The sequence below is a fragment of the Cupressus sempervirens genome, chromosome 9 (genome assembly GCF_028749045.1).
Source record: "Cupressus sempervirens isolate cs-2001-9-10 chromosome 9, ASM2874904v1, whole genome shotgun sequence".
Classification (NCBI taxonomy): Eukaryota; Viridiplantae; Streptophyta; class Pinopsida; order Cupressales; family Cupressaceae; genus Cupressus; species Cupressus sempervirens.
The window spans coordinates 496,439,633-496,511,721 of record NC_143126.1 but is presented as its reverse complement, the minus strand read 5'-3'; positions in this window follow the sequence as shown (position 1 = coordinate 496,511,721).

The following is a 72,089-nucleotide window of genomic DNA, read 5'->3' as shown; positions in this document are numbered from 1 at the left end:
TGTCAAAGACAAAACTGGTTCTATGTGATATTCTATTGCAAGATTTTTGGAAGTATGAATGTTGATGATATTCCTATGAGGGAGTTTTGTAGATATGTTACTATGATGATATGTTACATTCATGACTGAGTTTGTCATTGATGTTAACATAGTAGTTTTCTATGGGATCTAATAGAAGAACAACATAAAGATCAAGTTGGTACAGATAGCTAGTTGAGTATTCTAGCTATCCAAAGTTATGGGAGATAATTTTGAGCATCTAGTATATGCAATTAACATTCAAAGAAGAAATGATAAGTCTAGAAGAAGTTATGTAAGTTTTGGTGATATTTGTTTTGAGATATAGTTTACAAAGGCATGTTCTAGTAAACTTGTTATATCTCTTAGCAGAGTTGTTATTCTGAGCATCAAGGTTGAAGATTTGAAGAAGACATGTTGGTCATGATGTAGATAAGATTGCTTGTCATAATATTGTGTGTACAAAAAGATATTCAAGTTGCAATACAGAAGATTAATGTTATCGATAAGTGTAACATGTTCCTAATGTGGTCCTATAATGATTAATTGAGAAGGTCTAACAACCAACTCAAGGAATTGTTTTGAGGACTTGGTATAAAGGAAGGAAATTTTCATTTATCATGATGTATGGAATAGTATGGTTGATGATTGATGATAAGCAGTAGTAAGAGCAAAATGTGAAGTTGAGAAGAGTAATGCGAAACTGAAGGAAACTTCATTGTTGAGGTTTTACTGAGTGATCTGAGGTTTGATATTTGGATCCAAGTTTTGTGAACTAGTTTAAAAGGTTTGATAGTGATTGGTTTGGTTGATAGAACAAAGGAAAGAAGAACATAATAGTAAACTACATGTTTGAACAGTGAGCTCTTCTTATAGTTGAAATTGCATGTTTGGGCAGTGGGCCCTTCTTGCATACATTGTACCACAACTCCTAACATGGTGTGAATCTCCTAATAGGGATTCAAAGTCTACTAATAGGTACTCTATGTACTAAATGTTGTAATAGATTCCTAACAGGGTCCATCCTCTAACAAGGAATATTTATATTAGTACATCATCTTGTGGGCATCATTCCCAGTGAGGTTTTTTATTTGATCGAGGGTTTCCCTAGTCAACATATTTGGTGTAATTGTCTATGTGAATCTTATTATGGTTGTTATTTACTTTGGTTGAATGGTTAAGTTTATTTAAATAAGATAAATATTTTAATTTTTGGATAACTGATTCAACCCTAACCTCTTAGTTATCTTGGCGGACTATTGTTTCTAACAATTGGTATCAGAGCATTAGTTCCTTGAAGATAAAGTTTAACAACTTTGGGAGATCCATGGAAAGCATATTTAGGAATGATAGTTCTACATCTAATAGAGGAAATTTTGACACCTGAATGATGAAAATTCTTGGCAAGTTATCAAATTTGTGTAAAGAGAAGAATATTGAGCTTTTAGATCTAGAATCCTTCTACTGTATACAACAAAACAATAACACAAGTAAAGATAGATCCAAATTAGAAGAAGACACAAAGATAATGGAAGGTATTGATCTACTTATAAAGAGAGGGCCAGAAGGTATGAATTTTTTTGTTTGTTTGACATGTAAAGAGTTTGGTCATTTTTTGAGTAGATGTCCTAAGAAATTGAGAAAAGCTAGAAAAAATCTACTTTCTAATAAAGTTGAATAATTTAAAGAAAGTATGGAAATATACTTGAAAGTATATGTTAATGAGTCTAGATTGGTTAATAAAAGGAAAGTATCAGAAGAAACAACTTTGGTGACTATTATGGAAAGTGCGAATGTAAGAATTGATGAGAAATTCAAAATAAAAGAGAGAATGGTTTATTACAATTCAGATGATGATGTTGTTACTAAGCCAATGAATGATGAAGTATTTCTTGAGACTAAAAATGATTTGTAGAATGAAGGAGAGACAAGGTAGGAAAAAAGCTTGGAACCTTCAATAGAGCCAAGAGTTGAGATAGCAACTTGCACTTCAGGAAAGAATATGATAAAGAATCAACCATCTGAGCAGATCATTGGAAGCAAAGATAAAGCTGTGATGACAAGAAGTAGAGTCAATGAAGAACTATGTTTGATATCTCAAGTTGAACTGAAGAATGCAAATGAAGCATGTAAAGATGTTTATTGGAAACAAGATATGAAAGAGGAATTGGATCAAATAGTAAAGAATGAGACATGAGAATTGGTCCCCAGACCAGTAGATAAGAATGTGATAGGAACTAAATGGGTATTCAAGGACAAGATGAATAAACCAGGTGAAGTTGTAAGGAACAAAGAAATATTTGTATGTAAAGGTTACTCATAGCAAGAAGGAATAGATTATGATGAGACCTACGATCCAATGGCTAGAATAGAAGCAGTAGATTATTCTTACCCTATGCAACATAAAAGAAATTTAAAGTGTATCAAATGTATGTCAAGTCAACATTTCTAAATGGATAACTTGAAGAAGAAGTGTACATTGATCATCCTGAAGGTTATCCTTTAACAAATGACAAGGACATAGTATGTAGATTGAGAAAAGCATTGTACAGCCTAAAGCAAGCACCCAAAACCTAGTATACAAGGTTGGACAAGCATTTGACAAAGCTTGGATGTAGCAAAGGTATGGTAAGCAGTAGGCTCTATTGGAAAGGAATTGATGATGGTTTGATGATTTTGGTAATATTTGTTGATTAGAAGTTTGTAGAAGAGATGAAGAAAATTTTTAAATGAGTATGATAGGAGAAATAGAATACTTTCTAGGATTACAAATTGTATAGAATAAAGAAGGAATCTTTATTTCTTAGACTGAGTACTTGAAGGATTTACTAAAAAGGTTTGGTTTGGAAACATGCAAAGCCATTGGAACACCTATGGTAATTGGACACAAGTTATCTACTAAGTGTAGACACCTAAAAACCTTTAGAAAATAAAGTATTTTTATTTTCTGAAATTTTTTTGATGACATCATCATTTATTAATTAATTAATTTATTTTTATGCCATTAAATCCCTTTATCTTAATTAAAAATATTTAATTAAGGAATCCCTCCCAAAAATGTTTAAATTTTATTTAAACATTATTTCCTTATTTATTAATTATTTAATTAATAAATTGACCAAAAAACCCAAAATAAAGAAAAAAAATATTTTTTGCCCAAAACTTGGCCAATTTCCTTAAGACCACTAACCTCTTCCAAAATCTTCTAATCCTTCGTTAATTTTGATTAAAGGCTAATCCCATCATTTCCTACCCCTAATCCCAACTCAAAATATTTAATTAAGATTAAATATTAATCCTCATGTTTATTAAAAAAGTTTTAATAAATATCTCCTCAACCCAAACCCTTGAAATAAATAAACTTTATTTATTTCCTAAAAACCTAATTTATCCTCATCCTAGGAAATTCTAGACTATTCTAGAAAGTCTTTATCCTCATCCAAAGTCTAGACTCTTCTAGAAGATGTCTTTAAACTTAATCCTAATCCCCTCCTAACCTTGTCACATTCCCTAAACATGGGTTAAGACTTACTAACCCAAGCCAAAGTTAACAAATATCTCCTCCTTCACCCACCCTCATTAAATGCCATCCACTTGCCTATCCCTAAGCTAATCCTAAACCATCCTAATCCATCCTCTAATCATTTGCACAATCCTAAGCAAGCTTAAAACCCTCCTAATCAAGCCCAAGTCGAAATTTCTCTCATCTCCCTCAAAATATCCCAACCATAAAACTTTATGAAGTCCACTAGGCCATTAATGACTCTTCCAAGCCCTTTTATTGCTCTTACAAGTCATTATGAGGGTCTTTATGAAGATTTTATCCCTTGAGCCTCCTTTGTTGACTCATCCTTCCCCTTTCCTCCATCCTCTCACCCTGTGACATGTGTCACTCCTTGATTGGTTGTAAGGAAGCACAATCCATGTGCTCTCTTCTCATGCAATTTGAGCCCTCCATGAGCTTTTTCCCATCCTTGCATCTTATCCCTCAATCTGTCAAGCCTCTTGCCTATAAATAGGATCCTTCCCCTTTGCAAAATAACACAATACATGAAGTAAAGTCATAATGCCATTTTAAGAAGCCATTTTACATCAAAACCATACACTCACACCCAAATTCCAACTCCATTTGAAGCCATTTTTGAAGCATAAGCTTGAGCATACATCCTATCTATTTAGACAAAGCCACTCAACAAGAGAGCTTCTTATTGAGAGAGTCCATTAATGGCTCATATTCTCAATTGAGAGGTCATCTTAGTCTATCTTGAAGTTTATGAATTTTGTTTAGTTTGTAGAAGCTTTATTTAAATTTGGTTTCTATTAGCATACTAACATTGCTCATATACACTAAGGATTAGACACCTACTGTTGAGTAGAAGAAGTACAGAGCTATGATTGGAGGATTGCAATATTTGACTCATACAAGGCCAGATATAGAAAATGCAGTTGGAATTGTTGCAAATTCTAAGCTGATCCCAAAGAAGCACATTATGCAGTAGTTAAAAGGATATTTAGATATCTAAAAGGAACATTTGAGTTTAGATTGTGGTTATGACAGATCTAATGATTTTACTCTAAGTGTTTATACTAATGTTGATTAGGCAAGTAATATGGATGACAGAAAGAGCACTAGTGGTGGAGCCTTCTTTCTTGGAGGAAGATTGGTTTCTTGGTTAAGAAAGAAGCAAGATTATACATCATAAAGTACAATAGAAGCATAATATGTTGCAGCAACAAACAATTATAATAAAGTCATTTTGATGAAGCAGATGCTAAAGGATACAAGAATAGAAATAAATAAACCTATAGTCATACATTGTGACAAAACAAGCATATAAATATGTCTAAGAATCCAGTGTTGCATTCAAGGCCTAAGCACATTTCTATTAAGTATCACATGTTGAGAGAGAAATTTACAGAAAAGGAAATTAGATTGGAGTATGTGAGCACTAAAGAGTAGATTGCAGATATATTCACTAAGCCTCTTCCCAAAGAGACTTTTGAGTGTTTGTGAGCTATGCTTGGGGTTATGCCCCTTCCTACATTGGAGTAGAACATGAAAAGGTGCATCAGTCTAGTGTAAAAGAGCACCATTGTTGTCTGGACTAAATGTTGATGCTTCTTATATGGGGGAGTATATGTGATGGACAAAATCATCTAGAACTCTTGTTGGATATTGTTTTGAACAATGTCTTTTGACACTTGAGCTAAGCAAGAATCATTTGTTGTGGAGTTTGATACAGTAAAGTTGGTTGCTAAAACCTTTGACATTGATTTCAATGGGAGAGAAGTTAGGCATGAAAAAATAGCATATACAACATGATAGTTGGAGAAGTTTAACATGAGTATAGTAAGTTTGGAAGAAGCACAACATGGAATGATAGTTTGACAAGAAGAACATTGAGTTATATCAATGGGGGAGAATGATTGATGGAGAGGATTTGAAAAGTAAGATGAACAATCTTTTTGTTGGTATTCTTGGAACTAGATTTTTTTCATCTGTGTTTCCATTAATGCTTAGGGGGAGACTGTTGCAAGATTTTTGGAAGCATGAATGGTGATGATATTCCTTTGAGGGAGTATTGTAGATATGTTACTATGATGATATGTTACATTCATGACTGAGATTGTCATTGATGTCAACATAGTAATTTTTTGTGGTATTTGATAGAAGAACAATAGAAAGATCAAGTTAGTACAGATGGCTAGTTGAGTATTATAACTATTTGAGGTTATGGGAGATACCTCTAAGTATCTATTATATGCAGTTAATGTCAAAAGAAGAAATGATAAGTCTGGAAGAGGTTATGTAAATTTTGGTGATGTATATTCTGAGATAAAGTTTATAGAGGCATGTTCTGGTAAACTTGTTACATCTCTTAGTAGAGTTGTTATTCTGAGCATCAAGGTTGAGGATTTGAAGAAGACATGTTGGTGATGATGTGGATAAGATTTCTCATCATAATATTGCATGTGCAGAAAGATATTCAAGTTACAAGGTGGAAGATAAATGTTATCGCTAAGTGTAACATGTTCTTAATGTGGTCCTATAATGATTAATTGAGAAGGTCTAACAATACACTTAGGGAATTGTTTTGAGGACTCTGTATAAAGGAAGGATATTTTCCTTTATCATGATGCATGGAATAGCATGGTTGATGATTGATGATAAGTAGCAGTAAGAGCAGAATGTAAAGTTGAGAAGAGCAGTGTAGAAGTGAAGGAAACATCATTGTTGAGGTTTTGCTAAGTGATATGAGGTTGGATATTTGGATATGAGATTTATGACTTGGTCTACAAGGTCTAATAGTGATTGGTTTGGTTGAAAGAACAAAAGGAAAAAAGAACATAATAGTAAATTACATGTTTGAGCAGTGAGCTCTTCTTGGAGTTGAAATTGCATGTTTGGATAGTGGGCTCTTGTTGCATACATTGTACCACAACTCCCAATAGGCTTGGAATCTCCTAATAGGGATTCAAATTCTCCTAATAGGGACTCTATGTACTAAATGCTATAATAGACTCCTAATAGGGTCCATCCTCTAACAAGGAATATATATATTAGTACATCATCTTGTGGGCATCATTCCCACTAGGGTTTTCCCTCTGATCAATGGTTTCCCTAGTCAACATATCTGGTGTAATTGTTTATGTGCATCTTATTATGGTTGCTATTTAATTTGGTTGAATGGTTAAGTTTTTAAAAGAAGATAAATGTTTTAATTGTTGGATAACTGATTCCTTCGCCCCCCCCCCCCCCCCCCAAGTTATCTTGGTGGACTATTTTTTCTAACATATTAACCCATCCCAATTTCTTTTAGCTTGAGTGACTGCTTGATTTGTTTCAACTTATCATTATGATTGTCTATAGGTTCCATATTAGTAGGTACAATTTTTTTAATAGATTTTAGCATGTTACAAGTATAGCTAGTATTTGGAGGTATGGTGAATGAAATGGAAACTTGACGCATTGATGGTAAGTTGAGGGCACAACTTACATTTAATGTATCCATGGTCTCCCTAGTAGGATATTGTATGCTAATGGGATATCAAGGACTTGATAAGTGACATCCCTTTCTACAGGATCAACTTGAAGAGGGAACACAACAAGACCCAAATATTTATGCTTGACTTTGTAATATGCCTTAATGGTTATCTTGTGATGAGGATCAATGTACTCTTCATAATAGCCAATTGTCTTAGTAGAGTAGCAAAGACAATGTTTAAACCAACTCCATTATCAATGAGCACACAATGGACATAGTTTTTGTGTATCATGACTTCAATGTGTAATGGTTGGTTATGCAGATGGCTCAGTGAATTGTCATCCTCCTCAGAGAAGGACATATAGTAAAGTGAGGTCAGATGACCTACCATAGATTGAAACCTATCAAGATCAAGATCTTGAGGTACATTTTCTTTAGTGAGGGCTTTTTTGAGAATCTCCCTATGACTAGGCGAGATTTTGAGCAATTCAAAGATTGTTGTTTGAGCATTTTTTCATTGTAATTAGTCGAGGATATTGTAGCTATTAGCTGCCGAAGATGTTGTAACTTTTGTATATTTTCTAGATGGACCAGCAAGAGGTTTATCCTTGTGTTGTTCTAACTTAAGAGTAGAAGGTGTAGGGCCTTTGAGTGCTATCTTGGCATGGGAACATTTAACAAGAATGGCACAAGATTGTGATGGCTTGTTGTTAGATGTATTAGATGCAGCACCCCTTAAGACAAATGGTGTCTTAGGTTTAGTGCTGTCTTGTTTTCCCTTCATGGTGATAACATCACAATACTCAAAATCCACCAGTTCAACCATGTGAACCACCTCATCATCATTAGAGTATGTATAGTTGACCTTTTTATAAGGTTTTTGTTTTGAGTTTTCTCCTTTTTCATAAGACGAGAATGGTTCCTTGAAAGCCTTGTGGTCCAAGTCATTATTATGTCCATCCTCAACAATGTCACCATCATCAATTAAGTCTTGAAATTTGTGATGTATGTTGATGCAATTGATGGTTTTGTGACCTTTATTTTGGTGGTATTTACATAATGTAGTCTCATTCCACCATAAAGGTTATGGTTGTGGATCATAAGGATGAGAATTATCCAAAGGAGAAATGAGCTTTTTTTGTAGCAAGGTCTTATAGACCACATCTAGAGGTTCACCAAGAGGTTTATATTCTCATTTTTGGTGAGTAACCCAAGATGATTTCTTCAATTTGTTTTCAAATGTCTTATTGTGAAGAGGAGGTTTATCAACATTTTTGGATGCTTTGAGGTTGTCTGTAAGATTGAAAGCTACTTTAGCAAGCTTAGGAGTAACATTGTCAATGAGTCCATCATGTACCACTTCTAGGTTCTTGTTCACATACTTAGATTTATCCTTGTTAGAGGTTAATCCTTGTTTGGTGTCCTTTTGAAGGGTTATTTCACCCTTTTTGACCATGAATTCCTTTATTCAGATAGCTTGTGTGACCATGTCTTCAAAGGTGCGTGGACCTTAAAGTTGAACTTTATACCCTAAGTTAGGTAAAATATTATTAGTGAAGATGTCAAGTTTTTCAATTTCAAGAATCTTTCATGAATATTTGGTGTAAAGTTGTCTCCATCTCTAAAGGAATGTGGGAAAGGTTCCCCAACTTTCTGTTTAAGGTTACACAAGTCTCATTGTTAACTAGATGTTGTATGTTATGGGAGTACTATTGAACAAACATATTAGCAATCTCATCAAACATTTTGATACTAGTTGGCAACTGTGAAAACCATTCCATGGCTTGACCACCTAGACTTTGTGGGAGTAGATGAATGAGATATGTTTAATTATGCATAAATTCCATAGACAAGGCACTAAATTCCCACAAATGATCTTGGGGATTGGAAGTTCTAAAGTATTTATCGTACTTGGGTAACTCAACTCCTCTTGGAAAAGGAGGCATGTCTATACTCTTATCAAAAGGAAATGGACAAAGAGTGTCTAGGGTGTATGTTTTGATTCATTCATCCTTATCACACATCATTTGAGCTAATTGTTCTTGCATGATCTTCACTTATTTTTGAAACTTAACCATTTTAGTTTCCTCTTTAGTTGTAATGATTGTTTTGACATTAAAGTAATGAGGTAGCTTGGCTCCCTCTTCAACAAGTTTGAGAAAGTATTTCTCTTTCTCTTCATTAAGCAAGATTTTCATGACTTTTTGGAAGTGTTTATCCTTACAACATCTTTTGACATCTTTAGGAAGAATCTATTCATTTTCCTCATTCTCATTATTAAAAGGTTCTTTACAATTTTCATTCCTTTGGTGATCTTGTTCTCTTTTATGTTCTCTGTTTCTTGGTCTTGATCAACCATTTTAAGAATGTGGTAAATTTTAGTGTATATTGGTTGAAAAGATCTCCTAAATAAGAATTTAGTTGTGTTTTTTAGAGATTTATGACCTTTTCTAGTTTCAAGATCCTCTTGATACAAGAGATTCCTAGTTTATTGTAAGTTTATGGAAAACACCCTTTGGACATGAGGAGATCTAATCGGTGAAGGAGATCATGAAGAATCCTCACTAGATGTACTAGATACAGACTATATATAAGTTGAGAAGAGGCCTCTACCATGACTAAGACCCCTAACTCTACCTTGTCTAAGCCTATGGGCATGAAACACGTTTCCACTCCTTGTTGCAACAATCATAGAAATGACAAAAAGTAAAAGAGTAGACAAGGACCACACAAGAACCTAGCCTCAAAAGAGAGTTAAGAGTGTTGTATACTTAGGTATGAGTTGTCTAAGTAATGGCTAGGAAAAAAAAGATTTATGACTATCATGACACAAAGTATGATGAACACAAAAGGATAGAATAAGATAACTAAGTGAGAAGACTAGTTCATGTGTAGAGCACAAGTCATGAACTAAGCAAGAAATCACTATTTTAACACTATTTACAAACAAAGAAGTGATCAAATGTTGCTGACATAAATTAGACTTGGAGAAAAAATAACTTTGACATAATAGTTTGACAGTTTCAGGATAAGATCCAATGTGAAGATTCATAGAGAACAACACAAGAAAGCACAATGAACTAGGCAAAGTTTTAAAATAACAAATTATGACCAGTTTTCTTGTATGAGGACATGCATAGAGCCACACAAGGATTTGATAGTTTGACTAAAAGATAGAATTTTGGCATCAATATATAGTGTTTGGAAAAATCTCATACTAAGATTCATAGATAATCGCATGAGGAACTACAAAGAACTCCATGAGGAAGTGCTAACATAGAGTTTTATTGTGTGAAAATTCAAAAAATTGGGCACGAGAAAAGGGACGGTTTGACAATTTTTGACTAAACTAAAAGAGATTTTCAATGGTTTTGATAGTTCTAAATAGAAGACTGATTGTGTTTACAAGTTTTAGGTAGATATCAACATAGTTTTCAAGTTTTGGACATCATTTTGGTTTTCAAATAGATAGTTGTTTGCAAACATAAGAGGCAAGCAATAGTCACAAACAATCCAACTAAGGACAAACCAACTCATAGGGATAGGGGAATCTTGACCTTTTGTTTGTTTAACAAATTTGACAAGTTTTAAAGACTCAAAAAAGACATGCTTGATCCCTATAACCAAAAATGGTAGAGGAAGGAAAACCTTTGTCTCACAACTTATGTGCATGTGTTCACCTCACACAGCCATGTCACCCCACTAGAGGGTGCCTATCTTTTTGGTGTATTCCAAGGACTCAATAACATATATGATGAATGAACACCCTTGTGGTAGGGGACAGGCACATATACCACCTTCCAACATCCAGGTACATGCCTATGGTGAGTATCTATAGGAGAGATTCTTCCCCCTCCTTGCACAAAGATTATGCCCCCTTTCAAAGGTGAACTAGGTAGCAACTAACTAAGAGGTTTTTACTTGGTTTTCATTATATTAACTAGGGTGGCTTTGCAAAAAAATTTGAGGCCAACAACCCACACCAACATTTGTAAGTGAACACACTTGACTAGCAAGACTGGGGCCGACACCAGCCAGTGTAGTATATAGAGCCTCTTCTTGATATGTGATATCAGAATGAAGAAGAGGGAATTAACATGGCTTTGGAGTCTTTCACTCAACAAAGCTTCATTATTATAGTGAGTTGGAATCTCTGGTGAAAGGAGTGTGCCCACTTGGGTTGTTCTCAGAGGTTGGATTGCTCTAGCAGGCCCTCTAAAGGTTGACCTAGACTGGTGGTTTGGATTTAAGGGTCCAAGTTTTTGATTTCCTACAAGGAAAAAGAGCATACTCCTCTACCTTGTCACCTTACCCAAACATGCAGAACATGTTCATCACTGAGTTAGCTTATCGATCCCAACTTGTCCTATTCTAAGACTTTGATCCCCTAAAAGGAAATCATCATCTCTTCATCAAAGGCTTTTCTTGGGAGAACCACTAACTTTCTTGCCTTGCTTGGGTACTATCTTCCAAAGGCGTCTAAGTTTTTGATTTACTCTTGGGCATCACTTCCAAGTAGCAAAGAGCATACTCCCCTATTCCTTTATCTAGAGCCCTACAAAGTTCACAAGCCCTATTGAACTATGTGTAAGAAAGTAGTAAAGAAGACACAATATTTTAGTGGGTTTGAATATATTAATGACATGAGTATCTTTGACAAATGTCCTACAATAAAATCATCAATATTATTTAAGAGTTTGTAATAAGGTGTCTTCGACAAGTATTCTGCAAACCATTGTTAAGCTGTTGAAAATCATAAATTAAATATGAAATTCTTTAGAAACAACTATTAGTTAAATTATCATGATAAAAAATAAAAATCTAAAAGCTGCATTTTGTAATTACTGATGTCAAATTTTGCACAAAATCGTGCATAGACCCACGCGAGAAAATGGCTTGTACCACATGAGAAACTACACAATTATACACTTTTTCATGTGAGGAAGTGTAGTATAGGGAGCAAAATCTTAATTTCTTCATGCGAGAATGAGATTTTTTGTGCATGAAACTATAGTATTGTATGGATGATAGTGATAGAACACTATAAGGAACATATGAGGCTAGAAACTTGATTTCTTGGCCCCACGGTGGGTGCCAAAAATGTGAGTGGGAAACGTGAGTCTCTATCTTCACACTATAATGTCTCATTTTGAATGTACTTTAAATCGCTCTTAGTTTCCAATTTAAGGTCCTAGGAATAACTTTAAGTACCCGTTCTATACTTGCAAATATATGGAATTTGTATTTATCTTTGAGAGATTCCAATTCTTTGAATTATATATATATATATATATATATATATGAAATGATAGCTTATAAATAGAATAAAATATATTTGAATTAAAAAATCTCTCCTAATATATCAACTCATAACTTATTATTAACACCCTTGATCTCCTTTACAGACTAGACCCCTAAAATCATTGTGATTTACGTATTAGCAAAGTTTATTATATCTCTATGGATATGTTTAGGGTCTTTGCGTATGCTTAAGCTTCTATCCACAATACCCAATATGCTTTTCATCGATGAGAAGTCTGATGCTAATCCTTGTACATGCCTTGTTACTGATCCTAACTTGCTCTACGTCTTCCACGTAAGTGTCCACATAAAAACTCATTCCTTGGTCTTCGATACACATCCTATATTCAATGCCTTCCAAATGTTTGCAATGTTTAATGGATCCTTTAAACTATGTTCCATGTCCTTTCGATTAATGTCAATGTTGAATATGATCTAAATGTTTGTACCTTCCTTAATGTGATTTGGTGATGATCTCCTTTAATATCATGTTCATCAACTTGATAAGACACGGCCCTTCACCTACATCAATGATGATGTAATTTGTTGCATGGTTTAATGGTGTCGATTTAGTGATCACTTTATTTATTATGTTTGATATAATAATTTGTGATGTCAATTATTATTTATTTATTTAATTATGTCAAAATCTTTATATTTAAATGTCTATGTATTGGATTAATATTTGAATAGTAATGAAATCAGTTAGGCATTTATGATAATGGGGCTAGATACAAGATATATATTACTAATAATGCTTATAATTATAATTATTAATATAAATTTATAATTAAGTAAAATAAATGGATTATAGATATTTTTCTATTTAGTTGTCAATAATGTTTCTTTGTGAATAATCAATAATATATTTATATATTGAACTATTATTATTTTATTCAATCATAATTGTAGGATTCCCTTTTAGGAGGGGTCATGACACACACACACACACATACACACTCTTCAACATGATCATTATCTGAGGGATCATCCTAGAATGAACATAGGATTGTTCATCCAAAATAAATCCAACAGGTCGATCTGTTGCCTCCTAACTAGAATGATTATGCTATTGCTCTCAAACTAAGAAGCTAGCAACTAGACATCTAGAATGAAATATTTTAAGCTATATGAGATGTAGTATTTAAGCTAGATGAGATGCAAGTATTAATCGAAGAATAAGAAATAACCATTAATCTAAATGAGTGCATTTAGACTAAATGAGATTACTATGCAAGAATAACATTGCTATGAATGTAAATTCTTGAGTGATTAATTTAGCATAAATTTGATGAAATTCAATTTCAAATTCCATAATGAGGAATTGAGCGCTTCTTAAATAGAATCCAAGAATTTGATCAACCATCAAGACCAATTAGAACGGACGGTTGAGATCTAGAGAAGATTCAGTTAGAATAGAAAGTTTCCTTGTGAAAAGGAAGTTAACTGATTGCTTCTGAGTGGAATAAGGAGTTAACTAATTTAATTCCTTTTCTTATTTCAGTCCACTTAGAGTTTCCATTTCTAAACTTAAGAGAGAATATTTGAGAAGATATTTGAAGATTTAATTAAATATTACCTCATATTTGATGATTTTCTCAATTAATGAATTATTTAAATTCAATAATTGAAATGAGGAGGTATAATTTAATTAAATGTATTTAATTCCTATTTTATATTAGCTAAAATGAGTGAATTTAATTTAATTAAAGTGTAAGAATTTTTCTGAGGGAAAAATTAATCCAAGAACTAAGAACTCAAACACAAGCACAACTATAGACTAGAAAGGAGTATGATCAAGATAACAATGTATTCAATTCAATATGAGCTAAAAGTACACTAGGCTATATAAAGGCCTCTAAGATGCATCTAGAATGCCTAAGAATTGGCTACATGATAAGTCATACAACTAGGTACATGTCCACCAAATATGGGTTATCCTCCATTAAGCACGAAAATAAGTGCGATGATGAGAGGTTAAGCCTAAAAAGGTGTAACATGCAAATCAGTGTTGTAGACAACATGTGCTACAAAGGGAGTGTGAATAACTGTGTTGTCAATATGGCAACTTAGTGAATGATGCAAACTCTAGTGCTATAAACACCATGTGCTGAATTAGAGTTGCATACTTTTGTGTTGTCAACATGACAACTTAAAAAGGTACACAAAATCCTAAGTGTGTCACAAAATAAAATAATAAAATAATGCATTAAGCTAAGTAAACTTAAGTAAGTGTAAATAGTAAATATGTATTTACACCAACACCCCCCCAAGTGCAAATTAGGGGAATACCATTAAGCTTACGAGAACTAGGATGAAATGTAGGATGGGTCCCAACTACTAGGCCATGTTAGGTACCCATGTACATAATGAAATGCAATCTCTCATAAAGTGGAGAAAGAAGAAAACCTCATGGGAAAAACCCTCCCCCAAAAAAAGAGATGAAAAGAGATGCATGGATGGATGGAGTAATCAAGACCCCCCCATTACGACATACATCAAGTATATACAATAGTGAAGAATGAGAAGAACAAGACCTCATAAGAGGAAAAAGTCCCCCCCTAAGAAAGAAGAGTAAGAGAGACAAGATAGTCCCCCCCCCCCCACCATAAGTGAAGAATTCTAACTACTGATTGCTACTCCAAGGAAGAAGTTGGTCCATGAATGTAGAATGATGTTCCTCCCCTTTGGAAGAAACAACAGAAAATGTACAATCTTAAAGATGTATGGTGGCCTTGAAACCTGCTCAAGTATCCCTATGTTGATGCTGATGTTCACCCCTTCCAATTGTGCTAAAAAGAACGAATGCAAATCTAGCAAGGATGTCTATTGAACTTGTTCTAAAGAACCATCTGTATCCTCAACTGATAAAGAGACCTCCGACAACTGCTATTCATAAGGATCCACAATCATGCCAACCTGTAAAGATTGATCATGTAGAGAATGGACATGAGGGTCAGAGTGAGCCCTCACAACACCTATAGAAGGATAATCTTCATCAAAAAGAAGATGTAAATCATCAAGGGTGTCTCCCAAATTTGTGGTGTGTGACTCCACGAACAAACCCATAATGTCTACCATGTAGTCATCACCTATTGCTAGAGTTGGAAGACAACATGTACCTTGTTGTGCTAGACCTTTTACTATGGAAATGTATACATGTGGAATATATTGATGATGTGACCTTTTGTTGCAACTGTTGATGGAACCCCATGTGTTTGAATTTGTTGAAGCACTATCACTGGTGTCACTATTAGTTTCCACTGTGTATGATGTGCAGAGAGGATTAGAGGATAAGTTGGGTGAACTTTCCTCTAAGTGTACATCCTTCTCCACAAAGATCTCATAAGTCTCAGGATCCATAAGTCTATAAGCCTTAACACCATCTTCATAACTGATGAAAGTACAAGGCCTAGGTGCTGGTGCCTTACATCTCTTGGAAGATAGGTTTTCCCATGCTGGACAACCAAAGACTTTGAAGTGACTCAAAATTGGTTTTTTTCCACACCATGTCTCAAAAAAAATCTTACCATCTAAGGCATTATGAGGAGACCTATTAAGTATGTGAGTAGCACTACTAATAGCTTCAACTTCAAGTGTTGGATCAAGAGACTTGGCTTTAATCATGCAACTTGCCATGGTTTTGAGAGTTCTAATCCTCATAGCTGCAACACTTGTCTTGTGTGGACTGAATGCTGGTGGATTCTGAAGATCAATTCCCTCAAGTTTGCAAAAGTCCTCGAGTCTTCTATTTACATATCTGTTCTCATTGTCTACTTGTAGAACTGTGATGGTTTTCCTTGATTTGTGTTCAACATGAGTCTTAAAGGCTTGAGGCTCATGAACCACTTCATTCTTGTGATTAAGGAAGTAGACCCATGTGAATTGTGAAAAGTCATCAACAAAAATAAGGATGGAGTAGCCTTGGCTAACTGAAGTCACTGCAAAAGGTCTTGCTAAAACCATGTGAACCAATTGGAGAATAACTAGTTCATTAGAAGACTTCCCTTTATCATACTTCTCCTCAAAATGCATATCCACTAAACATGATGAACACTCACCCTTACAAAAGTTGATGTTAGGTAGACCTTTGACCATGTGTTTGGAGCAAAGTTAATGAAGATAGTGGAAGACAAGATGACCAAACCGCTCATGCCATAGTTTGGTTTGTGAAGTAGAGTGAGTTAAAAAGGCTTGAGAAGGAAACTTAGGCACAAAGTGGGAGAAGGAATAAAGCCTCTTGTCATGATTGACTTTCCCCACCGCAACCAATGAATCATCTCTAAGACTACGCACCATCACTGAATCTAGAAGGAACTCAACTTTGTGACCATCTCTGAGGTGAGCGATTTGGTAAACTGAGAGGAGATTGGAGCTAAGGTTTGCAACATAGAGAAAATCTTTGAATTCCCCATTGTCCATTTACACATTTCCTTTCACTTCAACTTCCATTTTAGTATCATCTCCCATGAAGATGTGCAGTACCTATGACTGCTTCAATGAAGAAAAGTCTTCCTTTGAAGAACCCATATGATAAGAGGCACCTAATTCAAGTATCTATTTTGAAGAAGAACTTATATTTTCCATAAATGCTTTCCCTTTTCCCTTTGAAGAGGTTGGAGTTGAATCCTTCGAAGTACTTGACACTTGAATTTTGTTGTTCTTGAGTAGGTTTTCCAACTCATTGATTCTTTTAGTCTTGCAATGATGCTCATCATGATTTGGCTTCTTGCAATATGCACAAAAAAGTTTGTCCTTCTTTTCATTACTTCACTTCTTGTTGGAAGAGGAATTCCCTTGCTATGAGGAGAATTGTTGTATCTCAAACTGTGATTTCTGCTTCCACTGCTTCTTCTTGTTATTGCTAGAACTTTTCCCTCCTTGACTTGATTGGTGCTCATCACTAACCACCAAGGCTTTGGTCTTTGATGTCATGAGAAGTCCTAAATCCATCAAGTGAGATTTTTCAACAATCAACATCTCTGTAAATGCATCAAATGTAGGCTTCTAGTAAGCAGTTCCCATGGTCAACCTGTGAGTATTATAATTTGAAACAAAAGAAGCATACTCTGAAGGTAGCCTCTTTAGGATGTCATGAATCAAATTGTCATCCTTCATGGGAATTCCACAATATTTAAGTAGTGCCCTATACTCATTGGCTTTGTTGATGTAATCCTGAATTATGTCAGAGTTCTTTGGATCTGAGAGAAGTAGATCATCCTCAATCTGAAATCCCTTTTCTTCATCCATCTTACCATACAATGCTGCAAATTTATCCCAAATTGGTTTGGATTCAATACAACTAGCAATGTGAAAGAAGAGTTCTCTATGTACACAATTCCTAATAGCTCCTAAAGCATGTTGGTGTTGTTATTTCCAATTAATGAGTTCTTTAGCATCAATGGGTTTGTTAATTGTACCATCAACATAAAGATTGTAACCTTTTTCCATTAATCTACTCCATGCAATATCTTTCCATGTAGAATAATTATGTGAAGTTAGAAATGGACATTTAGGTGAACCCATGATGTAGAAAATGAAAAGAGCACATAAGAACACAATACACCCCCCCTTTCACTCAATCAAAAGACCCCCCAAAAAAGATGCTTTTGGCACTTTATATGTAGTGCATGTACAATATGCCACTTGTCAAAATGTACAAATTGGACTTTTGATTTTTCTTTTTACAATTGCCTTTTGAGGCTAAAATCTAGAACTAAGCATTGTAGCTGAGATGTACAACAATTCTAAAAAGTAATTAAAGCATTACAATGCAGAAAAAACCCTAATTCTGAAAGTGAGATTTTTGTCCATACAACCCTAGAATCTGACTATAGATCTAGAAAGTAGACAAAAAATAATGTACTTAAAAAAAAAAAAAACCTTATTTTGTGTATAGATGAGCCCATACAGAGCATTTGAAGTTGCAAAATGTAAGATTGAATAGTTATAGTCACCAAAAAATGCAATTTTTGAAAAATCCTTGCATCAAAACCATAAAAGAACACCACCACTGAAAAGTGTAGGAAATTCTACCCAATTTCAAAAAACATTGCACCTAATCTGGAGTCTGAATGACTGAGATATGGCCTCCCAAAGTCGGACTGTAAATTCAAAATTCAATCTAGAAAGGGGTTGCATCAGCAAAAGATGGAGTTAAATTTGATGATCAAATGGCTGTTGCAACAATTCAAATTTGCCCTAGAATGACAGTCAGATGATCATCAAATTTGAGCTCGTGAACTTGATGATGTTAGTAACTCCAAGCCCTGTGATGATGTTAGCATGACACCATGATGATGTCACATCATACAAAATCATACAAAATTGTTTGACATGTTCAGCTAAGTATGCAAGTACATACATTGATTTAGATTCCACATAGTAGAGGTACAGTGTTGACTGGATTGCTTATGTAAGGCTGATGTCACCCGTAGAGGGGGTAGATGACATGGCAAAGACTTTACGTGTACCCACAGCTAAGCTAGTGTTAAACACGTGTCAAAATACATGGCAGGGTGATAGCATGTCCATAGTTAGTGCCTTTGTCCATATGGCATAGTCTAATTCTACCGCATGTCGTAGAGAAGTGCAGGGTCGCTGGACTATTCTTATGATTACCAAATTTCTAAATTCATCGCCAAAAACTTCATCAAATGGATATTGTGCTATGTTACTAGGGGTATTAATAATTCCATCACTAGAGGAGACTTGCGATAGCTAGCAACAATTTTGTGGGCACCAAGTTGAGAATTACTTCGCCAAATTTTCAAAAGTATGATCCCACATTCATGCGGTGGGAAACTCCAATGTGAGTTAAAAATAAAACCGTAGGTTTTTAAACCAAACAAGTCCACCAAAGTTTGTTTGAGTTCCAGTGAGGGTTCTCGCCAGATAGTAAGTGGTCGGTCAAATTTCCTTGTACCGATGCTAAATTTGTGTAGATGTTCGCTCGAGTTGCAAATCAAGGCCTCCGAGTGCCGATTTGCAAAAAACATTTTCCTCAAGATCGACTTTGGCCTAGGGTAGCTAAATTTATATCCAATTTTCACTAAATCAGCATTCTAGATGCAATGGTGAGTCTGTTCTAGCTCTAGATGCTCCCAATTTCTACAGTAATCAAGATTGAAATCGAGGTGATGAAGCAATAATGGTCTCAAAGGACTATGTGATGAGAAAATCTCCAAGCTCTGATAGCATGTAAGAATTTGCCTTAGGGAAAAATTCACCCAAGAAATAAGAACTCAAACACAAGCACACCTGTAGACCAGAAAGGAGTATGATTAGAATAACAATATATTTAATTCAATATGTGCTAAAAGTACACTAGGAGTGCTTGTATATAAAGGCCTTTGAGATGCATCTAGAATGCCTAAGAATCAACTACATGATAAGTCATACAACCATGCACATGTCCACCAGATATGGTTTATCCTCCATTAAGCATGAAAGTAAGTGCAATGATGAGAGGATAAGCCTACAAAGGTGTAACACAAAATTAGTGTTGTAGAAAACATGTGCTACAAAGGGAGTGCAGATAACTATGTTGTCAACATGACAACTTAGTGAATGATGCAAGCTCTAGTGTTGTAGAAAACATATGCTGAAGTAGAGTTGCATACTTCTGTGTTGTCAACATGACAACTCAAAAAGGTACACAAACTCCTAAGTGTCTCACAAAATAAAATAATAAAATAATGGATTAACCTAAGTAAACTTAAGTAAGTGTAAATAGTAAATACGTATTTACATTAACATAAAGTACTAGGACTTATAATTAAATTGATTCAATTAAAAGGTTAATTTAGCCAATTTAAGGCAATGTTTAGGAATTAAATAAGATTTGTGATTAATACAGATTAAGGATTTTTTGTATTTGACATTTAGGCCAATTAAAGACAAGTTGTCAGAAATGCCTAAGTACAATAGGACTTTAAGTAAGATTGATAGACTGGAATTGGTTTAACATGGTAATGTGTCAATTTTGGGTTATTACAAAGTTTACTAAAAAAGATAAAGATTTAATAGCAATGATAATATTTAATATTGTTTGATTAATATTTAATTTCTTAATAAAAATTGTTCAATATTTTTAAAATTTTTTTTGATTGATAAATGACCGAAGCCTTATATTATATTAGATAAACAAAAAGATTATAGAGTTCTTCATTCTAACAGGCACTGGTAGGAAAGAATGAAGTAAGAAAAGCTTCAGTCTAGCCTGGGACCGAAGTCCTATATTATACAAATAATAAAAGGGGCATTCCCAAGTGTAAATACAAGTTCAAATAATTAAAATAATACACAGATGAAAACCAAAGCATCAAGAAACATCGAGGATGAAGGGGCCAATGAGCACCAGAAATAAGGAACAATCAATAGGGAGGAGCAAGAACCTTGCTGAAGGTAGAGAATATAGTCGTTGCCAAAAATACTAGTATCCAAAGGGGTTAAAAAGCATGAGTTATAATGAAGGAAAAATGAATAATGAAGATAAACAATGGAGAGTGTTGATTAGTGTCAAAATGTTAACTACCAAAACCCAATTGGTTAGTTTAATCGTGAGATGATGTTCCATTCCAGTCTTAAATGTTAGTTAAGAATTAATGCATTATTAAGCCAAAGGGTTAATTATAATAATGTTCTTATCAATGTGAATATATTCACAATGAATATTAGTTAATTTTAAGTATTATCTTATTTTAGATTTGAATAGATATTTTGATACCTGGTAATGTTGTATGCTAGTTATTAATATTTAATTGATTAATTGGTTTGTTGTTAATTGCTATTGTTTGAAAATGAGTTAAAGATTGTTGATTGCATTGAGAAACCCATACAAGCCTCATAATCCCAAGGAGTGATTAAATGCTCAATATAAAGAATATAGGGTGATTGATGAAATGGTAAATGTAGAGTCTAATCATCAAGTATTTAGTAATAGGATCAAAAGAAAAAAACAACTATCCTCAAGAGAAGAAAAAATAAATCTCTTGAAGATTTAGTACTTTGAGAAAAAAATCCTAATCTAATCTAAGAACCAATTCTGGTATATCACATACAGACATAAAGAAATATGCCCTATAAAGAGGCGGAGCCTGAAAACCCATATCAGTAAAAAAAAATACATAGAACAGATAAAAGGAATAGTGTTATCATAAACAATATATATACATAAGAAAGATAATCATAATCCATCGAGTCCTAAAGAAGTCCTGATCTTAAAATAATCTAATCACTGCTTAGGGAAAATGTAGCAACCTAACCATCATATAACCCAGTAAGTAACATCTAGCACTACGCCCAAAAAGCCTTTTTATGAGAGGGAGTAAGAGACACCATGATTCAAAACAAAAAACCAACATCACCATACCCAGGACCCTAATTATTCTTTAGTTTTTTTTGCCCTAGAACTAGGGGGAACTCATAGGCATTTCCCATTTTGTTGGATTTGTCAAAATTACGGAGGTAGAATTCAACCGCTTCTAGGTTAGAGGAGTCCACATCTGGGTGAATATAAGCATCAAAGGCTTGAAGGTATGTCAAAAGCCACTCTGTTGTAGGATCTTGTTTAATGCCTCTCCATCATAGTAGAAATTGCACACTGGCTTCCATTCTAGGCCATTCTTAGAATAAGAAAATATTATCTTTGATTATCAAGCTGGGGTGCCCAGGGACAATAGTGAGCTTGAAACTACCTGGTTGGTGTACCATGTAGGCTTCCAACAATGGAATTTTAAGTTTCTCATCAATATTGAAGACCACTTGTTCTAAACATACTAGCTAGCTAAGGTCAAATAGGATATAGCAGAGTCTGATTATATCTCATTTCTCTACTTTATCCCTAGCTAGGTATTCGATCCATGTCCCAAGGATGTCACTATTGGTATGCCATGAATAATCATAGTTGAAGACTCCTTCACCCAAAACCCTATTGAAAAAAACCCTAATCATGTCATTTATGGGCTTGAGTAACTGGTTCCATCTCTCAGATTTAACTATGCCATGAAAGGCCATGGTTCAGACTTTAGAGGCATGACACAGACAGATAATAGTATCCATGAAGGGAACAACCCATAAATAATTTTCAGACAATATGGGAAAAGTGTGGTGAGAAAGGGACCCCACTCACATTTAGAGAATTATAGAAGAATAGGGAAGTATCTAGAAAACTAGGTGATGATGCCATTTCCATTCAAATGGATGATAATTCATCCACATGAAATCATAATTAAAGTGGTGTCGATGATCACAATATCTCTAGGTAATAGATTCCTATATGCTGAAAAATGCGAGCCAAGATTTATACCAATTGGGAAAATCATGGATCCAAGTGTCAAGGGAGATACTAAAAATGTTTAGATCTTATAATAATCATTCCTAACTAACTATGATTGATCAATAGAATGTCTTCTCTATCTATACCTTGATTTGCTAAAATATCAACTTCTATATTACCTTCTCTAAATATATGTGCAAATCTTACTTCTTCAAATTTTTCTAATAGTTTAATGGTTTTTCTAGTCTAGAGTTTAGTGTCCAATTAGGAGTTCTTCCATTCCTCAGCGCATTTAAGACAATTTGTGAAATCTCCTTCGATTATAATTTTCTTGATTTTTAGATTAATGCAATTCAACCATATTGTTAGAGACTATTCCCAGAGGTTTGGCTCTTTTTATGAGCCATTTTCTAGATTCCTCCTTGATTATACACCCTATTCCTACTTTTCTGAGATTACCTCTAGAGGTTCCATCAAAACTGAGATTCTTCCAACCTTTTGGTGGAGGTTCCCATTTGCATTCTTTTCTAGCTGTATTATTGCTACTTTTGTATGTGGGGTGGATTAATTTTAGCATCCCACTCTGAGAAGGAGCCTTGTTCTTTTGTTGTTTTCCTAAGGTTGTAGTTTATGACCTCTATAATGCTAGCTTCAATCTTATTATAGAGAGATGTTAGATTGAGTTCTTCATTCTTGAAGATTTGTCTATTTCTTTCCTTTCATATCTCCCATGCTAGGATTGCTGAAGTAATATTCCATAGTTTTCTATATACTTTATTATTTGATTTTTTTGGCCATCCTATCAGATGGTCTTGCCTTTTTTTCGATAGAGGAGCTGTCCAATTTAGTTTGGATTTGAGCCATAGCCAACATTCCTTAGCAAATTTGCATTGGTATAGGAGATACTCTACAGTTTCTGATTCTTCTTTACAAAGAGTACATCTTTATGGGCCTTCAAATCCCATTTTCCTTATTCTATAAGTTGTTAGAATTCTATTTTGGGAAGCTACCCAAAGAAAGATACCTACCTTAGGAAAACTTGTTAGATCCCAATAGAGATTTATCAGGATATTTATTTCTTCTCGTCTTTGTGAATTTATAATTTGGTTGTATACCTCCTTTACTGTATAGATTCCATCTTTAGTAGCTACCCAGATAAGTTTATCCTCCCTATTGTTGTAGTTATTTGGGTGTTCTCTAAGGATATTTTCTAAAATCTCCTGATCTACAAGATTGAGACCATAATTTTCTAGGGATTTTTAGTGCCTACCCCTAGTTCGCATTTTTTCTATCATTGTCGAACTCTTTTAGGACAATTTTATGTTGATGATTAGTAGTATTACTTTGATAATTATCAGATATTGTTTCAAATTCAATTTATTATATGATGAGATTACTTGGTACTTGATATTTCATGTATGTATGATGATTATTACAGTGTTTACAGTTATTAATGATGATTAGTTAGATGATTTATTATCATATGTGTTTTCTTATGGATACTTACCCCATACTTGCATGTGTATGGTGTGCATGTTTGTTTTCTTTCTGTATGGCATTCTTGATGTGGTTAAGGAAGGGAGTCGTAGTCACCTGCTAGTCAAGATCTACACGATGTACCACTTCCTACCATTGCCTGTTTAGCTTAGTATATATTGTGCTTGTACATGCATGAATTTTATGCAGGTTGCAGGTACTAGGTATCGACTTCCCTGAATTGCAAGGATGAGCGTACCCTATCACATTATCTCAATGGTAAGAGAGGGGAGATAAATTCTCAAGTCCAAATCCCAACCCTTTAAGCCATTTGTCCTAATTGAAAATTAGTACAAGTATCTGAGTTGAGTACCCTTCGAATACGTCAAATGATGTAATTTGTGATATTAACCCTTTTGGTTTGATTTTGTATGTGTTTTGCTATGATGGGTTTTTGTATTTTACTTAATGAGTCTTTAGTGTATTTTTTATTAATTAAGCTTAATTAAAAGATTTAATTAATGGTTTAATTTAATGGAAAATTAATATGATATTTATTTTATTTAATTAATTAGGAAATTAATTAAATAAAATAATTAAATTTGAAGATAAAAGTCATAAGCTTAGTTTTGGAATGTGATAATATTTATTTAATTTAATACTAATATATTTAGAGTACATTTTTAAATAAATGCTAAATAATATTATTATGTAAGTTAATAAATATTTTATCAATTAAGTTTCAAAAATAAATTTAAAAGTGGAAAGGATATTAGAATTATTAAAAGATTCTAGATTGCATGATGTGTGCATGTGATATATATATATATATATATATATATATATATATATATATATATATATAACAAGTGGATTTATTAAAGTGAGTGCATGAGATTTAAGAATTAATAAATTAATTTGAAAAGGGAAAAGTGAATATTGAATAAATAAATTTGCATTATTTTAATATTTATCCACATAGGAGTTTGTGAATTTTCGGGAGTTGTCATGTAGACAACACAGGAGTTTGCACTCTAAGTATGCACATGTTGTCTACACTTAGGAGTTAGCATATTATTTGAGCACATGGTGTCTACAACATTCTAGACACCTCATCATGTCTATCTTTTTGTCATGGAAGTTACGTGTGTAGTTGTCATGCTTATCTCCTAGTTCTTTCTAGACACATTCTAGATGCATCTTAGAGGCCTTTATATAGAGGCTCTCCTAGTGTGTTTGGACAAGCTAACATGCATTTGAGAAGCTCATATGCTTCTACATGCTCATATGCTTCTACAAGCACTTCTAGTTACTTGGGGGTTTAAGTTGGTTTGATTCTTGGAGGAATGGTGAATGTTGGAGAAGGAAGGGATTTTACTATGGACTTCTAAGGCATAGCAAATTAGCATCAGTATCTAGATGCACTCGTGATTTTCACATATTCCATTTGCACTCTTTCTCTTCCTGTCCTCATCGTGTCTGTTATGTGTGTCTGATTAATTCTCTATGAATGAATCTTTAATTTTGTAATTTGGAATTCGGGCATGCATATTGTTTGATTTAGTTATGGGAATTAAAAAAAAATATTATTGCAATCTTCCCTTAATAGAGTCAAGATTTGGAAATTGATTCCGATTAGGGTTTGAATTAAAATAGAATCTTATTATTATGCATTAGTTTTATATGATTTATTAACTAATCTAATTAAATTAAATTAAATTAAGATTGGTTAATAGTGGAAAAAGTGTAATTAATTATTAGTCAATTTTAATAAATGGATTTTTAAATGAGGGCAAATTAAATAAAAAAAAGATATTAATAAGTGTTTAGTGGAATTCAATAATTGAATTATTAATGATATTGATTTTACTTAAAATCAATGAAGATTATTTTAAATTAATGCTTGTCCTTGAAGTGTTTTAAGGAAATTGTAAACTAATTATTTGAAAGTTGATAAGTATTATTTTTATTATTTGAATAATGGGAGACGCTTTTTGGAATTATTAGTAACATTGATTTTTAGTGAAATAATGAAAATGATTTTATCTAAAAGTCAATGGGAACTAGTTCAATAATTTAAATAAGTAAATAATTATCTTATGATTATTTTAGAGAATTGTTTAAAAATAATGGAGGGATAATTCTATGCTTTATTCAAAGAAATAAATGGGTTGACTTGTAGAAGAATCTTATACTCTTGAAATATACTTGAAACAAAATCAGAAACCTCATATTTAGCTTAATCATGTGATTGCAAAAGCAAACCAAAACATGTGTTTGTATCTTGTTTCTCTATGCTATATGTGTTTTGGGGTTTGTCCTAACTTTGACCAGTCTTAGGTTGTTACCAGAGGCTCGGGGGTTATGTGAATGTGATGGCATGTTGATGTTATTTGGTCTCGATTCTTTTAAAACCCAACCATGGTAATGTGATGGCATGCTCTATGAGATGTTTGTATTTACTGATTGTTATTGCTTTCCAGTCTTTTTGTGTGAAGCTGAGGTGTATGTATTTGAGACACTTGACTTAACCATTTTTGAGTCATCGATCAGTTATCCTTGGATTACTTTCTAGTCGCCATGATGGGACTGAAGTGTTGATTTATTTCTTGATGTTGACATGTTGTGACATGTTTTGAATTGACCATTTTAGATTCTTCGATCAGTATTATTTACTTTGAGATACTTTTCGGTTGCTCGTCGAGAATCGATGGATATTTTTGATTTATCATTAATGCCTTCAGTTGCCAATAGAGAGCTATTATGGTCATGATTATTAATGGATGCTTTTTAGTTGCTCATGGAGATTTGATGCTTTTATTGTGGATTATGTTTTGGTATTTTTCCAGTCGCTTGTATAGGACTGAGGTGATTTTTTGATTTATGATTCCACGAGCCTAGGGTAGGTTATCTACCTGTAGTGTCGAAAAGTGGCTTGCAATGGGGGTTGGGGCCCTAAGTGGCTGCTAGGGTAACTCATTGTAAGTTGTTTTAATAAGTGAAAACATTTACACTAAATGGGGATTAAATGAACCTAATAAGATAATTGTATGTTCTCGCCCATGCCTCAAGTGCTAGTACAGACTAGGATGGGAGTAGAGAGAATACTTGGTTGTGACCTTGCATTCCATAGTATGCCTCGTCAGTATGAGAGGATACTAGTGGCCGCATAGGGATCACTAGGGGGCTGAGGTCTATTGGGAGACTGCTAGGGTAACTCTAGCGTGATTCATGCGATGACACTTTCTCGCTTGCATAGTAGGTTTTCTACATGTCTTTGTTGTGCTTCTGGGATTAGATGTCGATTTGTGGTTGGAACCTTTGAGTTAGTATACTTTTAAGATTCCTGGACTTAGAGAGTATTTGTATTATGTAATTTGATATCCTGCTTGGACTTGAGATTATCTCCTCAGCATGGTGGGAGTGGACCATTTAGGCTCCACGTGGTCGGGTGGTAGTGCTTCTTCACTCTTACCATTTGAGATCCGTTTGAGACACTATGGCTGAAGCATTCCTTGTTGGCATCTATCTTCATTCTGTTCTTAGATTATGATGGTGGACATGTATCCTTATATTAATGATTAGCATATGATAGATGATGTTGTTTACTTATCTTATGCTTTATTCTTGCATTTCTTTATGCATATGTTGTAGCATGTTAGATTTCTTTCTGCAAATGATGTAGTATGTTGTAGGAGTGACATTCCTACTATGATAATTCGATGATCTCTTTAGGGATGGCTAAGACCGATGATGGTCTAATGATGCTATTTATGGTTGGGAGGAATAGTGCAGTTAGTTAGTTATGTTTGTGATCTATGGTTATCTATTACAATGGATGTTTATATCTTCTATGATGATGTATCATGTATGGAATTTCATTTCATTTAATTTATTGCATCATGGACTAGAATTAGGATGAAGATGTACTTTATTTTCACACATGTATATTCTTTTTAGCCTTTTATACCCTGTGTCATGTACAGTGGATGATTGAGCATTTTGAATTTAATTGCCAAGAGGCATTCAAAACAAATGCATAATATGGACATTGGACTTTCTATTTATTCTTTCATGTGGATGTGGTAGTGGTTAGACTTAGTATTAATTAGATCAAATGTGACTCAATGTTTTGGGATCCTTAAAGAATGTAACTTGTTATGAATATTTTTAGTTGTATGTATGTTATTACTTCCGTTACTATGTGTTTGATGTGAATGGTTTATCTTTCATGATTTAAAAAAAAATGCTATCAAACTTAGTGAAATTTTAGGTTAATTCTTTTGGATCCCTTTGTGGGGCGTTACAAGATTTACATTTCTAGATAGTTTCTTCATTAGACAGGTCCAATTGGATACAATCTTCTATCTTTTTCCCCTAGTCATTTGTAATTGAATTTTTTGCATTGTAGGTTATATCGAATTGGTTGAGAGGGGATACCCATTCCAAGAATCTTCCCAGAATAGAGCTTTATCTCCTTTCTCTATATCCCATGTAGTATATTTGGTGATTAGGGGGTGATATTTTATTAAAAAGTTTGATGGTGCAAAGCCTCTGGGAGGGTTCCTAGTTCTAAATAGTAATTTTCTATTTGATGCATTTAGATATTTATTATAAAGAATTCTAGCCCATTTGTTGTCTTTTTCTTGATACATTCTCCATACTTGTTTTGTGCCTAGTGCTTTGTTCGACCAATCTAGGTTTTTTATTCCTAGTCCCCTTGCTTTGTTTGGCCTACATATTTTTTCCCATCTTATTAATGTTGCTTTCTTCTTGTCTTCTATACATTTCTAGAAGAAATTTCCTAATTTCATTTCTATTTTCTGATTGATATTCTTTGGTAATTATGAGCATGATAGTTGATATGTAGGTATAGCTGATAGAACAACTTTGATTTTTGTTTCTTTCCCTACTTTGCTTAGTCATTTTCCTTTCCAAGCTTTTGTCTAGTTATCCATTTTTTTCAGTGCATACTACCAACCTTGATTATTTTTATTCCCTTTATCTAGGTATATTTCCAAATATCTACAAGGGAAGGTACCTTTCTTATACCCTAGTTCATTGCATATGTATTCTTCTCTATCTACTGTTGTATTTAAGAAAAAGATTTCAGATTTTTTTGTATTGATTTTTTGACCTGATGCTTTTGTATAATTATTTAGGATTGTTTTAATATATTCTATCTCTTTTTTGGTGCTTACTCTAGCTAGTATTGTATCATCTATGAATTGCTAACATGTAGTGTTAGCCACATTTTTAGTGACCTTTATGCCTATAATTTTGTTTTGGAGTTGTACTGTACTGATTGATCTTCCAAAGGTTTTTGCCATGATGATGAATAGGAAGGGAGAGATAGGATCACCTTGTTGGAGCCCCCTAGATATACTAAAGAATCCTTCTGGAGTTCCATTGATGAGAAGCGATATTTTTGGGGTGGAAATGCATTGAAAAATAATGTTAATCCATTGTTTTGAGAATCCAAAAGATTTGAGTGTTTTACATAGGAATCTCCAATCTACTTTATAACATATGCTTTTTTAATATCTAGTTTTAATAACATTCATGCCTCTTTATCCTTTGATGCTGAGTGTATTGTTTCTTGAATGATTGATATGCCATCTAGAATAGATCCCCCATGTACAAACCCTGTTTGCTCTTCTGATATTAATTTTGGGATATGTTTTTTGAGTCAATCTGCTAAAGCTTTTGAGAGGATTTTATAGATAGTATTGCAAAGAGCAATAGATCTGAAGTCACCTAGTACTTTAGCTTTATTTTTCTTTGGGATTAGAGTGAAGAATGTGTGATTGATTTCTACTAAAAGTGTTCCACCATTTCCTGATGCTTCAATTGCTTTCCACAAATCTACTCGCATTATTTCCCAATTCTTTTGGAAGAAGAAAGCTTGGAATCCATCTGATCTTGGTGATTTGTTCAAATTAATATTAAAGAGAGTCATTTTAATTTCTTGCAATGTGAATGGTTTATTGAGGGATTTATTACCATCTATTGTGATTACCTTAGGCATTGCTTTCAACATCTCTTCTTGTTCTATTATGTTAGAAGTTTTATAATTATTAAGGTTATCTTTGAAGTAATCTACAAAAGTTTCTACTATTTTGTAAAAAATTACCTTGTGATTTTTAAATTTTTGATATATTATTAGTGGCTCTATGTTGTAATGTACTGTATGGAAGTATTTGGTATTTTGATCTCCTTCTACCAACCATTTCTCCCTAAATTTTGCTTCTAAAACACCTCTTGTTTAGCTAAAATTTCTTCTTGTTTTAGTAGATATTCTTTTTCTTGCAAGTAGGTTTCATTATTCATTCCCTTTTTGATAACTTCTTTGTTTAATTCTTCCAATTTTTCTTCTATATCTAATTTTTCTTTAAATATATTTTTGAATTGTACTTTATCCCATTTTAGAATCTTTTCTTTTATCATGTTTAGTTTGGATACGAAATAAGACATTTGTGATTCCTACATTTTCTCTTCTTGCCACTAGTTTTTTATATTATTCATGAAGTTTTTGTCAATAAACCACATTTTTTCACACTTAAATGAGTTTTTGCTTGGTTTGGATGGTTCCTTAATTTTACTAGAAATCTATTTGATCTTGCTACTAGTAAAATTTTTGCCTTGATTTTTTAATCTAGACTACTTAGATCTCCTTTAAAAAAGAATATGTCTAGTCTTTCTGCTATGTAGCTAAAGTCCTTTCTTCTGTTATTCCATGTGTATACTCCATTTTTTGTTGGAATATCTATGAGTGAATTTCTTTCTGTCCATTCTCTGAAGTCTTCTGTTGCTCTTGGGATTGTCTAAATCCCTCTATATTTTTCATCCCTTTTTGATATTGCATTAAAATCACCTCTAATGATAATGTTCTTATTTTGTTGTGTGCTTAAAAATGTGTAAATATCATTCCATAATACTAATTTGTCTACTGTTAGTGTAAGGTCATGGACATTTATTACTATAATCTATAGATTATTTTTTTCACTTGATACTCTACTTCCCATCCCATTAAATTTTAAGGTTATAATTTCTAGTTTGATTTTTTGGTGATTCCATACTATTCCCAATCCACATGAGGCACCTTGTGATATATTGAATTCTAATTTTTAGATTCCTAGTTTCTATCCTAACTTTATACATTCTTCTTTGTCTAATTTTGTTTCTTGAATTAATAGAATTTATGTTTCAAATAGTGTGAGATTACACTTCAATAAGCATTTTGATGTAGGGCCGCACCACCCGTACCAACTCACAAACAAAAATGCAACAAGATCGAGACAAAGAGATGACAAAAATGCTTCATAAAGCATCCATTAATACTTGAAAATCCATTACAATATTCTCCACATGGAAGAACTCCAAATTCTTACAAAATAAGAGAGATTCCTCACTAAGGGCTTCCAACTAGAAGAGCTTACAACAAAAGAGCTTGTTTGCTACTCCTTGAGAGCTTCCTTACCAGAGGTTACATTCAAAGAGCTTCACTACAAGAGCTCACACTTGAAGAGCTTTATTATAAATGAACATAAGCCTTCCTTAAATAGGCACTTACCACTCAATGCATGATTTATCCACAACATTCTAGAATATCCACAACCTTCTAGAATTTCCACCTAAATACAACTAAGCACCACCATGTGTCCCAATTAGAAAATTAAATTTTCTTTATGGATCACAAAAAATATTAAATGCATGATTTAAGGAAGTTTCCACAAACTTCTTAAGATGCCACCTACACACCTCAATTAATGGAATAACAACTATTTTTATTATTTTTCTATTTATGCCACCTATGCACCTTGAAAATAGAAATTCCTCTTTCCTCCCTTTTTCCTATTTTTCAATTTTTTATTTTTTTCCTTCTATTTTTGTCACTTTCTCTCTCCTCCACAATTTTTTTTTTTTAAAAATTATTGTTATTATTATTATTTTCCCTCCCTCTCTCTCTCTCTCTCTCTCTCTCTCTCTCTCTCTCTCTCTCTCTCTCTCTCTCTCTCTCTTTTAGTAATAAATTTTTGCAAGATGCTCCTGCATCGGACTCCCCTGGTAGATAGAAAAGTGTGTCCCACACTTTGACGCCAAAAGAAAGATATACCACCATCTTCATCTTCACCACAAGCTTCCACCTCAATAGGGACAAGAAAACCAACATGCAAATCTTCCACATTTTTTTTCCTGATGCATGATGCTCTTGCATCTGACTCGCATGGTAGGAAAAATTTTGTGAGTATGGATTCACAAAAGGAAGTAGCCGTTGCTAACAAATTCTTTTTCCCTCTTCCTCTAACACATAGCTGGAACAAGTATTTGGTGCCAATATATTTCCTTTTTTCTTCTTTTCCAACACCTAGTCAGAATAACTATTTGCTGCTGAAAATACTCCTTCGCAATGAACTCTATCCAAGTATAAATCTCATCCTCATCCAATCTTGTTGAATTAATCACACTTGTAATAAACCTAGCAACACCATACCAATCTTCCTTTGCATGCCACACATCACTAACAAGATTCTTATGCAAACCATCATCAATATCTTTTAAACTCATCTCAAAGGCAACATCCTATGATTCATAAGAATTTACCTCTTTGACATATTCATCTTCGCTTGCCTCTTTCATGTCATCAATAATGCATGTAATAACTTCACTTGCTTGATCTACAACTAAGGCACTATATTTTTCCTCCATTGTTGTGATCTTCAAATCTTCTTGATCTACTTCAAGTTCATAAATCTTGTCATCTTCATGCTCTTCCTATTCGCTTTCATCTTCTTCAACTTCTGGTTCACAAATAAATTCCTCTTCATCCTCTTGCTCTTCTTTTGTATCACATGTCTATTACTCCACTCGATCTTCTATCTTTTCTACATCCAAGGAATTATCAACATCTCATTTCTGGTAATGCGCTCTTCGTTTCCACAACTCAGCTTCTAATTCATTCACTTGCTTTTGCAAATCAACTAGCAATAACTGCTGATTTCTTGCTCTAAATTTCTCAAGTCAAGGAATCCTTAGAATCTATCCAATCACAAAAGTCAGCTTCTTCTTTCTCTTCTCCATAATCAAGTCTTTAGAAGACAAATCTAGTGCAACACAAGAACCTTGTGCGAACTACCTCACAGTCGGCGATCTGTCTACACAATCAAGAACTTCTTGACAAACTTCACCCAACTCAAGGTCCTGGTGCAAACTGCCTCACGTTCGGCGATCTGTCCGCATGCTCAAGAACTCTTGCTCTGATACTACTGATGTAGGTACGCTCTGCTACTACTAACAAAGGTATGCTCTGATACCATTGATGTAGGTACACTCTAATACCACTGATGATGGGCCACACCACCTGTACCAACTCACAATCAAAATCACAACAAGATGGAGACAAAGAGATGACAAAATAGTTCATAAAACTTCCATTAATGCTTCCCCTTCTTGCCTTGTAGGATTTCTTTAATTTTAGTTTGTTCCTTAGTTTGTCCTGCTACCTCCCTAAGCTCCTTGAGTGATTTTTGCTCTTTTCAATTTTTGTTTTCCACAATTAGGTATTTTCAACCCTTCTTGATTAATGGATATACCAAATTTTTTGAAATTTAATTGGTTTCTGACCTTTACTACAATTTTTGATTCTTTTGTTTCCTGACCATCCTCTATTAAAAGTTCTTTAATTAGCTGGTAAATTATTGGGTCTTCTTCTACTTCTATAGTCGTTCCCTCTTCCTCCATTCTGTCTTTTCCCGATTCTTCTTCCCAATTGGATTTTTCCACTATGGCTCCAAATTCTTCCCATGTTGAATTGTCTTTTCTCTGATAATCATGTTCTTCTCCTAGTTTACTTATTTTTCTATTGTTCCATTCTATTTCTTTGTATGTTTTTTTTGTCTCTACTAGTATCAATAGCTCTGTGTCTCCTCTATCTTTTGTCCTACTTATCTCTTCCTTATCTAGATCAAACATATCCTTCCCATTATTAGGTTTCTGCAAGAACTTATAACTTTTCTTCTTTTATTTTTTCCTGATGGTAATATTACTCCATTGAATTGATTCTGCTGGTCGGATATTAGGGTTTTGATAATCTTTCTGCATTGATTCTATTTCCTTTTCTGTATGATTTTGTTCTTGATTTTCCTTTTCCTCTAATCCCATTACTATACAGGTCTCTATTTTTGACTCTCTATTGTAATTTTCTACATTTTGATCTATGTCTGTCTCTTCTTCCAATAGTTTTGTCTTTGTATTGCCTCCTCTTCCTATATTCTTTTTTGAAACTGACCTCATGACTATATTACCTTTATGTTTTGTATGTTTACTATTTGCTATGATAAATTGGTCTTCTAGATCATTCTGTAGGAGTAGTACCTCATGGGAAAGCATATTTAATTTTTTAACTTTGAACTCTATCTCTTCTAGTGTCTCCTTTTCTATTCTGCAATCTTTGCAATTTCTATATTTTTCTATTGAAAACTGGTAATCCATATTTGTTTTCCATCTATATTCTATTTCTTCTTCTCTTCCTGTATTTTCCTTTTGTTCCTCTTGGACTACCTATTTTTCCTTTAGGTCTTGGTTTCCTTTGTTCTCTAATTTTCTTTTCTCCCTATTTTAATCTGTCTTTTCCTCCCTTTTCCTATTTGTCCTTAATATTTCCTTCAAGTTATTCTTGATGTTTATGTTTTTGGAGTTTACTCCTATTATTTTGTTTATTTCTCCTATGTACTCAGTAAAGGTTAATTTATATATAGATCTTTTTGTTATGATTTTTCTATTTATGGATTCACTTTGTTCTATTTTTATTGAAACTAAGAATCTTATCTTACTAGTTTTAAATTGATTTACTTTGAATCCTATTAAAGTTCCCATAGCTTTCCCTATTCTTCTTATTATATTTATATCATTTAATTATGATGGAATATTTGCACATTCTAGCCATTTAATTGACTATTTTTTCTTATCATAGTTTTCATTAAAATTGGGCTGCCATGCTAAAAATTTAATAGGATGCCTTTTTTAAAAACAATTTGATATTTCTATCAGTTTATTCCTAAATATACTATCCTGACATTGTAGATACCATAATTGATTTTCATAAGGATTTATGTTACTTACCTTTACTCTGCAGATTTTTGTTAGGTTCTATTCCAAATTGGCTCTGTATTTTGCTGGACCATTCCATATTGCATATATACCTAGATTAGAGTATTCCTACCATTTTGCTTCGCTATACTTATTGCTAATAATAATAGTTTTGATGTTTTCAAAATTGTTTGTATTTATCTACTAAGGTATTGTAACTTCACTCCATTTATTTGATTCAGACTACTTCTTCCAATGTGGGGGAATATACATGGGTTTTTGGGATATCTTTGTTACCTTCTTATTTGATCTATCAATAGGATTTGTTAGTATAGACAAAAATGATTTTTGCTTTTTTGCTAGGGATTTTGATAGAATTGAATAGAGTTTTGAAATTCCTAAAGGTATATTATTTGGTTCAGATATCTGTATGGATTGAGATATTTGAGTGCTCTACTTTTTATGATTCAGCATGGGCTTATTTTGTTTATCTCCTCTGCTGGTATATTTGGTATTTTTTGAAAAAAAGCTTCTTGATTCTTTAATCACCGATCCAAGCCTTCAATCCTAGTATAGGGTTTTGAGATTTGTCTTTTGTTGCCATGCTTGTTATACTTTCTATTTTTAACTATCTTCCAGCCATCTTCGTCATTGTTCTTCTAGTTTTTGTGAATTACTACATTTTGTTCTGCATGAAGCGTAATTAGGGTCCATTTTTTTTTTTGATATTTTGCAATCTTGTTGTTCTTCTTGGATCACAGAGAGTGCTTTGAATCAATTTTTGATTCGTAGGACGCTTCCTCCTATATTCTGTGATTGACTCACCAAATAGTTTAAGGGAGGTCTACGTCTAGTGTTTATCACATTTCCTACTTCTTTTGATATTTTTGTCATTTTGCTAGGCAGAGATTTTTGAATTGTTTAATATTTTTTAGATGGAAATTTTATATAATTCATTAAAAAATTTATAAATTATTCAAAAGTTTATAAATATGAAAATATCTATAATTCATAATATTTAATTTATCATGTTACTAATATAGTTGTATTTTAGTGTATTAATCAAATATGTTTTATAAGATTCATATATTAAATATATTTTATAAGCTTCATATATTTATATATATGTGTGCATCCTAAAATTATTCCATTGCATATGGGTAGTGCTTGCTAAAAATTAGCTCCTATAAGACCTCAAATGTATAAACCAATCAAATTAATGTAAAATAATTTAAAACTTAAAAATCTCACACAAACATTACAAACATTAAAAACTAAAATAAAAAATAGAAATACTTACATTTAATTGGTTCAAATAGATAATAGTAATCACGAGTTAGTAACAAGTAATTGCAACAGTATTAGCATTTGGAAAAATACAATAATGGTATGCCATATGTGTGTGTGTGTGTATCGATATTAAGTGTTTATATTTGTTATATAAAAATATGCTCTCTTGTCGAAACATATTATTCCTCTTTACTCTGAGCTTGGAATGTAGAATTAAATACTTATGATAGAGCATTACCTGACCCTCTACATTTTTCTTTTGAAAATGAATCTAACCAATGAAGACTACACCATTCATGATTTAAACTCCTTAAGACCAAACCATTGAACCTCCTACCTTTGCTTATACACATGAGACTGGTTTAACTTCTAAACCGAATTCAATGTCTTTGATATCATTGGCATTATAACAAACAATTTGCAATTGATCCCTTTGAATGACTTACATCTACTTTGACTTTATCATCAGTCTTATGGTGTTTTCACACTACCAACACAAGTCACTTCATGAATCATTCACGCAGATATTGTTAAGCCCATGGTACTATTGAATTTGATTTTTTGAAAATTGGTCAACTGTACAGTTTGGATGGACGATAGTCACGTCCCTTCACAATCTTGAGGAATTCTAAGTCTTGATTCATAGGAATAATGCATTCTATATACATTCCCTAAATGCTAGATAATGACCATCAACAAAGTCAACATTTAGTCAAATATTTTGAATGCATTTCTATGCTTTGATATCATGCATGTAAAATATTGTATTTTCTTTGATGGAAAATGAAGTGTAAGTTCATAGAAAGTACACATAATAGGCATGCATTCAAAGTCCTCTTTTCTTAAAGCTAGAAATGAGGATGAATTTCTCCCGAAGCAATGCCTATTCATAAAGTAGTTCAATGTCATCCCTTTTATATCATTGTGGTAAGTCTCAATTTCCCCATCGATGTTATCTAATATAGGTTTACTCTAAAAATCATGTTAGGAGTCTATTAGGTCAAACTAAGTTCCATGTGGAATCTTGTTCATCTTATGCTCAACATAATAAATGTCTAATTATTATTATTTTAAATTTTGTAGACTTTTCAATTAGCTTGATATGTTATCGAGCTCTATGCTTGAGTTTGATGATGGTACATTGTGAATGATTATAAACTACCAAAGGGGGTCTTCAACTTCCATCTTGTTCAATGACCTCTAACATTGCTAGATCATCATCAATATTTTCTAGTGAAACCACCCAAAAAATTTAAACAAATCTCTTAATGTAGAGGGGAACTTTTTAGATTTTAATCATTTTAACTTGAGAAGTCAATCAACACCCAATTAAAAACTTTACTTGCAACCTTCAACCTATACTCCTAAATTTGAACTCTAAATTTGGATGGCAAAATCTTCATTACCAGAGATGTGAAACTCTAATCCTTAAACTTTGAACCTGGATTGAGATGTGTCCCTTCGAAACTTTGTACTTTGAACTAACAACTTCAAATTGTGGTCTTGGAAATTACATGTCAAGGTCTTGAACTTGATTTGGAACTTTGAACCTTGAACTTTGTGGTTCAAAGTTCAAGTTCAACACAATCTTGGAAAATTGCCTCTTCACAAATTAAGCCTTACAAAAGCATTGTTAGTAATAAAAATCCACAAGAAAATGAACTAATTTGAGAATTCTTTCTATGGGATTGACTCTCAAAAGTTTGTAACTTTGGTACTAAAGGGAGGCCAAAAATAAAAATGGGTATTCTTAAGTCATCCAAGTCATATGCATTTATGACTAATCATGACAAAGGATCTAACAAGAAGCATACACAATTAAATACTAAGCCATAAACAGATAAATAACACTATTCCTCTCCTCAATAAAGAGATTATATATCCTCTCCTAAGGGTATATCATCCAAGAGGGTGCCTACTTGTGCACATTGCAATAAGATTGAATATGAGAACACCATTGTTATAAGAAATTGATATTTGAAAAATCTCCTTGAATAAAAAATGAATCAATTTTCTTTCAAGGATAACTACTTCAAATTCTTATTCATAGAAAAAATAACTTGATAAGGAAAATAGTCACACTTTAGGACAAGTAATAAAGGACAAGATATGTGTGCTACTATATATTGTGATTCAAGGAGATTGGTTCTAGATTCAAGAGCTTCTTATCACTTGACATCTTTGTAGTCGATGTTATCTTTGTTTAAGCCCTACAACATGTCATTGATTTTGATAAAAGTAATACATATATGAATGTGTTTGGGATAGGATATATTGGTATTTGAGATGACACATTTAATGATGTGTTGTGTATCCCTCACTTGACCAATAATATCCTTTCCATCTACGAAATCACTCATGGTAAAATAAAGAAGAATATGAAGTTTTCTTCTAATTCACTTATTATCAGAGACTTGTAGAGTAGACATTTCATTCCTTTTGTGTTAGTGGATCATGCATCTCAGTTGTACTCTTTTAAGATTTTTTTTCTTGTTGAGGATTGTGAATCTACATATGATAATCACGCTTCTCATGTGGTTGATTTGATGTAGGAGCATCTTAGGCTGTCTTGCTATCTTGCTCATCTTTGTTCATTCTTCTTGTTGGAGCCGAGTGCCATTGGTTTCCATGAAATTGTTGATGTTGATTTGTTCAGTGATGGTCAAGCAACTATAGCTTTCTAGTGTTGTCCGAGCTATCTAGTGTTGCCTGAGCTATCTAGTATTGGTTGAGCTATCTAGTGTTGGCTAAGTGTTCCCTCATGTGTTGAGTGAGCTTGATGTTTATTGATGCTCAGTTCCTTCTTTGATCAAGTTTGTCCATGATTGGTTCTTAGTTTGAGTCAACTTATGTATTTAATTTGGATCATGAATTTAATGATAGGATCTCATCTTGGGGTGAGTAAGAACCATTTTAAGGTCAACCTTTATACTATTTTCTAATGATCTAGAATCTTATTTAAGCCATTTTGGCAAGTATAAATAGGGGTGTTTAGGTTTAGGTTAGGGAAGAACTTAGAGATTTTAGAGCAGATGTTTTTGGAAAAGATATTTTGAAGCTGGGTCATGGATCTTAAAGTTATATTTTTGTATTTGGTCATAACACAGAAGGCCTTATAAGTGGGCATGTATGCTGATAATTTGATGAATCATTAAAAGTGTTTTGTTCTCTCTCTCTCTCTCTCTCTCTCTCTCTCTCTCTCTCTCTATCTCCTTGGTGTTGTTTTATATAGGTATGCTTCTATTGTGTTTACTTGGCAAGGTGTTTGGATAGTTAGGCGAGCCTCTGGCCCTAGCTGTTAAACCTCTCCTTGTGTCAAGTGGTATTAGAGCTTGAGGTTCATTCTTGTGGAGATTGGATCATGTAGAACCCTAAGTTGGATTTGGTTGTAGGGTGGCAGATTTGTAGATTTCACCTATAATTTGCAGAGGGTCATAATCTTGCAGGAACATGTTTGTAAAGATGGTTCGAGGTAGAGGAAATATTGACACTACTATTATGGATATGTTGAGACAAATTATAGATAGATTTGATGTTGTGTTGATAGCCCAAATGAGAGGATCACATCTTGATGATGTGAGTGATGATGAAGCAATAACACCAAATCCTAATCCAAAACTTGAGGAAGATCAAGATGAAAAAAGATTGCCGAGAGATTGTTTATGACACATTCAAAGCCTATTGTAGAAGTTGTTCCTTATGATGAAAAATTGGAAACCAATGTTGTGTTGGATTGGATCTCTAAAATAGAGAAGTTCTTTGAGTTTGAAAACACTCTTGATAATAGGAAGATGAAAATTGTAGTCACTAGGTTGAAAGGTCATGCCCCATTGTGGTGGGAGAATTTGCAAACTGATAGATAGAGAAGAGGAAAGGAGAAGATCAAGATTTGGCTAAAAATGGTGAACAAAGTAAAGAAGAAGTTCCTTCTAGTTGATTACCAAGTTAGCTTGTTGAGGAAAATGCAAAATTTGAGAAAAAAAGACATGACAGTGAAAGAGTATATTGAGAAATTTTATAGATTGGACATTGAATTTGGACATTTAGATGATTAGGTTGACAAAGTTTCAAGGTTTCTAAGTAGATTGAGATCTATAATTCAAGATGAGATAAGTTTTGTGAAATTGGAAGTGTGGAAGAAGCATATCAATATGCCTTGAAAGATGAAGAGATCTTGACAAAAAAGCATGAACAAAGACAAAGAGGTAGAGGTGGTAGATTCCAGAGAGGCAGAGGTAGATCTTATGGAGAATGTGGTAGGCCTAATATTTATGTGCAAGATAAGGGAAAATCTAGGTGAAAAATAATGACAAAGGAAAGACCAAATGGAAACATGGTAATTCTTACCGAGGAGGTACTAGCTCTTATTGAGGAAGAGGTAATTCTTATTCTGGAGGTGGTTTTTATGTTAATCATTTTAGATGTGGCAAAGAATGGCATAGATCCTTTGAGTGTAGATACTTTGGTGGGAATGAGCAAGGTAACATACATGATATGATTCAAGGAGATATTGAGGGTTCACTAGGTGGACGTGAGGCTAGAGAAAATTTCACAGTGAGAAGAAATTGGTGTAATAAAGGAATTGATGAGGAACCTATCCCAAGGAGAAGTCTTTTCAAGAATAGATGTAAGATGACTAGAAAATGCTGCAAAGTGATCATTGACAGTGGAAGTTTAACAAATTTGGCATCAGATGAGCTTGTTATAAAGTTTCAATTATAGAGGATGAAGCACCCCAAACCCTATCATGTTTCATGGATAAAGGATGTGCATAAGATATTGGTAAGTGAACAATGTGTTGTGAAGTTCAAGATTATAAATTAGTTTGATGAAGCTCTAGATGATGTTATGCTTATGGATTTTTGTCATATTCTATTGAGTGGACCTTGGAAATATGATAGATATGCTATACATAATGGAAGGTTGAATCAATATACTCTTTGGGTGAATGGGAGAAAGCAAGTATTGTTGTCTTTGATTAAAAGTACAGATGAGGTTAATTGTACTATTATTCAAGTTTGTGTGGTCAATAGAAATAATTTGAAAAGGAAATGAAGAAGAATCAAATATGTTTTTCCATAATTCCTAGAAGATGAGTTGTGCTATTATTAATCGAGTGATAGAAGATAGTGATGACTAAGTGAAAAATAGTAGTAACATAGTGTTAGAGGATAGTAATAATTGAGTGAAAATAGAAGCTAACAATGTTAGCCAGGTGAAAATAGAAATTGAAAGCTTGTTGAATGAGTGTAAAGAAATTTTGTAGAGGATATATCTGATGGTTTACCACTAGTAAGAAGAATAAGTCATTGCATGGACTTGATTCCTGGAGCTAGCTTACCAAAAAAAGAACCATATAGATTGACACCTATAGAAAATGAAGAACTTAATAGACAAGTGCAAGAATTGTTGCAAAAAGGCTTGATTAGAGAAAGTTTGAGTCTGTGTGTTGTACCTATTGTATTAGCACCTAAAAAGAATGGATAATGGAGAATGTGCACTAATTCTAGAGGTATTAACAAGATCATAGTGAAATATAGGTTTCTTATGCCAAAGATGGATGATATAATTTATTGTTTGAGTGGAGAAAAGTATTTTACCAAGATTGATATGAAGAGTGGTTATCATTAGATTAGAATTAGAGAAGGTGATGAATGGAAGACTACTTTCAAGACAAAAGATGGTTTGTATGAATGGTTGGTAATGTCTTTTGGTTTGACTAATACACCAGTACTTTCATGAGGTTATGAATGAAGTGCTCAATAGATTCTTGGGTAAGTTTGTGATTGTTTATTTGGATGATATTCTAATATTTATTAAGACTAAGGAAGGAAATATTGAGCATGTTAGACAAGTATAGCACAAATTGAAATAAGAGAAGTTGTTGATTAACTTGAAAACGTGTTCCTTTATGCAAGAGGAGATTGTGTATTTGGGATTTTTGATTTTAGCTAATGGTTTGAGAATGGATCTTAAGAAGGTTAAAGCAATTTTGAAATGGCCTACACTTGAGAATGTGGGTGGGGTAAGATCTTTTCATGGTTTGGCTAGTTTCTACAAGAAGTTTATAAAGAATTTCAGTTCTATTTGTACTGCTATGACTGAGACAATGAGAGGAGATAAAAAGGATTTTAAGTAGACACATGGAGCTGATAAGAGTTTTGAGATTTTGAAACAGGAGGTTGTTGAGTTACTTGTATTGGCTTTGCCTGATTTCAATAAGGTATTTCAAGTTGAATGTGATTCAAGTGGACGTGCAATAGGAGTTGTGTTGAGTCAAGAAGGTAAACTTGTTGCTTTCTTTAGTGAAAAGTTTAATTATGCTAAAAGGAAGTATTATGTGTATGATCAAAAGTTTTATGATATTGTTCAATCCTTGAAGAAGTGGAGACATTATTTGATTCCTAGGGATTTTGTGTTGTATATTGATCATAAAGCTTTACAATATTTGGGAAGTCAAAATAAGTTGAATCAGAGACATATGAAGTGGATTGAGTACTTGCAAAGTTTCACATTTGTGATCAAGCATAAAAATGGTTCTTAGTAATCGAGATGAAGGTCAAAGTTTTTGGTTTTGTTGAAATGAAAGAATTATATGATACTGACCCTAATTTTTCTAAGCCATGGAGAGAGTGCAAAGCACCAAATCTATTAGATCAAATGAATAATTATGATGAGTATTTTAGTCAAGAAGTTATGTTGTTCAAAGGAATTCAATTGTGTATAGAAAGAATTTCTATGAGAGTTAATTTGATTAAGGAATTTAGCATTGTGGTGGTTTGGCTAGATATTTTGTAATTGATAAGACATCAATTTTTCTTAAGGATAGGTATTATTGGCCACATATGTATAAGGATGTTTAGAAGTTTGTAAGGAGTTGTGGAATTTTTCAAGTTGCAAAAGGAGTAAGTCAGAATACTGGATTGTATACCCCTATTTACATTCTTGAGAAACATTGGAATGACATCAATATGGATTTACCTAAGCCAACAAGAGGGTATGATTTCATATTTGTTGTTATAGATAGATTTTCTAAAATAACACATTTCATACCATGTAATATGACATCAGATGTTGTACATGTTGCTGAGATTTTCCTAAAAGAGATTGTTAAAATGAATGGATTACCAAAAAGTATTATTTTTGACAAAGACAGTAAGTTTTTCAGTTATTATTAGAGGACTTTGTGGAAGAAGATGGGTATTGAGTTGAGATTTAGTTCTACATTCTATCTACAAACAGATGGATAGACAGAGGTTGTGAATAAAACCTTGGGTAATTTGTTGAGATGTTTAGTTGGAGATAAGAAAATTAATAGGGATATAGTATTGGCACTAGCTAAGTGTGCACATAATAATTCTGTGAATAAGAGTACAAGAAAAACACCTTTTGAGATTGTTATTGGAATGTAGTCTAGAGGAGTATCACATTTGAGGGATGTTGTTGGTGAAGAGAAGAGAAGTGTTGAAGGGGAAGAATTTTTTGATTTTATGAAGTCTTTGCATGAGGAAGTGAAGTTGAAGTTGGAACAAAGTAATCAGAAGTATGAGGGGAATGTTGATAAGTCTAGAAGACATCATATTTTTGAACTTGATGATGAGGTGATGGTTCATTTTTAAGAAAGAAAAATTTGTAATGCCCCTCTAGGGAACCCAAAAGTAATTAACCTAAAGTTTCACTAAGTTTTCCAAACATTTAAAAAAAAAAGATAATAACTTAAAAACAACATAAATAATATAGCGGAAGCAATAACATACACATAAGCACATACCATAAAACATATTACAATTCTTAAGGGTCCCATGATGTTGAATCACATTTAAGTTTAATTAATACTAAAACCAATATATAACACATCCGCATTAAAGAAGAACTACAAGTACAAATCCATTTAAATAATATGTAATTATCCTAAATATCACTTGGCAATATTTAGAATGCACAATCATCCACTATACAGGTCACATGGTATGAAAGGCTGAAAGAATATACATCATAAAATAGATTACCTCATCTCTTAAGATACATGAAATAAAATACAACACAATAGGTATAACCATCCATCATAGTACACAAGAATAGAATGAAAGGAAATACATAACAGAGAACTCTAGCCATGACATCAAACTATCAGATCTCAATGGTAAAAGTAAAAATCACTACTACGCGAGCTTGTGGTAACCCAAAAAAGGTCCAGTCCCACTACATTGAGAAGATAGTCTCAAGTCCCAAACATGATAACAACCCCAAAAATCAAAAGCAACATCTAGGTCAAAGAAAGATTGAAATCAATCTAACTCAAGGTACCAAGAGAAAAATGACATCTAAACCTAGAGGAAACAATGATTTGTAGGAAATCTACTAGGTAGTTGGCCAAGTGTCATCGCATGAGCCAACTCTAAGGTTACTTTGATAGTCTAACTAGACTCCAACCCCTAGTGACTCTATGCGGCACTAGTATCTTTTTGTATTGACAAGGCATACTAACAAGAAGGTCACAACCAAGCAACCTCTCTACTCCCATCCTATCCTGTACTAGCACTCGAGGCATGGGCAAGGAAAATAATGACTCTTATTAATTCATTTTACTCTCATTTAATGTAGTGTTATCATTTATTAAAATGACCTACAATGGGTTACCCAGGAAACCTCTTTAGGGCTCTGACCTCCATTGCAAGTCACTTCCCAACATGACATACAAGTAACCTACCATAAGCTTAGTAAAAGTAGTAGATCCGATATGACCATAAACCACACATTAGTTCTTAAACAAGAAACTAGAAAATACTAAAATATCACTAATCAAAAATCATAGATTTTACCAATACAATCATCCTAACAAGACTAATCCAAAATCAAGTACACATACAAAACCATGATATCACCTAAAAAAATAACTCATAATCACTTTAGTCCTATACAAGTGATTGGGAAGCAATCCAAAGATAACTGATTGAAGATTCAAAGGTTATGTAAAAAAAGTCACACCATTCACCTCAGTTCCATATAAGAACACTGGAAAGTGATAACAATCAATAGATCGAACTCATCATAGAAGACATGTGACTACATCACAATCATCACATATAAAAGATTGTCTACAAAACATCATCATGACAAAAAAAATTCCCAAGCCTCTGGTAAACAATCCTAATTTGGTCAAAGAACTAAGTCAACCCCAAACCCAACACACAAGAAAACATACAACTGATAGTGTAGTTTCATAGTTTCTATTTGGTTTTGAAAACACATAGTTTTGGTTAATAGTATGGTTCAAGTTTTCATTTCATTATAAGTTTCCATCATAATTTTTTTTACAATTTTCCCATATGAATGAACTCATTTTCACTTCTTAAATTTGATCACACAATCGACACTAACTCACAAAATCAATGTCTTTATTAAAGCTCCGAAAAAATTAAATAATAATTATCAAATTATTAATACCCATAATCATTATTTAAAATCTCATAAAAATTTATTTAAACTTATTAAACAACATCTAATATGAATTTAATTAATTAAATATAATTTAAGATATATTAATTAAATTAATTAGCTAAAACTAAGAGGTCGGAGAAGGATGGTGAGTGGAAGTGGGAGTGGAGAGAGTTTAGGTGAGAACCAAATTTTGAATTCCTCTATACCTGGCAAGCGGTCTGGGGATTCCCCTGTCAAATCTGGGGATGGTGTTTCTAGAGATGATGACGATGGCAGGTCCTTGGTGGATGCGGGTGGGGGACCCAAACAGATGGGCGGGGGACCCAAACATAATAAAAAATGGTCTAGTCTGTTTGGGATTCGATCCACTGGAATGTCTGCTTTCCCGCCGGTCAAAGATATCTCTGCGAAGGATACAGGTAAGTTCTCCATTGAAATTCTTGATCAGATCATAGATAGAAATATTTATTGTATGGATTCCACCTTGGTTGGGTGCTTCATTGGAGCGCGACCAAATATTGAAGACGTGCGTGCTTTTGTTCAGAGAAAATGGTGTTCAAAGGGTCAAGTGGGTCCATCTCTGCTATAAGAGAGATATCCTGTGTTGCAACCCTTGGGTTATGGGGAAGCATACCATGCTGTTACAAAAATGGGCTCAAAATCTTTACTCTCTGGATGATTCAACTATTCAAGCCCCTGTGTGGGTTAAGCTTCAGGGTCTCCCTCTTGAGTTTTGGGTGGAAGATATTTTCAAGGGCATTGCCAATACTTTCGGAGAACTCCTCTCTTTAGATCCGATGATTTTTTCAAGGAGGAGACTGAACTATGCTCGATTTTGTGTTGGGGTTTCCCATGGGGTGGATCTTCCAAAATCCATTGCACTAAAATCAAAACTAGGTCTTTGGGACCAAAGGATAGAGTATGAATCAATCCCTTTCGCTTGCTTCCTTTGCAAGAAAGTGGGCCATTGGGCAAAGCAATGCCCATCTCTGAAAGGAAAAGCTAAAAAGACTACAAAGAAGAGTAAGAAAATTTGGGTTAAGAAAGACCTATCTAAAGATATGGTGGTTGCAGCTGAGGTGCCTACTCCTCCAAAGGACCAAACCCAAAAGGATAGTTGCTCTGTGACTGGAATGGAAGGTGCCCCCCACTTTGATCTTTCAACATGGAAAGATGTTTCTAAGGAGGCCAGAAAGATTATAGACCTGACAAAGACTGTTGGGGAGAATACTGGTCTAGTTTTTCCCTCGAAGGAGCTTAATAAGGACTCACCATTGATGGTGACTGAGGGGACTTCCCCTTCTTAGGTTCCTCTAGTTATCCCCGAGATTGTTTGTTCGAAGAGGAATCAAGAAGCTTCAGATAGTCTTTCTATGGAGAATCAGATTTTTGTTTCTTCTGCTCGGGTTCCTATGTTGAAGAATAATTCCTTTGTTAGTGGAGTCATTGAGGATATTCTCACTATCTCCCATGTTGAGGAAGCAGTTTTGGAAAAGGATAATTCTGAGGCCAACTGGACAACAGTTGAAATTTTTTCTAAGGGTAGGAAGAAAAATAATAAAAAAGAAGATGAGGATACTGCCCCAGTGAAAAGCAATAAGAAGGGTTCCAAAGTTGATTCAAAATCTATTAAGGGTAAGTCTGGTCAGTCAAAGAAAGGTGGAGCCATTGTTAAGAATGGTGATGTTGGGTCTTCTCCTTCTCCTATTGGTAGACATTCAAATCAAATTATAAGAACAATGGAGGCTATTAAGAACATTGCAGATGGTAGTTAGAGAACTATCCTTGACTCCAAACATTTTGTTAAATTATGAAGATCATTTCATGGAATATAAGAGGGTTAGATAATCCTCACAAATAGGATGTTTTAAGAAACATGTTTAGGGATAATAGACCTGACATTTTTGTTATCCAGGAAACTAAAATGCTAAAGGAGAAGGTGGAAGGTCTTTTTATTTTTAAGGGGGGAAAGATTGTTGGCAGTGATTTTGATGGAGCTTCTGGAGGCTTGGCTGTATTTTGGATTAATAAATGGATTCAACGGGATCTCATCTATCATAGTAGAAATATGATGAATGTGCATTTTGTTAATACAAAAGAAAACTATAGTTGGGTTCTGACTAATGTTTACGCCCCCAATACCAAATGGGGAAGGAAGGCTTTGTGGAAAGAAATTTCTTATCAAGGAAAGTTTTTTGCTAAGGATAAGTGGCTATTGATTGGAGATTTTAACACCCCCTTAAAGGATTCTGAAAAATGGGGAGGTAATCAGACCAATCTAGATAATAGATTAGATCTTATGCAATTTATTGACTCTCATATGCTTCATGACATTGAGTTACATAGGATTGAGTACACCTGGACGAATAGGAGAATAGGTAAGGATCTTATTCAGGTCAGATTGGATCAGGCTCTTATTAGCAATGAGTGGATTTTGAATCATAAATGTTCCCTTAGTGCCTAGGTTAGGGTTGGGTCAGATCATTATCCTATTTTCTTCTCTGTTGACCAATGCTTCTTCAAGAAGAATTTCCCCTTCAGATTTGAAAAAATGTGGACCCTACATCCCAATTTGGAGAGTCTCATTTAGGAGTGGTGGAACATTAATGTTGAGGGTATTGCTTTGTTTAGAGTGGCAGCTAAATTGAAAAATGTTAAGAAAAACATCAAAATTTGGAATAAAACTACCCGTGGTAACATTTTTGAGAACAAAAACAAGATTGTGGAGGAACTCAAAGACATTCAAGACAAGATTCAAGCTGATGGTTATGAGTTGGTATCTAGGAAAGAGGAGAGTGATAAGTTGGTTGAACTTCATGATATTATTACTAAGGAGGAAATGTTCTGGAGATAGTGATCCCAAAAGGTTTTTCTTAAAGAAGGTGACAGGAATACCAAGTTCTTTCATATGACTACCCTCAAGCATAGGATGGCTAATAGAATTTCCAAAATTAAGATGGATGATGGAATGACTGATAATGAAGATGTTATTAAAAGGGAGGCCATGTTGTTCTTTTCTAGCTTGCTATAATGTGACCTATCCTCAATGCTGAGAAGTAGAATTTGTTCCTGGACTATATTCCTTCATGCATCTCTGAAGCCTAGAATTATTTTCTTTTGTCCATACCTTCTATGGAAGATATTTCTAAAGCTATTGTCTCTTTTGAAGGCTATAAGGCCCCAGGTCTTGATGGGTTTCCTCTCCTATTTTTTCATAAATTCTGGCATATTATTGGTTCTGATGTTTGTAATGGGGTTAAGGAATTTTTTGGCTCAAGAAACCTCCTTAGAGAGCTTAATGGTACTTCTATTGCTCTTATTCCTAAGAAGTCAGGTGCTGATTGTATGGATCAGTTTAGCCCTATTAGTTTATGTAATTCTTTTTATAAGATCATCTCCAAAGTTTTGACTTTTAGAATTCTCTTATTCTTTCAGTTATTATTTCTAAATAGCAAAATGGTTTTGTTCTGGGAAAATAGATTTTGGATTCTATTATATCCGTTCATGAATCATTCTCTTGTGGTTTCTAAGAATGAAGGGTTTCTTCTTAAGCTTGACCTTTCTAAAGCGTATGATAGAGTTGACTGGAACTTCCTTCTAAGGAGGTTGGAAGCTTTTGGCTTTAATAAGAGATTCAGGGATGTTATTTTTATGTTAATTTCTTCGGCTTCCTTCTCTATGCTTGTTAATGGTCCCCTTCCCCCTTTTTTAAGGCTTCTAGGGGCCTTAGATAGGGAGACCCTATTTCTTCTATTCTTTTTATTATCTTAGCTGAGTGCTTGGGAAGATATGTTAATAATATGGTTGTCAAAGGAGACTTTGTGGGTCCTAGTCCATCTTCCTCACCTCTTGTTTGCTCGCATTAGCAATTTGTGGATGATTCTATTGTCATGGGGGAGGCCTCAGTGTGTAATGCAAGGAATATTAAGAGGGCTTTGACTAACTATGGAGATGCTACTGACCAAATCATTAATTGGAATAAAAGTGTGATACACTTTATCAATGTTAGTGAAGCTAGACAATTAAAGATTAAAAGGATTATTAGGTGTGAGAGTGGTTCTTTGCCAAGCACTTATCTGGGGTTACCTATGGGTTTATCCCCTCCTAACAGCTTTTGGAATTCTTTGATTGATAAGATTTATGTCAAACTTGCTGGCTAGAAGGGTTCTCTCCTCAGTTAGGTTGGGAAGGTGATTGTTTTGAAATCTATTCTTCAAAGTGCTCCACTTTATGCCTTGAGTGTCTTAAGATTTGAAGAAAGTTTTCTCTTGCTATTGACAAAATTTAGAAGACCTTTTTGTGGACTAGTATGGAGTCTAAAAAGAGACTCCCTCTTATTGCTTGGGAGAATGTTTGTATTCCTAAGGGGAAAGGTGGGCTTGGGCTACGAAGGATTTCTACTATGAAAAAACTTTTACTGGCTAAACTTCTTCGGAGATGGCATAAGGAAAAGGGGGAATGGAGGAACATTTGGGCAGATAAATACAATTTGGATCACTTTGTTTTTCAGCATTTCCTTTGCTCTGATGCTGATCAAGGGGGGTCTTAGATATGGAAGAATGCTAAAAAAATTAAACATATATTAAGGAGGAGTTAAATGGAAGGTTGGTAATGGATTGAAAGTCCTTTTTGGGGAAGACATTTGGATTTTGGATCACCCGCTTTGTGATGACCCTAGATGGAATGGGTTTATGGTGCAGTGCAAGAATCAGTTTGGTACTTTGGTTAGTGATTAATGGAATAATGATATGTGGGTCAATCTTCTTAGGGTGGACTTGAATCTGGTGGAGCTTGCTAAATACATAAATGCTTGTTGTTTGAATCATGAAGAGGATGTTTTGATTTGGAAAGATGATCCTAGTGGAGAATACTCCATTTCATCTGCCTACACAAATTATTTTGAGGATCATGATGTACCTTGCTAGGCTACGGCTTGGGTGAATGGTATGATTCCTAAAGTTAATATATATTTTTGGATTCTTTTGCAATTTTTTTTTAAAACTCTTGACAATCTTAAGAAGAGGGGGTTTTTCATTGTTAATTGATGTGTCCTTTGCAAAAATGATGGGGAGTCGGTGGACTATATTATGCTCCATTGCTCCTTTACTAAGCAGGTGTGGGATTTTATTTGGAGTTTGATGAACATGGATTGGGTATCCCATGCTACCATCCAGCTGTTCTTTTCTTCTTGGAGAGCTCCTTCCAAGAATACTTTAATTATCAAATTGTGGTAACTTATTCTTCCTTATCTTTGCTAGGGTATATGGAAGGAACGTAATGACAGAATCTTTAGAGGGGTGGAATCCAATCTTACTTAGGTTTTCCATAAAGTCAAGGTCCTTTTGCATGAAAATATCAAAAATTGTGGTAAGGGACAACAACCTTTTAATGAATGGGATGCTGGGGTGATGAATAACTGGAATATGATTTTGAATACTAAAGATCCCAACCCTAGGGAAAGTGCTAGATGGGACTACCCTCTGACTAATTGGTTCAAAATTAACTTTGATGGGGCCTTGAAAGGAAACCCAGGCATTGTTGGTTGTGGAGTGATGATTACAAATTCTAATGGGGACTTTGTTGGTGGTATGACAATACCTTTGGGTCGTCAAACCAATCATGTTGCTAAAGCCTCTGCTGTACTTTATGGTCTTATTTATGCTAAAGATCTGAACTTGAAGAACATTTGGATTGAAGGTGATTCCCTCAATATTATAAACTACTTTAAAAAAAATTATTCACCTTCATGGACCATTAGTAATATTCTGTCTAAGGCTAGTTATATTATTAACTCCTTTCAAAATTGCATTATATCCCATAATTATAGGGAAGCTAATGGTTTAGCTGATTGGGCTTTGAATGTGGCATGTTGTAATGATCAAAAAATTATATGGGATTCATATGACAATTTACCTATTGATGACCGTTAGCATGTTAAGCTGGACAAATGGAAATCCTAGCAAAAATCCTTTAGTTATGATGTTGTCAGAGAATTATGATTTTAACTCCTTTGGAGTGAGGTGGGCAATTATTTTTAGAAATGTGGACAGAATGCATGGTTTATGGGTTGCCTCTTTCTATCCATGCTCAAGTAGTGGTATTCACAGAGTTTTTGGGGGCTTTTAGTGTGTGCAAACTAGTGCTTTTGTTGCAAAGATCATGGGAGGTAAGAGGAAATGGGTCAAACCGCCTAGCTGCATGGATTGGAAGAAGAAAATCGAGGTATGGGATATCCTTAGGCATAGAAATTTTAATGGTTACATGGAGAGACTCAAAAGTAATAACCCAACTATTACACACCAGTTTGTGAAATCTTGGAAGGATGGTTTTGTTATGGTTGGGAACCAGAGGCTGGAGGTTTGGAGTTGGATGGGATGAATTTCTATAGGGAAAGGAAGTTCTTGGATAAGGTGATTGATGACTTTTTTGAGATTGAACAGGAAAGAAATCGACTGGTTAAAATAGGTACTTCTTATTTTAACCTGGTTTTTGTGTCTCGTCCATGGCAGTTTGTGTTCTATGTTATTATGGAATATCTGACTTTGGATGGAAGATATACAAAATTGTATTGTTACCATTTTGTGTTAGAAAATCATTTTCATCATGACATTAGGGTAAATTTTCCTTCATACCTATTGCAATCTCTCTCCAATTCTACCCTAGCTATTTAGCGTGACCTAACTGGTGAACATGTTTTTCATGAAGGATTAATGGTTTTGATTATGACTGTGCTAAAATCTAAAAAAATGCCAAAACCTAGAATTTTTAAAGGGGAAGATCAAGATACTAAAGGAAATATTCAGGAAAAGGGCTACGACTCTGAGACACAAGATGAGGTGGAAGGGGGTCTGCTTAGTCCTAAAAGAGGTTTGGGTGGTAGCATTAAAAAGAAAAAACAAAGTGTTGAGAAGGATGATTCTGATTAGGAGAGGGAAAGTGATTTTGTTGATGAAATTGTTAGAGAACATGCAAAAAATAAGGGATGTAGTAAAGGGAAGGGCAAAGGTCGTATTGATGAGAGGGCTTCTCCTCTATCAGATGATGAGCCCTTTGCTAAATGTTTGGAAAGAAAAAGAAAGTCTTTACGACGATAGGAAAACAAAAATGTGAAAACAAGGATTAAGGCTTCCAACTCTATTGATGATGGTGAATAGGGGTCCAAATCTGATGGAGGTGATTGTGTTGGTGGTGTAATTGGGCCTTCTAAAGGCTTATTTGGTAACCCTGGTTCTATAAAGAAGGACATTGACATTCTTAAACATAAAATGGTGTTGTTGAAAAAAGAAATGAAGCATCTTAGCAAGATGGCCAGAGGGGAAAGAACATTAGGTCAGCATATCGACAAGCTCTTGGAGGTCATAGGTAATGCTGAAGAAGTGAAAAATCTGATGTATAAGATCCCTATGTTGGAAGCCAAGCAGAAGGTGATGGACAAGGACATTAGCAGTATCTAGGGGAAGGTGTCTAAATTTGAAACCAGGCTGGGTAACATGGATAAACAGCTCAAAAAATTGGGGGATAACATGACCAGCTTCCTAAAAAGAATGAGGCAGATAAAGGTTAGGTTTCTCCCACAGGGGCAGACTCTCAAGGTTCTAGCAAGCGTACTCGGGCCAATTCAAAGAAGATGGAGGAAACCACTAAGAAGGACGAGGTGAATGCTGCTACTGAGACTATGCATTCTCTGGTGGACCAGGCTGTGCATTTGATTAATACTCCTTAACTGGTCAGTTGATGTTCCTTTGCAGGTCTTTTGCTATCTTTTCCAGCAATGTTGTCTATGACCTCTTTTTGTTTTCTGAGGTCTGTTTCATGTTTTTTGTTTGTTCTCTTTTCATGATACTTTCTTAATACTCTGCGGATGTAAGGTTTTGGGTCCTTTAAAACCTGTTTTTACATAATGAAAACATTTATTAAATATAATTTACTAAGAACATTAATTAAATTTATTAATAAAAATTATATTTAATAAAATTTATTAAATAAATTTAAAAATTTAAAAAAATAAATAATACAAATTATACAAAGCGTGATTTTAAGGCCAGTTGTCCTGTCATTTATAGTGGCTACCACAACAGCTCTGTTGCAGTGGCAAAAAAGTACTATTGTGTAAGTAGTAGTACCCACTACTATCATAGTAGCAACTGTTGTGCGAAAGAGAAAGGGGAGGAGGTAAGGAGGGGGGTTGGGGGTGTCGTGGTTAGCTTCCCACTCACAAATTTTATTTTATTTTATTTTTAATTAAAACAAATAATCTTGTCCCCCACCATTTTGTTTCAAATTTTATTTATCATTATTATTTTTGGATAAAATTATCACAGCAAAAGTTTTACTGTGGTAATTTTCAAAACACTAATATTTTTAAAAAAAGGATTTCCCCAAAAAATCATGAAAAATACCAATAATTTACTTGTATTCGTATAAAAGAATTGAAATTTCATTTTCAAACCCTACTCATATCAAAATATAGATCCTCAAAAATCTTTCCAACAAGGGTTTGCTAATTCACGAATTATATATAGATAATCTCAACCACTAAGAACGATAAATTTACGAGGGTTTCAACCCAATTTAAAACTCTAAAAACATATTTATCTAGATACGAAATAGATAGGAAATTGAAGAATGGAAAACCACTGTACAAATAAACCCACAAGATCTTACTTGGATCTAATGCTAAGACGATAAACACACGAAGCACGCAAACAATTCCCTTTTTTTAAAACCCTTCTTCCCTGAAATTGCTCCTCCAAAACCCGGTTATGGAGAAATGAACTCTAAATTGCTAATAAAGAGTTTAGGGTTTTGATTGTGCAATCACACGAAAATATTCATGCACAACCTTTTTGCCATTTAATTAAAATATCTTTATTAATTTTTTTCTCTCTTTAATTAATTCTTAAGATATTTTTGATAAAAATATTTATTAACTTAAGTAATAATAATATTTAGCATTTATTTAAAAATGAACTCCTAAATATATTACTATTAAATTAAATAAATATTATTACGCCCAAAATTAAACTTTAACTAAATTTTTAAATTTAATTATTTTATTTAATTAATTTCTTAATTAATTAAATATAATTAAATATCAAATTTCCTTCATAAAATTTTCATTAAATAAAATTATTAATTATTCTTTTGAATCAAGTTAATTATAATAGAAAATCATCACAGACCCACGAGACTGAATATGAAAACCCATAATAAAGCACAAAATACTAGATCAAGCTCAAGGATTAAAATCACAAATTTACGTCACTTGATGAATTCAGAAGTGTAGACAACTTAGGTAGTTGTCCTACTTTCTAGGACAATTGGTTTAAGGATAGGATTTAGACTCAAAAGTTATCTCCCCTCTCTTACTATTGATATATTGTGATAGGGTATGCTCATCCTAGCAATTCAGGGAAGACGATACCTAGTACTTGTAGTCTACATAAAATCCATGCATGTACATACACATAAATTCCAAACTAAATAGGCAATGATGAGAAGTGGTGCATCATGTAGATCTCGACTAGAAGGTGACTACGACTCCCTCCCTCAACCATATCAGAAACATCATACATAAAATAAAACATATAGGTACACCATACACATGCAAGTATGGGGCAACTATCCATAGAAGACACATATAAATAATCCATCTAACTATCATCATGAAATAACTAGAATCAATGTATACTATCATCATCATCTAAGAACAATCATGCATACATGAAATAACTAGTACCAAAGTCACTTATCATATAATCAACTGAGTATGAAATAATATCCACCAATCTAGAAATCAAATGTCACTGATCATCAAGCATAAACATAAAGCTGGCCTAAAAGAGTTTGGCAATAGTAACTCAAAAGAAAACTAGGGGTAGGCACTACAAGATTTCCTGTTGGAACTATAGTAAGCTGAAAATGAAGAAGTTTGGACCTTGTAAGATCTTGAGGAAGTTTGACAATGGTAATGCTTATAAATTTGAGTTACCCAATGACATGCATATATCTCCTATATTCAATGTTGCTGATTTCGATGAGTATCATGAGTCAAATAATGAAGTTGTTGTACCTGATGATTATCATAAGAAGTAGATTGAAGAGGTTGAACATATTGTGGATTAGAGAGCTGGTAAAAGGATGAGAGGAAAGGATTACCATGAATATTTGGTGAAATGGAAGAGCATACCAGTTGAAGAAGCTACATGTATTTCTCAATCTGAGTTGGATTCAACTTAGGTTGTGACATCTCAATGATTTAGGAGAATCATTTCTTTCAACCCTAATTATTCGATGTAGGAGCATCCTGGGTTGTCTTTATGTCTTGCTCATTTTTGTTCATTCTATCTATTGGAGCCGAGTGCTAGTGGTTTCCATGTTGCTATTGTTGCTGAGCTATTCAATGATGGTCGAGTTACTATAGCTTTCCATTGTTGACCGAGCTATCCAGTGTTGGTCAAGCTATCTAGTATTGGTTGAGTGTTCCTTCATGTGCAGAGTGAGCATGATATTTATTGATGCTCCATTCCTTCTTTGATTGAGTTTGTCCATGATTGGTTCTTAGTTCGAGCTGACTAATGCATTTAATTTGGATCATGAATTTAATGATAGGATCTTGAGTGAAAACCATTTTAAGGTTGACCTTTCTATTGTGTAATGATCTGGAATCTTTTACAAGATATTTTGGAAAGTATAAATGGGGGTTTTTAGGTTCGGGTAAGGGAAGAACTTAGAGATTTTAGAGAAGATGTTTCTGGAAAAGTGAATTTGAAGTTGGATCATGGATCTTGAAATTATATTTTTCTATATGGCTATAGTCCATAAGACCTTATAGCTGGGCATGTATGTTGATAATTTGATGAATCAATAAAAGTTTTTTGTTCTCTCTCTCCTTGTTGTTTTTCTCTGTGTGTATGCTTCCATTATGTTTACTTGACAAGGTGTTTGGATAGTTAGATGAGCCTCTAGCCCTAGCTGTTCAATCCCTCCTTGTGTTATGGTTGAACTTGGGTATTCTCACATGTATTTAATTCTTTATCCTTTTATTCCATCTCCTGTTATTGAGATTAAATTTAAGTTATTTCTCTTGATGATTCTCATGTCACGCAAATTTTAGTCTCTTGCAATTCAATGCAATAAATATGTAATTTATTCTAAAAATGTTTCCCTATGATGTCTACTTGAAAAACATTGTAGGTTTGTTTATGAAGTCCTATCTTACATATTTGAGAGAAACCATTTATGATATTCATATTTTCTCACTATCTTTTCTTTGATGGAGATGACCCTTCTTTATCTCTTTTATGGAACTCTTTGACCCTCTTCATTCTCTATATGATTATCCTTCATATTTTGACATGAATATGGATACTTTATACCAATATTTATAGGAAGTATCTTAATCTTTAGAGCACACACTTGAGTCTTTGGATCAATTCTACATTCATCTTCACTTGATCCTAAATTATTGTTCTAGTACATCTAATTTAGAGGAGGCAATTTTAGCATTTACATATGGAAACTTGAGTATATTTTATAGGTTTCATACATCTTGATACTTTTTCCTACATATTCCTTTTAAGAGCTTGGGAGACTTTATACACTTTATTTTTGTTTCTTCCTAAATGAAGTAACTTTGACATACAAGAATGAAGTATCATCTATATCCATTTTGGAGCATTGTTTATATCCATTTTGGATAATCTACCATTGTTGTAAATTTTACATTGAGAAGGGGCTACTTGCTCTCTCTTATAGGGTAACTTTTTCCTTACATGAGGTTTATCCTTCTCATTCTTCTCTAAAGCTCTTTGTGTTTTCATCTCTCTTTTGGGAAGGAATTTTCCCCACTGGACTTTCTTCTATTCTCCATTTGTGAGAGATTGCATTACATTTCTACATAGGTACCTAACATGGCCTTGTGGTTGGGACCCATATGGTTTGTTTAATTATTGCACCTAGTAATTCATTCATTTAGATTCACATATTACTTAAGTTTAATCAAGGACCACATCATAATTATTAGGATCATTTCCACTTTAGGTGGTATTATCATGTTATTGTATTCCACTTTATGTGTTGACTTCATATTTAGTGCACTTATCAATTTATAACCTTCCACATTTTGTGGATGTATTGCACAAACATCTTTCCACTTTGGAGGGTGATCCACCTTTAGTAGACATGTGATATTTTCACCTTTCCATCTAATGCACTGGTGATTAGTTATCACTTCTTGTCTCATGTCATTAAATATGACACTTATAATCTTATTCCTTCCTATGTTTGCACCTTCTTTTATTTAACAAAGGATCTCCTAAAGACTATTATAATTCTATTACATTCTTTGAGAGAGTATATTTTATTCTTCACATATTCATGCTCTCTTATTATTGTGCTTTCCATTTGGATTCTAGATCTTAAGTGATCATCACTATAGACAATTCTTACACTTTTCCTTATACCAGTCCCAATATAACTCTTATCATGTTCTTGTTTTCCCCTATCTAATCATAAGCTAGACCACAATCATAGAATCATTATTACAAGTGCATATCTAAGTTGTCTGAATTGATATTTGTCAATTGATCCTCTTTATCTTTCCCATTTAGAACAAATGGTATATAAATTTATATTATTTATTTTCACATGGTTACTTAAAAATAACTCATTTTCATTCATGTTGGACATCAAATAATATTTAACACACTTATTGGAGACAAATATTTCATTCAAGAAACATTTAAAAGTACAAGAGACACAAAGTGTCATAGTTCTTTCCTAATGCATTATTTTGATGGAGTAGAAAAATATAAAGTTAAGTGATAAAATAAGATTATTTCCTTCATATAAATAAAATGAGATAAATTTACTAAAATAATCAGCACCTACTTATCTAGTTCATTCATAGTTTGCATTGAACTTTGGAAGAGTTGGAATTAGATGAAGGCAACCTCATATATATGAATATTAAAAATTGGCTAGTAAATGGGATTTAGAAAATACACAATTTAAAACATTTGTGTTAAAAACATTAGAGATTCTATTCTGTAGTTTATTACAACTTACCATGAGTTTTGTATATAATTTCTATGGTTGACATCTCTATACATGTCAAGTAGCAATAAGAAAAAGATAAAGAAATACAAAAATAAAGGAATGCCAACATTAATAATTATTTATACAAATTTGATTTATCTAAATTATTTATGAATTTGATTATGGTAGCTCAAAATATTTCTAGTTTTTCCTCTCTTGGGTGTTATCTATTTTTAATTTTTTTAAAATCCTAACATTTTATTTCTAGATATACAAGAATGGTGCTTGGTAAGAAATCCAATAAATTTCATTTGACATCCTATGATGTAAAAACTGATTAATTGTGTATTGTCTTTGATGTTACACAAAATGTCATATCATTTCCAGTCAGTGTATGCCGAGCTCACTCAAGCATTGAATACAATTTTTTGTGTCTATTGAGCATTCTAGAGTTTTCCTAGTTCATAAGATAGTATCTACCAAGTTCACTCGGGCACCAAAGGAAAGTTTGCGAACGTTGAGTGTTAACCGAGCTCACTCAGTTAATGAAGGAAATATTGGATGAAACCAATGTTAACCAAGCTCACTTGGTAACCAAAGGAACTTTGTTAATATGTAGTGCTAATCAAGTTCACTTGGTTAACACAGGAAAATCATTTTTGAGTTAGTGTCTACTGAGCAAGGTCAGCTAACAAAGGATTTTATTGTTTTGGCATATTAAGTTCAATTAAATTGTCTCTTGGTTTTAGCCGACTGAGGAGATGAATATTAATTATTTTAAGTTATATTCTAGCTGACTTGACAATATGAGAGATATAAATATAAAGTCACATTGAGATTTAGAAAGTGTAAATGCAAGGAAGATAATTGAAGATTTAATGATGCTAAGAGAAAGAAAATCAGAAGGATAAGTAGAATATCCTTGTGAAGCTGAAAAGATACATTTGATCAAGAAGGATCAAGTATACAAGCCAAAATTGAGATCTGTAATCAACAATTCAGTTGCATCCAAAATCAGGTCATCTCATTGTTACTCTCTAACCATTGTAGCAGTGATCTACATCTCTTAATAGAGTTGGCTTAACAGCTATTTGTAAATCTTCTAACAAGGTGGCATTTCTATTGAATTTTCCAAAGACCTCTAACAAGGCCACTCCTAATAGGGTGATTAAATCCTCTAATAGGGTCATAGCTAATAGTGTGTTTTGTAACCTTTAACATGGTTGGCTCCTAATAGGGCTCACTTTAGAAGAGTGAAAATTAGTAACTAGTTGCAGTTGGTAGTTTTTCCCAAATTGGATTTTCACGTTAAATCTTGGTGTCAAATGTGTTCATGTTATTTCTCTTAAGTGTTTGCACCTAAGTTAAACCAATAGTAATCACAAATAATATCTTAAGATTTTCATGTTAAGTATTTGCCGAGCATTTTTAGTGTTTACCGAGTTACAACATTTTTCTGTGTGTTTGCCAAGCATCAACAGAGTTTAGTTTTTAGAGTTTATTTTGTACTGACATCTAATGGATCTGGTATTTATTTTTGTGGTAACTGATTCAACCCTCTCTCTTAGTTACTCCTCTTATATTTCCAACAATTGGTATCCAAGCTTTTGGTGCTTGTAGAGAAGGTTTCAAGGACCTAAGCTAAAATTCAAGATTTCTTATAGAAGAGAGATTCCCAAGTTAAACTGAGACAATTTTGCAGTATGGCAAGGACTTATGAGGTTACATTTGGCAACTATCAATGATTTAGGCTATAATTATCTTGATGCTGAATACAAGACTCCTATTGGAACATTATGATAATGGTAGTGTGAGATTTTGAAATAATGAACCTTGTTGCATAAAGGAAAAGAACGTATCTCATTGACCAATGAACTTATATGGGATAATGCTTATTGGGTTGAAGGACTAAAGCACAATCTACTGAGTATGGCACAGTTGAATAACATTTGATTCAAGGTAGAATTTATGAATGAGAAGGCCAAATTATTGGATGGAAAACGAAATCATGTTGGATCTGGCAAACAAACAAAATGTAACCTATTCTATCTAGATCTTAGTGAAAGTTCATGTTTTATTGCTCAAATAGAAGAAAGTTGGTTATGGCAGAAAAGATTATCTCATGCAAACTTTGATAATCTAGTTAAAATAAGTAAAAATAGAAGAGTAAGAGGTATTCCTAGCTTGAGGAAAGCTGATATGGGTCTATGCAAAAACTATCAAATTGGTAAGATGGGAAAGGCGAGCTTCAAAAGCAAGAACTATCATTTTGAAGAAGTCTTAGAGCTTGTGCATACAAATTTATGTGGACCTATTGGAATAGAGAGTTATAGTGGAGATAATATTTTCATTCTTTTTGTTGATGACTATTCTAGAATGATGATTGTAATGTATCTAAAAGAAAAATCTAAAGCTTTTCAAAAATTCAAGTGGTATCTGGCAAGAGAAGAAAAATAAATTGGAAAGAAGTTGTAATGTTTGAGATCAAACAAAGATAGTGAATTCATTTCCAATGAATTCAATGAATTTTGCATTGAAAAATGAATTAAAAGACAAGTATCAACCCATGATACACCTTAGCAGAATGGTATAGATGAAAGAAGGAATAGATCCTATTGGAAATGATTGAAAAGATCATGAATGAAGGATAATGGAACTAATAAAGAATGTTTTCAATCATTATTTTTTCATTGATTTCAAACTTGCTACTTGCAGGAATGACAATTGTTTTAGTGATCCAAATACTATTAATTGGTTGATTGACAAGGAGGTGGCAATCAATAAGATGTAACTAGAGTACCTAGAGAAAGGTTAAAGTTATGATGTTGTAATGAAGTATAAGGATCAACTAAGCCATTGATGAAAGAGTGTATTGATGACATACTCTAAGACATAGAGGATGGACACACTAAGACATATCAAAGATGTAAGGATTAACTAAGCTCATTAGAAAGAGCCGAGCAAGCTAGTTAGAGCCGAATAGATTCTCAGTTGAAGCCGAGCAAGTTCAACTTCAATATAAGCCGAGTGATTACTAAGATGCTGAGTAACACAAAATCTTTTAGGTGCTGAGTAGCAGAAAAAGATAATGGATGCCGAGTAAGTTTTCAAGTGCCGAGCAAAGCCAAAATGCTTCAAGTGTCGAGCACTAGTAAATAACATTAAGAAGCCGAGTAACATAGAAGTTGCCAAGCATCAGTAAACCAATAATGCCGAGTTGCTGCATTATTTGTTAAGACAAGATTCACTAGATCAACAGCAATAAGGTTGTTACATCAAATTTTGTGAAGTAGTTGGAAGTTATGAATGATGAGTAGATGTCACAGAATTCTATGTAATCCATGCAAACCAATCCAAGGCAAATGCTAATGGATTTATCATGAAGTTTCCAAAAGAAACAATTTGGAGGGGAAAAAAATATCATTTTCTCAAGGGAAAATTAAGATTTGAGCGAGAAATGAAGAACAAAACTTCTTTATAAGGAGTTACAGGTCAGAGATCAAGTGAGCATATAAGAGAGGGAGTTGGTCATAAGTGTAATCATGCGAAGAAGCCAAGAGGAGTAAGAACAAATCATCAAGACTCTAAGTTGATCAAGTGACTAGAGATTGCATTGGCATAACGAGTGGAAGAACTCAAGGAGATAGATCTTGAAGGGTGAACAAGCTATTAGCACTACAAGGAAGAGAAGCCAAGAAAAGAAAGGAATTGAAGAGTGATCTAAAATCTGCACAGTTAGGGTTGCAATCTGTATCAGGTCAAAACCCTTCTAATACTTTCTTACCATTGTATTAGATATTGAAAACCCTACATTGCTAGGTTAGCTTAATAGCTAGGTGGATAAACCTAAGGAAAAGAATAGAAGATCCCTAGGAGAAGGATAAAGAGATCCTTAGGAGAAGGATAAGAGATCCTTAGGAGGAGGATAGGAGATCCTTAGAGAGGGATGAAAGATTCTTTTGAGAAGGTGACTGAAAATCCCATGGACTTGGGTGAGTCTAACAACTCTATGTAAATCTTTTAACAGGGTAACATTCCAAGTTGAATGTTTTGAAATCCTTTAACAAGGTCACATTTAACAATGTGCTCTAGCCTTTAATAGGATAGGCCTTTAACAGGGCAGACCATCAGAAGTGGTTGAAATCAATTGCGCAGTTATTTTGTGGGTATCATCCCCACTCCAGTTTTACCTTCTTATTCTTGGAGGGTTTCTGGGTTATCAAATCCTTAGTGTTATGGTGTGATGCATGTTTACTTTTCATGATTGTTTAATGTTTAATTGCATGCATGATAATTTCAGTTATGTGCCATTAAGGATTTGTAGAAAAAGTTTTATTGAACATCATTGGACCTTGGATAACTGATTCACCCCCCCTCTTAGTTATTCTAAATAATTCTAACATATCCATAATGGATTGTGCAAGAACACTAATGGTAGAAAAATATGTTGTAATCAAATACTGGAAGGAAGTGATCAACACTATAGTACATACCTTGAATAGAGTGCAGCTAAAGAAAGACTCAAATCAAACTCCTTATGAACTATGGTATGACTACAAACCTAATGTAAGTTACTTGAAAGTATTTGACAACAAGTGTTATATCTTGAAAGAATCTAGGAAAGGTAAATTTGATATCAAAGGTTATGAAGGCATATTCCTACGATACTCCTACATAAGTAAAGCATATTGTAGACACTCAAAAATGGTTCGCATCTATGACTTCATCACTTCTTCATACTAATTTGTCCCATTTTCTCATTCTACTAACTTTGATCTTTTGGCCAGATTGACCATATTTGGTCATTTGTATCCCCTTTCACATCAATTTCAAATCAACTCAGAATCACCCCAAATCAACCCGAAATCACTCAGAATTAGTCCCAATCAACCTAAAATGTATCAAATGTCCCAAATAAATCATCATTTGTCTGACTCCTAGGTATTGTTGTGGCTTTCCGTGCCTTGGAAATCTATCAACCTATCAATCTTATCAATCTGACCTTAGTACTGTCATGGCTCTCAGTGCTAGGTCAAACTATCATTCATGTCATCCAATCTTTGACATTGTTGAGGCTTTCAATGTCAGATCACGGCATCATCAACCATTTTAATAACATTGACAATGTTCGTTGGTGTTATTATGATCAAACCTTATCAATCAATTTCAATCCTGTAGCATTTACAATGTCGGTTAAATGTTACATATCAACCAATTCATGTCATGTGTCCTTGGCATGTTATCAACTTCAATTAATCAATTTGACCATGGCTTTGGTCTACTTTCCATCATCTTATTCAATATCCATCATTGTCACATTTTTATCAAAGGGTACAGTCACATTCATTTAATCAATTTGGCCAATCATTTACTAATTTTCTCTATAGGATTAAATAACCCATAATTTAATTCTATTATTCCTTCTAATTATTCTTCCTAATTATCATCCTCAATTAATTAATTTTATTAATTAATTGATTCATTATCTGTAAACCATGGAAATGTACAATTTCCTAAGTTCCAGTTTCCATCATTAATTCCATTTTCTACTAATTCTTATTTTGTGGAATAAAGGGATTTTTAATTCGGATATTCCATAAAATATTGCATCATCATGACACTTGGATATGACACCTCGTGGAGTCTCCTTCGACACTTGGCTAAGACTTGTCATAATCAAATATTCTTACCTCTTACACACATCCATATTTGGCTTATTCGTCATAGATTCTTGACTTTAAGTGGGTTGAGGTGTCTTATGACACGTCATAGATTCTCTTCCACATTTAGCCAAGTTTGACTTTCATGTGTCATAGAATCTCATAATTGGCATTATTTGTCATATGCATCATGGATTCTCAAAGGAATCTCTTGCCATATCGCATACCTATGGGTGACAAGTCCAATGCTCTCACCTTGAGTGTTGATTATAAAATGGACACCCTTTCTCTCATTTCAAATCTTAATGCTTAAGTCTTGAAAATCCAAATCTTTGAGTCTTTGAGTCCCCACTTCTTTGCATCTACACTTCTTGTTCTCACACTAAAATCACACTTCTAGTATTCTCATGGCATTATCCATATCATAGGCTTTGGCTTCAATCTTGTGTGCACTATAGGCAAATTGGAGCTACAATCATTTGGAGAAGAAAGAAGGACATGGGAGCTACAAACGAAAAAGGGGGTTTCTATTGCTTTCTTTATTAGTTTGGCTTTCATGGTAGACTAGTGGGTGCTAATATATGATTATTGAGTTTTGTGATTTTCTCATAGTATGTTATGCATTTAACCCGTTTTCTGGTCCTACACATACAAATGTTGGAATTTGTCTACTCATAAAATCATAGACAGTGTACATGTGAGAATTGATGAGATTACAAAAAAGAGTGAAGAAGAAAGCAACAAAGAGCCTAAGAATTACAGAAGAATTATTTACTATGAACCTAATACCCTACCAAATCTATCTGATAGATCGGAAGCTTCACCTTCCAAGTCCCCAAAAATCTCCAATAGCTACTAAGTTACAATCTGTGCAACCTGAGTCACAACCTAAAGAACCCAAGTTGCAATTAGAGGCTATCAAGCTATTACTAGAAAAAACCAAGTTTGATGGACTTGAGTCACAAATAGTGGGACTCAAGCTTAATACCAAAGTTCATGAAGAAATAAAAAAGACAAACTCCAAATCCAAATAACCTATGCTAGCAAGATATGTTAGAAGGCATCACACACCTGGCTAGATCATTGGAGACAAATAAGATGGAACAATGAGAAGAAAAAATTTGAAAGGTACATGTTTGCTTGCTGAATTTGAATTTAGAAATATCAAAGATGCTTTGGATTTAATGAAAGTTGGATTGAAGCAATGAATGAGGAAATAGAACAAATAGAGAAGAATAAGACCTAGACTCTTGTTCCTAGACCCAAGGATAAAAATGTAATTGGCACAAAGTGGGTATTCAAAAATAAGATAAATGAAGATGGAAAATTTTCTAGAAACAAAGAAAGGTTAGTATGTAAAGGCTATTATCAAGAAGAAGGTATTGATTGTGGTGAAACTTTTGCTTCTATTGCAAGATTAGAAGGTGTTAGAAATTTACTAGCTTATGCAGCTTACAGAGGATTTAAAATTGATCAAATGGATGTAAAATCTGCATTCTTAAATGGAGTTCTTAATGAGGAAGTCTACATTGAATAACCTAAAGGTTTTGTAGATCCTAGCAAAAGAGACATGGTCTACAAATTACACAAGGCATTATATGGTCTCAAGAAAGCTCCCAAGGCTTGGTATGAAAGACTTCATAACTACTATAGATTGGTTTTCAAAGAACAAATGATAATAGTAGTCTGTATATTAAAGAAGGACTAGACAAAAAGATTTGTGTTGGTAGAAATATTCGTTGATGATACTTTATTCATAGGAAATGATGACTTGTGCAAGGCATTTTTAGAAGAAATGAGTAAATAATTTGAAATGTCTATGTTTCGAGAGATAAAATTCTTTGTTGGATTGTAGATCCAATAGAAGAAAGATGGCATCTACATTACTCAATCTAAATATATCAAGGAAATACTAAAGAAATTTGGAATGGAAGATTCAAGACCAGTTGTAACCCCTATGTCTATTGGGCATAAAATTTCCAAAAATGATGATTCCAAAGAGGTAGATCAAACCACATACAGATCAATGATTGGAAAATTGCAGTATGTAGTGCATACAAGGCATGACATTGCATTAGTAGTCGGTTGGTGGCAAGATTCTTAGCGAATACCAAAGAAAATCACATGATGACAATCAAAAGAATCATGAGATATCTGAAAGGTACTAAAGAATATGGTTTATGGTACAAAATAGGAGACAATTTGGATTTAAAAGTATTCACAAATGTTGATTGGGCAAGAAGTATTGATGACAGAAAAAGTAGACGACAGAAAAAGCACCATTGGTGGAGTATTCTTTCTTGGTAAAAGACTAGTGTCTTGGACAAGCAAGAAACAAAATTATATCTCTTAGTCCACAATAGAGGTAGAATGTGTGGCAACAATAGTCAATTGTTCTAATATTGTTTGGTTCAAATAACTATTGGCAGGTTTGAAGATAGAGATCAAGGATCTAGTAGTTATATATTGTGATGACACTAGTGCAATCAATATATCAAATAATTCAGTGATGCTTACCAAAACAAAACACATTGCTATAAAATATCATTTATTGAGAGAATTGATACAAGATAAAGAAGTAAGATTGGAATATGTGAATACAAAAGAACAAATTGTAGACATATTCACCAAGCCGTTACCTAAGGATGCATTTCTATATCTAAAAGGTAAGCTAGGGGTCATTCCCCTATCCAAAGCTCACTAAATGAAGTTTAGTGATGCATCGACCAAAGAACGTTGAATATCAATCAATTGGTGTAGTATTGACAGAGGCATATTCCAAATGAATCAGTACTTGAGGTACATTAGTATTCAATAATTATTGTCTTTGGCATGAGATGTCAAAGAGGGAGAAGTTTTCTATCATATCTCATAGAAATTTTGTAAAGAGTTGTACAAAGGGAGAATGAACTTATTTTGACATCAAAGGCATAGTTTCTATTAGGAGAAGTTGCATCAGACAAAAGTTTTCTGATAGAGGGAGAAATTGAAGGTAGAAAGAGTTCACACTGATAAAGGGAGTTCTCATGGATGAGAATCAGATTGAAATTAAGGATAATTCCTTACTTTATTCTTGCTCTTAAAATTCCATTTCATTATGACATGTATTGTCATCAATGCCAAAAAGGGAGATTGTAGGAACAATTGATTAATTATGTATTGTCTTTGATGTTACACAAAATTTCATATCATTGCCAGTCAATGTATGCTGAGCTCACTCGGGCATTGAAGAAGTTTTTTGTGTCTACTAAGCATTCTAGAGTTTGCCTAGCTTAGAAGACAGTATCTACTGAGTTCACTCGGGCACCAAAGGAAAGTTTGTGAAAGTTGAGTGTTAACCGAGCTCACTTAGTTAATGAAGGAAATATTGGATGGAACTAATGTTAACCAAGCTCACTTGGTTACCAAAGGAACTTTGTGAAAATGCAATGTTAACTGAGTTCACTTGGTTAACACAGGAAAATCATTTCTAAGTTAGTGTCTACTAAGCAAGGTCAGCTAACAAAGGATTTTCCTATTTTGGCATATTAAGTTCAATTGAATTGTCTCTTGGTTCCAGCCAACTGAGAAGATGAATATTAATTATTCTAAGTTATATTCTAGCTGACTTGACAATATGAAAGCTATAAATATAAGGTTAAGTTGAGATTTAGAAAGTATGAATGCATGAAAGATAATTGAAGATTTAATGATGCTAAGAGGAAGCAAATCAGAAGGATAAGAAGAATATCCTTGTGAAGCTGAAAAGATATATTTGATCAAGAAGGATCAGGTATACAAGCCAAAATTGAGATTTGTAATCAGAAATTTAGTTGCATCCAAAATTAAGTCATCTCATTGTTACTCTCTAACCATTGTAGTAGTGATCTAAATCTCTTAATAGAGTTGGCTTAACAACTATTTGTAAATCCTCTAACAAGGTGGCATTTCTATTGAATTGTCCAAAGACCTCTAACAAGGCCACTCCTAACAAGGTGATTAAATCCTCTAACAAGGTCAAACCTATTAGTGTGTTTTGTAACTTTTAACAGGGTTGGCTTCTAACAGGGCTCACTTGAGAAGAGTAAAAATCAATAACTAGCTGCAATTGGTAGTTTTTGCCAAATTGGGATTCCATGTTAAATCTTGGTGTCAAATGTGTTCATGCTATTTTTCTTATGTGTTTGCACCTAAGTTAAAGTAATAGTAACCACAGATAATATCTTAATATTTTCATATTAAATATTTTCTGAGCATTTTCAATGTTTACCGAGTTACAACATTTTTCTATGTTTTTGCCAAGCATCAGCAGAGTTTAGTTTTTAGAGTTTATTTTGTACTAACATCTAAGGGATTTGGGATTTATTTTTGTGGTAATTGATTCACTCATCCCCCTCTCAATTACTCCTCTTATATTTTGAACATCCTGAGCATCTATGCACCATGTGATTAATTATAAATCTACATGTGTAAGGGAAGTTATTTCAATAGTGCATTAGAAGTCCCTATATGTAGAGATGATGTCTATAATGCCAAGTTGCATGGTGAGCAAGTAGAAGAATTTTGAGGACACACTAGGAAAGAACTACGATGAAATTAGTTCTCTTCTCTCCATAATGAAATTGGTTGAATCTTATCTCATAATTAAATATTATATATTTTTTTACTTACTATGATGTAATCTTTCTCATTGTTGGTATTCTGATATTTTAGTTGATTTATGCTTGACTCTTATTTGAGAGGAGTATCTAGAGCTTACATAATTGTATCGCTTAGTAAAATTATGTTGGCATTAATCCTCTAAAGGATATTTTCATCTATGCAACTGCAAAGCCCTATTTGGTATTATAGGTACATGTAAGATGAGTTCTACCTATTATCCTAAATTGTTCATAGGATTTATATAAACTTTCAAAGATTTTTGATATAGTATTGACTTTATTTTGTGTTCTTGGAAGAATTAGAATGACATAATTTTCCCTATTTAGATTTTATTAGACATTTAGGAATACATTCATCAACACGATAGTTCTTGTATGGATAATAAATTGGCAGGGGGAAATCCAATCCCACATTCAATCAGATGAGTGTGTCAAGTAATAAAAAAATACTATAAGAGTAAAAATTGAAAATAAAAATGAACATGTGCTAAAATAAACTGATATTTTATTCTATTGTCTGCAAACTTGAAATATGACATTAATAAAAACCTTGACTCCCCTAGTCGAGATTCAATAGACAACATTAAATGTTAGTTTTTATCAAAGAAAGTGAGGTTGTCTTTTGGATATACTAATGACTTTGAAATTTTTTGATTTACCTCTAAAACACAATGCAACACTAGATTATTATTAACAAAGGAACTCGTTAATTCATGAAAAGATATATACACTAACATATTAGAGCATTTGAGTGACATAATTCTTGTTTGCACAAAATATCAAGTTGCTTTAGGTATACTCTTACTAGAGACTAGGGAAATATTTTTTTGTATGCTCTTGTTGGAGAAAGTAGAAGAAAGAGTGTTTTTATCTAACAATAAAATTATAAAGAACTTCCTAAATTGACTTACTATAGTTACATATATGATAGATAAGAAAAAAACCCATGTCACATCTATCTACATAAAAATATTGGGTAGAGGTAGTCAAATTAGTATGTAATTGAGAAATTACTATTGAGAAAAGTAATATGAAATTGGAAGCTTGAATATTTACAAGAAAAATTATTAATAGATCTAATATATTTTCAACTGGATTACACAACCAATTTGAGAAGTGTCATCAATATGTTGAGTAGAGTAGGGGTTGATTGAGATACATTGAATGAGTTTTAGTTTTTGTTAGCCTAGAATTAAGTGGAACTTCTCATTTAGAAAACTATAGCTCCCTTTCTCCATTTGTGTATCATGAATGCATATATTTGGTAAGGAATTCCCTCTCACAGTTTAGATGTCTTGCACTATAGGATAATCTCTGGAGTTGCTATACATATGGCCTTATAGAAGAAAGAGGTCCAAGAATATCTTACCTTGTATTGCATTAAATGAAGTCCACAATCATATCCATTATTTACCAATATCAAATACAACTCTTATAAGAAGATTATATTAGGTAAAATATGAATTTTTTTTTGCATCTTTCACTAGCAAACATAAAGTTCATTGTTGATTAAAATCTAAGGAAATTATAATTGCCCTTTTCCATATTCATCTAGAATTAGTTGGAGATAAAATAATCCAAAGTTACTTGAGATGGATATAATTTAATTCATCAACATTTTTGGTGCAGGAGCACCTAGGGGGAAAGGTGAAATCCTAACTCATTTTTGGTTTGTAAATGATCTAACCAACCATTGATGAAATAAGGACTATGAATAAAGTCCCAAGGTAATTTTAGGAGGTTTGGATAGGTAATATTTAGAATGTGGGTCAAATTTTGTCAATTAGGTCCTGATAGGAAAAAATTGCTTAGAATTGCTCAATAAGGAAAAATGTGGGAAAAAGGACTAAAAGGGAGAAAGAGGTGTGCAAAATAGGTCCTTAGGTATTTTAAGTTTATTTTAGAAGGTTTGAAAATAAATTGGTCAAGGTTGAAGGCTCAATTTGCAAAATTGTAAAAGTTGTCAAAAAGTTTCTCATTGACAACTTTGTGATTTTTGCAAAATTGCATAGCAACTTTTTATATAGTTTTGGCAAAAAGGAAACATGGTTAGTATTGTACAGTCATCATAGGAGCCTAAAACCTAAAAAATATTCAATCTTAGGCCATTAGGAATCAAAGACCTGAAGACACCAAGTGGCCTTGTTAAGGGTTTTTGGGAGTTATAGCTTGTTCTTTGTTTTTAGGAGGGCTAATAGGGGCTCTTATGGTTACAAGGGAAAACATGACAATTTAGAGTTTTAGGTATGGTTAAATTACCAAAATGATAGAAAATATCATGAAATGTGGTAAAAATCATGGAAATATGGTCTAACCTTGACTATGGCTCTTTAGGTTCATTTGGTGAAGTTTTGGCACTCTAGGTCAAATAGTGACTAGTTGGTGAATTGAAGGTAGAGGATGGAAACTTGAATTGTTGGGTGAGTTTCTTGGTAAAAGGGGATTGGGAAGGAGTCCTCTAGGTTTGGGTTTGGGATAGTTTCCCTAAGTAGGCTAGGAGTAGCCTTGGTAGAGCAAGAAAGCTCTAAAGTGAAGAAGCTCCCCATCAAAGTGGTATTAGAGCCATAAGATTGTGGCTTGTGGTGGTATGTTGTATTTCACTGAGTCAAGTGGATATTCAAGGATGGTTACCAATGTAGAGTTAGCAAAGGAGGTAGATGAGAAAATGAAGCTCATAGAAGAGAAGACTAGGCTTCTAGATGAGGCCATATAGGAAATGAAAGATAAGCTAAAGGAGATGGAAGATGCAACCCAAGCTAAAGAAGATGAAGACTTCAACAAGGGTAAAGAGAAGGTGAGCTTGGATGATGAAATACCTAAACTAGATCCTCCACTTGGTGAGCAAGAACCATTCCTCAAATCCCTTAAGGCC